The 72,089-nt window shown below is 42.5% G+C and overlaps 3 protein-coding genes across 3 annotated transcripts in view; all 3 read left to right on the top strand.

Moving 5' to 3' along the window:
* hsd17b12a (hydroxysteroid (17-beta) dehydrogenase 12a) overlaps positions 1 to 7,339 on the top strand; it is a 24,757-nt gene extending 17,418 nt beyond the window's left edge. Inside the window, exons 5-11 of the mRNA XM_014124714.3 lie at positions 893 to 957; positions 1,283 to 1,327; positions 2,074 to 2,108; positions 2,927 to 3,008; positions 5,328 to 5,393; positions 5,776 to 5,925; positions 7,043 to 7,339. Coding sequence (XP_013980189.1) covers positions 893 to 957; positions 1,283 to 1,327; positions 2,074 to 2,108; positions 2,927 to 3,008; positions 5,328 to 5,393; positions 5,776 to 5,925; positions 7,043 to 7,198 — 599 coding nt within the window. The 3' untranslated portion in view covers positions 7,199 to 7,339. The remainder of the gene's footprint in view (positions 1 to 892; positions 958 to 1,282; positions 1,328 to 2,073; positions 2,109 to 2,926; positions 3,009 to 5,327; positions 5,394 to 5,775; positions 5,926 to 7,042) is intronic.
* A 14,602-nt stretch (positions 7,340 to 21,941) lies between these two features.
* On the top strand, positions 21,942 to 40,633 carry alkbh3 (alkB homolog 3, alpha-ketoglutarate dependent dioxygenase). The gene is made up of 10 exons (XM_014124715.3): positions 21,942 to 22,045; positions 22,463 to 22,565; positions 22,828 to 22,931; positions 23,207 to 23,241; positions 23,369 to 23,416; positions 23,707 to 23,810; positions 29,648 to 29,736; positions 30,152 to 30,361; positions 36,113 to 36,211; positions 39,981 to 40,633. The coding sequence occupies exons 2-10, from the start codon at positions 22,490 to 22,492 to the stop codon at positions 40,095 to 40,097; spliced, it is 882 nt and encodes a 293-aa protein (XP_013980190.2). The 5' UTR covers positions 21,942 to 22,045; positions 22,463 to 22,489; the 3' UTR covers positions 40,098 to 40,633.
* Positions 40,634 to 69,726: 29,093 nt separating this feature from the next.
* Positions 69,727 to 71,405, top strand: c10h11orf96 (chromosome 10 C11orf96 homolog). Its single transcript, XM_014124716.3, has one exon. The coding sequence runs from the start codon at positions 70,130 to 70,132 to the stop codon at positions 70,511 to 70,513; it is 384 nt and encodes a 127-aa protein (XP_013980191.1). The 5' UTR covers positions 69,727 to 70,129; the 3' UTR covers positions 70,514 to 71,405.
* The last annotated feature ends 684 nt before the right edge of the window (positions 71,406 to 72,089 follow it).

The raw sequence follows: 72,089 nt of genomic DNA, 5'->3' as shown, positions 1-72,089 counted from the left end.
AGTGCGCATGACACCGACTACCATACCTTATTGAAATCCTTCTTTAACCTGTCTCCTCCCCTTCATCTACACTGAAGTGGATTTAACAGGTGACATCAATAAGGGATCATATCTTTCACCTGGTCAGTTTGTCATGGAAAGAGCAGGTGTTCCAAATGTTTTGTACATTGCCCCCACAAACAACTTTTATTTAACTAGACAAGTCAGTTAAGAACATTCTTATTTACAATGACAGCCTTCCAAGGCCATCCTGTCATCGGTCTCGTAATCAACACTGATAAACTACTCTTGCGTGCACACACTATTGCCATTGAGCTTTTATTTGTCCATAGTCGTGCAGAAGTGTGTGTAAAATTCTGTCATTGTTTAAAAGTGTGTATGTGTGTATTTCCAGAACAGACTGACAATGTGTTGTGGAATGCATGTTAGCATTTTGCTTATGACACCGCAACGCATCACAGTCAGTCTTGAGTTCAAACCCTGGAGTTACCTGGGCGACACTAAGCCATAGCAATATGAGTGGTTTTGGGGCAGTGTCGTCATTTTATAATTAGCCGCCTACTAGTGATTTCTATTTTAAGTACCTCAGGTGTTTTTATTAGGATGTGTTGGTACAGAAAGTGATGTCTGTCCACATTCTTGGTGTGTGACTGTCACATTCAGGTAATTCTTTGTGAGAGGGCATATAAATTCACGTGCTGCTTGGCTTGCTCTTCCAGTTTAAGGTGCGGTTATATGCCTTTAAAAAAAAATTAAAAAATGTTTTAAGGAATGTCTGGCTCTCTTGTGAGGTCCTGTTGCCTCCTGGTGGTTCGGAAGTGTAATGCCATCAGTTACATTGTTCTTATTTGCAGTAACAATGGTCTCGTTGGCTTCTATTTTTATTCAACAGTGAATAATGTGGGAATATCCTATCCCTACCCTGAGTACTTCCTGCATATTCCTGACCTGGACAACGTGAGTTTTTCTGGAGTTAATTCTGTTTGGTTGGTAATGCGTTACCCGAGACTTCTTCGAAACCAATTGAGTGGCAATTAGGCTGCGTTTTACACAGGCAGCCAAATTCAGTAAGAAATACAAAATAATTGTTCTTTTGACCAATCAGATCAGCTTTTAACTTTTTTTTTTTTTTAACCAGTAATTGGGTAAAATATCAATATTGAACAGAGCCAAAGTTCCTAGCTGTACTGTACTCTGTAGCAAATAGCAAGCACTCATTTGCATTTGGAGTTAAGAGGGGAGAGTAGGTGTCAAAGCTCCTTGTTCTTTTTCTTCATTCTAGTTCATCACCAACATGATCAATGTCAACATGACCTCTGTTTGCCAGGTAAGAGTTCTCTTGCTTCTGTAGCAGTTCTGTGTGTGTATAAATCTATACCATGGGGCAGCTATGCATGTCTATACCATAGATATTCATCTAGTTTTTCAGTAATTTAAAAAAAAACATGACTTTTTTTTATTGCACAGGTTGTGTGCACTTTGTCGGTCTGCGGCAAAGCTCAGGGGGTTTAGTGTTACAATGTGTCGACCGTACAGTGGCACAGGTGGCATGTCGATGGGCGTCCATCTTTCACGCTTCCTCTTCATCCTCTTTCCTCTCCTCCACTGTTGCTGCCACACTACCTGTGGTTCCCAGAGCAACGGTGAACTACACCAACGCTGTCTGTTTGCCACCCACGCACTACCATTTCTTCCCCCGCTTTCTCTCGTTCCTTCTCTCGTTCGCCCTTGCCTCCCACGCGGCTGAAATGTACCGGTGTGCTATACATCTCCCATAATGCCGCTGGGGTAAATCTGTAGCGGTAATGTAAACTTCCTCGCTGGTCCTGTATGACTTCATTCCCTTGCCATTTCAGTATTTTATAAAAAAAAAATGTATAGGTCGTGTTAGCATCCATCGAAATGGAAATTTGTCTTTAAGTTGAATATTTGCATAAAATGTAACGTATAATGGCGTCCCATATGACTTGTTTCATGTGTGATGTGTATTGGCACAGCCAGTGTGATTCCTGACCATGCTGTTTTGCCAGGTAATCGAACTGTTTGCTCAGGAGTTCACCTTTCTCTTTTCAGATGACTCGTCTAGTTCTGCCCAGAATGGTAGAGAGGTGAGTTCGTTTTCTTTAAGTGCTATTGCCACATTATAAATGAACATTAACTTTTTATTTGATGCTATTGATAGTCTGTTAAAGTGTGTCTGACTGGTCAAACGAGGTTGTCTCGGATGTAATTCTATAAAAACAAAAAAAGGGTTTTACACACTCATCCACATGACAAAGCTGTGCTGCACTGTAAAACTACAAACACTAAATCAAATCCTTTGTAGACCTAATATTATTTTGGTTACCAGTCTGTTCAGCTATCATCTCGCTGCTTGCTGTTCCTTTTTTCATAAAGGAACAGGCCGGCGCCAAGGCTGTCCTAACGATGGAACCTACATCAGAAAAGCCTAAATGTTCTCCATTTTTTTTAGAATGACCATGAAATGAAGACATGGGCTTCAAATGTTCAGGACATGAGTTCAACAGTGTTAAACAGAGGATGCTTTTCTACCCTGCCTCTTTCTATCCCTTTGTTCCCCGTTCTGACCAGCTGCTTTTCAATTCACACAAAGTGCACCCTCTTCCGATTGGCTCTGACGAATCACATGGGATCTCTGCGCCAATGGGAAGGCGGGGCACATTTAGTGCCGTGAGGGGCTAACCAACCCCGTTTTTCACTACATCACTGCAGCAACCGGAGTGCTAAATGCGTAAGCAAGCCGCTGCCATGGCAACCCGCACAGCGACTATGATTAGTGTGTGTATGGCAGTCTACAGTGGCACTAGGCTGCTTGTGCTCTTTTGTGACGGACAGGAGGCTCTTTTGGCACTCCATGGCAGGGGGAAAAAAACTTCTAATTCCCTTTTGGTTTTTGTGTTTTCAGGTCCAAAGGTGTGGTCCTCAACATCTCCTCTGCCAGTGGCATGTACCCCGTCCCTCTTCTGACTGTATACTCCTCTTCCAAGGCAAGTGCCAGTCATAGACCTCCACACACACACGTTTATACCTTAAATACACACACTTTATATACATTGCATCATTTAACTCCAACTGCTAGTCAATTTCTGAGTGTGCTTTTCTGTCCCCTACCGCTGATTTCAGTTTGTCTTCACACTGATTTGGTGGAACAGTTTCAGTAACATGTCTGCTGACTTCAGACTCTGTGGCAGCAGATATGGCACAGCACTGATGAAGGCATAAAGCTGAAACTCACTTTGCTCTTTCGAATGGATTCAATTCCTGTTTTTGCATCTCAGCCTCCTTTAGGTTATTCCTTTTTTTTAATGGTTTTGAGGCCAGTACTTTTTGAACTCTACAGATTCTCTCTCCCACGTGCCGGCTGCCTTTCATTCTAGCCTGACCTCAAACCCTAATACTGGCTATCTAGGCACCAGATGTAACCCCCCCCCCCCAAAAAAAATAGTCTGCTGTCGGTGTCTCACCCTGGTTAAATGGCCACGCTCGTGCTTTAAAGTAACACAGAAACGCTGAACGTAAATGGAAGACCTGCCAACTTCAAGTATTCTGCGTTTTTAATGAAGGATCTGAGAAGTTACATTGTCGCTGTTGAAGATGCGAGAGTGACGTACTTTCACTCTACCCTTATCCGAGTACTTCCACAATCCAATTCTGTGGAAGACGATTGTGTCTTACACACAACAATGACACGCCTGCATCCCCTGATCTCTTCAAACTGTTTTTGAGTCTTTTACAGAAAATATCAGATCCCAGGTTGACAGTAGCTGGGGCCCCATACAGCTTTTCTGCTCAGGAGGCACTTCAGACAACTACTCTGAGACTGTCTACTGCTTCCTTTTTGCTCCTTTGCTCATATCCTTTGAGTTCCTCCTTGATACTGAAGACCTGCCCCTTGGGTGTGATCACTACTAGACCACTAAAAGAGGTTATGACTTTTGGCCCCAGCATTCTGTCTATTGTAAATAGCTCCCTGACTTCTGGCTCCTTTCCAGACTACTTTAAAACTGCTCTGGTCCAACATCTTCTGAATTAAAAAGCCCAGTCTAGACCCCCTCCTCCCTGAATAATTATAGACTCCTCTCTTAGCTTCCTTATTTATCCAAGATGTTAGTTGTTTTCAAGCAATTTGAGTATGAAGTCAGGCTTCCGCTCTCGTCACAGCACAAACTGCTTTATTGAAAGTCTGTGATAATGACCTTCTGTTTCTGTCGGTAAATGCTCTCTTCTAGTTCTTTTGGATCTCTGCGCTGTGTTTGACACTATTGATCATAACGTCCTTGTTGACCGGCTGGAGAGGTGGGTGTGACTCTCTCGTGTTGCTCTAGACTGGCCCAGTCCTGCTTTTTAATGTCTAAGAAATATAGCTTAAGTGAAGTCTGTCACTGATTTGGAGGTAGTTATGCACGTTTTTATTTCCTCACGCCTAGATTACTGTAAGTCTTTGTGTACCCATCTGTCAAACCACTCCATCCAGTTATTTCAAAATACTGCAGTACTGCTATTACCTGGCACCAGGAAATGTGACATCACCACTTTTTTTTAGCTGCGCTACACTGGTTACCACTTATTTTTTTTCTTTTTTTCTTTTTTTTGTATAAAAATGAAGTTTAAGGCTAGATTTGTTTTAGCCCCAACCTACATTGCAGAACTTCTCTCCCGTATGAGCCAAAACACAGCCTGAGGTCCCCTGGTAAAGCACTGTTGACCGTTCCAAAGTCTAGGTTGAAAACAGAAAGGTGACCAGGCATTTTCCATTAGGGTCCCCAGACTTTAGAATGGTCTGCTAGAGGAGATCAGGCTTGCAGATTCAGTGCAAATCCGCCCTGGAAACGCCCTGTTATAAAGATTTAATTGGCACTTCTCCTTTTTTCCCTTTTTAGTACTTATTTTATTTAATGATGTGAAGCACTTTGTTACTTGTATTGAAAAGCACAATACAAATAAAGTTATTGGTGCCCATCACAGGAGGCTGCTGAGGGGAGGATGGCTCATAATGTCCAGAACTGAGCGAATGGCATCAATCACAGGAGCCATGTGTTTTGACGTATTTGGTACTATTCCGCTCCAGCCGTTACCACACGTCTGTCCTCCCCAATTAAGGTGCCACCAACCTCCTGTGGTGCCAATCCACCCTCATACTCATCCATATTTTCCATAGGATTTGTTACATAGAAATTATGGCAAATTAGTATTATTAGCAAAGCCTTTTTATTTTATTTTTTGGTTATCCCAGTCTTACAGGTCACTAGGGGAAACACTTTCTCTCGTAGGTGGTAATGGTCAGTATGTTTTGTTCGCTCCTTTAGGCTTTTGTGGACTTCTTCTCCCGGGGCCTTCAGGAGGAGTATAAGGCAAAGGGAATCATTGTCCAGGTGAGAACTCATCCTGGGCCACATTCAGCAGGACACAGTGTTGGCCAATGTTCAGATACTTGCATTATGTAAAACCTAACCTGCTTCTCTGGCATTTATCTGCAAAGTTCAACAATGTATTGTGTACTGAACATGGTCCTGTTCGCTACTAGTTGCTTTCCAGTTCGTGTGACCTCTGACAGTTCCACAAAGGTAGTTAGTATGGCTTCTTCTTGACTGATCCTTAGCACAGAACAGCACCATGCAGTCATGCCTCTGTTTTTATGGCTCACACTACAAGCCTGTTCTTTGTTTACCTCAGTGTAACTCGTCTCTTTTTAACGTGGCTACGTTTGCTGTGTGTTATACGTTGTTTCATTTTAAGCTAAACTCTGCCCTCCAGAGCGTGCTGCCCTTCTTTGTGGCGACCAAGATGACCCGTATCAGGAAGCCCACCTTGGACAAGCCCACCCCGGAGCGCTATGTGGCTGCTGCGCTGACAACCATCGGTCTGCAGGACCAGACCAACGGCTACTTCCCCCACGCAGTCATGGTACGGCTCTACCGCTCATCTCCCCTTTTGTTTTTATTATTTCTTTTTTTGCTTTTGCTTCAACAAAACGTGTTGTTGGACAAATCCAGGGGAACTAAATGGTAAGCCAAATGGAACAAAACTTGGAGGAACTTATCTGAATTTGTCCAATACGTTACAGAACGTTTTGCTACGGTCTTCGTCTCTAAGGGCGTTTTCACACAATTTTGAGCTATGGTTCAAATCCAAGCTAGACTATTTGTTACATTGTATTTCATTTGTTTTGGCTGGTTTAACTTTGTCAAATGGAGGAGGGGGGAAAAAAAAGTCCTAAACAATATCACATGTCCATGCAAGTCATTTGTTTATTGGACAAATGTTATCAAGTTAAATCCGTTTAGTCGGATTATCATCGCTCCGTGTCTAAACTTCATTTTCGCTTTGGTCTTCCAACAACATGCAGGAGGAAACTGCGCAATAGTTGTTATAACTGCGACGTGAATGGGCTATATTCAATAGCCTACTGTATAGCCCCCGTCTCCCCTAATCTGCGTCGGATGAGCTCATAAATGCTCTGCTACGCACAATGTTTCAGGGATCTCAAGTTACGATGTGCCATGCATTTCATCAAACGCTTGCCATCGAAACAACCAATAGTAATGTGCAACTCTGGTTCTTTTCCGATGTTTGGTCCGGACTGTGTTCTCGCCTGCAGCGAACCGCATCACGGTAGGAATTGAATCAGACCGAGCCGGAGATCACCCTTTGAGCGAACCACAGTGCGTTTAGTGCGCTCCAGAGTGCCGAATTTTAGCGTTTTTATACCAGTCCAAACAAAGCTACCCAATTGGGTAACCGCACCAGAGTTCTGGAAAAACCACATCAAACCAATTTGGTGTGAGAGACCCCTAACTAAATACACCCCACGTAGTACCTCCCTTTTCAGTCGGTTTTCCTCTGTTTGGGGGCAGAACTTTCCGTTTTAGAAATGTGACATGTAGAACTGATATGATTGTTTTTTTTGTGTCATGTAGAAGCGACGTGTTTCACATCACTGAATAGTATATACGCCCTCAATGCGTTTATGTCCACACTGAGTGCCAACTAACCTCTGACCTTTTTGTCTGTGTGTCCTCAGGGCTGGCTGACCACTGTCCTGGTGCCCATCAACCTGGTCATTTACTTTGGGGCAAGGATGAACCGTGCCCAGCGTACTGGCTACCTGAAGAGGAGAAAGCTGAGGGAGCTGGCCAACCAGAGTAACGGGAAGAGTGACAGGCTGAAGAGCGACTAAGAACCTCCCCCTGGTAGAACGGAAGCTGACCATAGAACTACCATACAACCACTCTGACTAGCCCTGACTCTGTCCATTTAGTTAGTCATTTCGAATGATTCACGGCGGTGTTCGGAGGATCTTTTTGTGTGTTGACGCTAACGGCTTTCTTCCTTGGAGCCCATATTGACGTAACATGACACGTCTTTTGAATGAAGTGGTTCAGCGATAATGTCTCTAACCAAAATGGCAGCTCTAACAAAGTGGCTGCGACAAAAACACATACTCTGCTCTCAGCACAGGGAATAGTTATTTTTCTATGTGACACAAAATAATTGCAGAGAAGAATCTTTAAAGGCCCAGTGCAGTCAAATGTGTTTTTTTCCCTTTTTTTCTGTTTTATATTCGTTTCCACACTGAGGTTGGAATAATACTGTGAAATTGTGGTAATGAAAATGCCCTTTTAGTGTAAGAGCTGTTTGAAAAAAAACGCCTAAACTTCAGCCTGTTTCGGTGGGAAGGAGTTTTGGTCTTCTATGGTGATGTCACCATGCAGTAAATTAGTTAATAGACCAATAAGAAAGCTTTCCAAACCTTTCTGCCAATAACTGCAAATTTTCAGTCCCCTCAGTCTGACTACTCCTAGACAGTCCTAGCAAAATCCTTGCTTGAGAAATTGCCCTTTTGCTAAGAAGCTATTTGTGGTTATTTTTGACCATTTTAATTAACAATCACAGTAATTTACTTGTTACCCAAAACATATTTGATATTGAGAAACATCTTCATTGGACCTTTAAACGGGGTGATTTTCGTTGACTCTGCTGTTGTAAGCAGAATGGTGGCGGGCCAAATCTTTTTTTTAAATATATTTTTATACATGTACGTAAAACCAAGCCTCAGGCACATCTTCAGGTACTTCGCACAGTGTGAAGTGCAGTTTACACACTGGCTGTGCCTGGAAAGTTTACAAGCTATCACACCCCTCCCCCCAGCTTGTTCGCCTTAACTGTCTAGCTGAGTTATTGTCAATCAAGAGTGTTGGCTTTTTGTGCATATTTACGTTTTTGTGTATTTAAAAAAAAAAAGTGGTGGGTATTTGTTGCACTGATGCGTTTCTCTTTTTTCAGTTGTCTAAGCTTTAAGGTATTTTTTTTTCTTATTTTTTTTTTCTATAAAATGTAATTCTTATCCACATGCCTTCCAGTTCATGCTGGCATTGATCACGTCCAATGAGAGGGAGTCTTGCACATTGATGGCTTTATATGGAGCTGTGAATGCGCTAAATGATAGTAGTTCCATTGAAAGCTAATACTATACACTTGCCTTACAAGTTCAGACTGTATTACCAAAGATTGTGCACGATAGCCTTTTGGAGTGGTGAGGGACTTCAACATGCACAACGGTTTGTCTGGGTGTTGGTCTCTGTATGACTTGTTCTGACCAATGTCCAGACTCTAACCATGGTGCCTTATGAAGATTTCTCAGGTGTGAAACTACCAGTTTATCAGGAATTTTGGAATTGCAATGTACTCTGTCACTCTTGCTGCTTTGCACCTGTACGATTTAATCAACTTTCTACTTGATAAATTCTGTACAATAAAGAATGTGGTCTGTATTTTATTTCCTCTCTGACTTGCTTTCTGGATATTAATGAACAAGAACTATGCCGTTTAAAAAAAAAAAAAAAAAAAAAAAGGGTTTGCAATGTCAGCTGTTCCTTAATGGTAAGATTTATCCCAAATGGCACCCCATTCCCTACAGGGTGCCATTTTGGACCCCCACCCAAGTTTTATTAGTCATCTGCATGGGATGCGCATGTTATACATCGTCCAATGACATGCTTACCTGCAGGTTCCCTCTCAATGCAACAAATAATAAATGATATGACTGAAGTAAATGGCGGTGGAATAGACCGAGGTAAGACAGTTTCAGGTTGGATATTCGCCTGTATTAAGTCCACCAACAGCAGTTAGGGACCGTCAACAGTGACAAATCAAATATTTCAAAATTCAATAGATATTTAACCATGACTCCTAAACTTCTCAAAACTAGTGCTAGCTAACCCGATAGTATAGACACACATTGCACACTTAATTTTTTTGTCAATTTACATCTCGCACTATTATAAATTTACTTTTTTTTTTTAAATGTCAATGACTCCTTGGTCATGTGACCTAATGACTTCAAACAAGGTTCAGAATGTCCACTGACTACCCTTCTATATTGCACACCCTTTCGTCGTTAATATCAACCATAAAGGAAAAGGGCAAAGTATGAGAGTCATGTTATTAATTGCCCAAAGCAGGGATGGAGAGTGAGTTAGTGAGGAAGGCTGCAGTGGGTTTGCTGGTCAATACATATACTGAACATGTAACCACAGTAATGGTGGCCAGTAAATCAATGAATAAAAATGGAATATTGACAAAATAAACAAATTGTAGACCTTTATCTTTTCCAACATGTCAACAGACACTTAACACTGAAATGTTTCATAATTATTTGAAGTTAACTTTCTCTTTATCCCTGGTTGATGTACATTTCAGAGCCTCTTCAGTGTGGATGGGGTATAGCAGACATTTTCAACAACAGACTGCACTTCCAGTTTGTGTTCTTTACTCTGAACTCTTGTCTTCATTCCTAGGCACAGCACATGGAACCACCGTTGGCATGCAAAACATTCAATCTAAAACAAAACAAAGCGTAACACGTTATAAATAATATCACATATCAACGCAGTACGACGAATGACGAATTAGCCATCCATTGTGTTATATTAATTGTCTTACATGCCGTCACTCTTGTCAAAAGATTATAAACATGTTAAATAAAGTTACTAACCCAGTCAGTCTTTGGGCCACATCAAGGTTCTCTATCAGTGGCACACATGAAGCAGTTGTTGGCTTTGTTGAACTCTGAAATCATAGGCATGAACTGAACATATGGCTGTCCCACACAACTACATAAAAATAAAGAATTTACATTTACTTTGAATTAAATGTCATTACATACCAGACATTTTTAGTATATCCTCAGCCATTTCTTTTCGCAGTTGCTCCATGTGTTTTTGTGAAGGTTCTATATCAATTTGGGAGGGGATGTTGGGGAAGTTCTGTGCAACTTCCTTGGCCATCTACACCAAAAAATAAAATAGAGCTTTTGACCTAATTGTCACATGACAGCTAACCATTCATTACTGAAAATATAACTATCAATCCTGCATTACAAAGAACCCACAGCTGAAGGTGTCCTGCTGCATGGTGTGAGTTATTTCCCCTCCTTTATGTCCACCCAGTTGTCTTTTCCATGGCAGGATCTTCTCATTTTGAAGTATTCTCTTTTTTGTGTAAACATAATGATTAGTTATAGGCAAATGAATACACAAGCCAAATGTGTATGCTGTTTTCCTTATCACTATAATCTAGTAGTAATTTATTAGTAGAGGTAATTTCCTTTATGCCCCATTCTACACACAGCCTAAATTATAGGCACTGAACCATTTACAGGTCAATAACAAAAGTAGCATACAGGATCCAACCCTATCACAGAGAGAATAAATCTTGAGCGTTTGTAGACTTTAAGAAAACAATATTAAGTGACAGTATCATCAGTAAGTCATATCACAAATATCACAGATGACAGTGCCCACCAAATCTCTGACAATAGAGAATGAATTGTAAGCACCAAAGTGTGTTTGTCAAAATAATATCTGAAAATGTCAGTTATTGAACATAATACTTCTATTTGCAATAGCAATTTATGATATATGCAGTTGAGGAATATTCCATGTACCAACACTACATGTAGGACGGACATAAGACATTCCCACATACAGTATTTTTTATTTTTTTTAATTTATTTCACCTTTATTCAGCCAGGTAGGCCAGTTGAGAACAAGTTCTCATTTACAACTGCGACCTGGCTGAGATAAAGCAAAGCAGTGTGACACAAACAACAACACAGAGTTACACATAGAATAAACAAATGTACAGAGATGTTTGATGTGAGTCTGGAAGGAGAACTTAGGTATTTGTAGTTGTCCACATATTCTAAGTCAGAACCGTCCAGAGTAGTGATGCTGGACGGGCGGGCAGGTGCAGGCAGCGATCGGTTGAAGAGCATGCATTTAGTTTTACTTGTATTTAAGAGCAGTTGGAGGCCATGGAAGGAGAGTTGTATGGCATTGAAGCTCGTCTGGAGGGTTGTTAACTTCTTCGCTATAGGGGGCAGTATTTTCACGGCCGGATGAAAAACGTACCCAAATTAAACTGGTTACTACTCTGGCCTAGAAACTAGAACATGCATATTATTAGTAGATTTGGATAGAAAACACTCTGAAGTTTCTAAAACTGTTTGAATGATGTCTGTGAGTATAACAGAACTCATATGGTAGGCAAAAACCTGAGAAAAATCCAACCAGGAAGTGGAAAATCTGAGAATTGTAGTTCTTCTTTTGAATCTTTATCAAAACTACAGTGTCTGTGGGGTCACGTTGCACTTCCTAAGGCTTCCATTGGCTGTCAACAGCCTTCAGAAAGTTCTTTCAGCCTTCTCCTTTTACTGGGCAGATAATAGTAGCTCAGTCAATCAGTGGACTGCCTATGGACAAATGGCTTGGGTATGTGCGATTCCGCGAGCGCGCCGTTCCTTCTTTTTCTCCTGGAATGAATACGCTATTGTCCGGTTGGAATATTATCGCAATTTTACGTTAAAAATACCCTAAAGATTGATTGCAAACAACGTTTGACATGTTTCTACGAACGGTAATGACTTTTCGTCTCTGGTACTGCGCTCGCGCGTTATGCCTTTGGATAGTGATCTGAATGCACAAACAAAATAGAGGTATTTGGACATAAATGTGGATTATTTCGAACAACAATAACATTTCTTGTGGAAGTAGCAGTCCTGGGAGTGCATTCTGATGAAGATCAGCAAAGGTAAGAGAATATTTATAATACTAATTCTGAGTTTAGTTGACCCCAAACTTGGCGGGTGTCTGTATAGCTTGCTGTGATGGCGAGCTATGTACTCAGAATATTGAAAAATGTGCTTTCTCCATAAGGCTATTTTAAAATCTGACACAGCGGTTGCATTAAGGAGTAGTATATCTATAATTCTTTAAATAATTGTTATATATTTTGTCAACGTTTATGATGAGTATTTTTGTAAATTGATGTGCTCATTCACCGAAAGTTTTGGTGGGAATACATTTTCCGAACATCACGCGCCAATGTAAAATGCTGTTTTTGGATATAAATATGAACTTTATCGAACAAAACATACAGGTATTGTGTAACATGATGTCCTAGGAGTGTCATCTGATGAAGATCATCAAAGGTTAGTGCTTCATTTAGCTGTGTTTTGGGTTTTTGTGACACATATACTTGCTTGGAAAATGGCTGTGTGGTTATTTTTGTCTATGTACTCTCCTAACATAATCTAAAGTTTTGCTTTCGCTGTAAAGCCTTTTTGAAATCGGACAATGTGGTTACATTAAGGAGAACTGTATCTTTAAAATAGTGTAAAATAGTCATATGTTTGAGAAATTGACATGATTAGATTTTTGATGTTTTGTAACAGCTCTGCTGTTCCATTGGATTTTGGCTAGACGTTCCGCAGTCGGAACGGCTATAGCCAACAGGTTTTAACACAGTGTCTAAAGAAGGGCCAGAAGTATACAGAATGGTGTCGTCTGCGTAGAGATGGATCAGAGACTCACCAGCAGCAAGAGCGACATCATTGATGTATACAGAGAAAAGAGTTGGCCCAAGAATTGAACCCTGTGGCACCCCCATAGAGACTGCCAGAGGCCCGGACAACAGGCCATCCGATTTGACACATTGAACTCTATCAGAGAAGTGGTTGGTGAACCAGGCGAGGCAATCATTTGAGAAACCAAGGCTATTGAGTCTGCAGATGAGGATGTGGTGATTGACAGTGTCGAAAGCCTTGGCCAGGTCAATGAATACGGCAGCACAGTATTGTTTCTTATCGATGGCGGTTACGATATCGTTTAGGACCTTGAGCGTGGCTGAGGTGCACCCATGACCAGCTCTGAAACCAGATTGCATAGCGGAGAAGGTGCGGTGGGATTCGAAATGGTCGGTAATCTGTTTGTTGACTTGGCTTTCAAAGACCTTAGAAAGGCAGGGTATGATAGATATAGGTCTGTAGCAGTTTGGGTCAAGAGTGTCCCCTCCTTTGAAGAGGGGGATGACAGCAGCTGCTTTCCAATCTTTTGTCATCTCAGATGTCACGAAAGAGAGGTTGAACAGGCTAGTAATAGGGGTTGCAACAATTTCGGCAGATAATTTTAGAAAGAAAGGGTCCAGATTGTCTAGCCCGGCTGATTTGTAGGGGTCCAGATTTTGCAGCTCTTTCAGAACATCAGCTGACTGGATTTGGGAGAAGGAGAAATGGGGAAGGCTTGGGCGAGTAGCTGTGGGGGGGGTGCAGTGCTGTTGACCGTGGTAGGGGTAGCCAGGTGGAAAGCATGGCCAGCCGTAGAAAAATGCTTATTGAAATTCTCAATTATAGTGGATTTATCGGAGGTGACAGAGTTTCCTATCCTCAGTGCAGTGGGCAGCTGGGAGGAGGTGTTTTTATTCTCCATGGACTTTACAGTGTCCCAGAACTTTGAGCTTGTGTTGCAGGAAGCAAATTTCTGCTTGAAAAAGCTAGCCTTGGCTTTTCTAACTGCCTGTGTCTATTGGTTTCTAACTTCCCTGAAAAGTTGCATATCACGGGGGCTGTTCGATGCTAATGCAGAACGCCACAGGATGTTTTTGTGTTGGTTAAGGGCAGTCAGGTCTGGAGAGAACCAATGGCTATATCTGTTCCTGGTTCTAAATTTCTTGAACGGGGCATGCTTATTTAAGATGGTGAGGAAGGCATTTAAAAAAAATAACCAGGCATCCTCTACTGACGGGATGAGGTGAATATCCTTCTAGGATACCCGGGCCAGGTTGATTAGAAAGGCTTGCTCACTGAAATGTTTCAGGGAGCGTTTGACAGTGATGAGTGGAGGTCGTTTGACCACTGACCCATTACGGATGCAGGCAATGAGGCAGTGATCGCTGAGATCTTGGTTGAAAACAGCAGAGGTGTATTTAGAGGGCAAGTTGGTTAGGATGATGTCTATGAGGGTGTCCGTGTTTACAGCTTTGGGGTGGTACCTGATAATTTGTGTGAGATTGAGGGCATCAAGCTTAGATTGTAGGATGGCTGGGGTGTTAAGCATGTCCCAGTTTAGGTCACCTAGCAGCACGAGCTCTGAAGATAGATGGGGGCAATCAGTTCACATATGGTGTCCAGAGCACAGCTGGGGGCAGAGGGTGGTCTATAGCAGGCGGCAACGGTGAGAGACTTGTTTTTAGAGAGATGGATTTTTAAAAGTAGAAGTTCAAATTGTTTGGGTACAGACCTGGATAGTAGGACAGAACTCTGCAGGGTATCTCTGCAGTAGATTGCAACACCGCCCCCTTTGGCAGTTCTATCTTGTCTGAAAATGTTGTAGTTAGGGATGAAGATTTCAGAGTTTTTGGTGGACTTCCTAAGCCAGGATTCAGACACGGCTAGGACATCCGGGTTGGCAGAGTGTGCTAAAGCAGTGAATAAAACAAACTTAGGGAGTAGGCTTCTAATGTTAACATGCATGAAACCAAGGCTATTACGGTTACAGAAGTCATCAAAAGAGAGCGCCTGGGGAATAGGAGTGGAGCTAGGCACTGCAGGGCCTGGATTCACCTCTACATCACCAGAGGAACAGAGGAGAAGTAGGATAAGGGTACGGCTAATAGCTATGAGAATTGGTCGTTTATGTTGTCCGGAATAGAGAGTAAAAGGAGCAGGTTTCTGGGGCGATAAAATAGCTTCAAGGTATAATGTACAGACAAAGGTATGGTAGGATGTGAATACAGTGGAGGTAAACCTAGGCATTGAGTGATGATGAGAGAGATATTGTCTCTAGAAACATCATTGAAACCAGAAGATATCATAGCATGTGTGGGTGGTGGAACTGAAAGGTTGGATAAGGTATAATGAGCAGGGCTAGAGGCTCTACAGTGAAATAAGCCAATAAACACTAACCAGAAGAGCAATGGACAAGGCATATTGACATTAAGCAGAGGCATGCTTAGCCGAGTGATCATAAATGTCCAAGTGAGATTCAGACAGCTAGCCGGGCCATAGGTAGCAAGCTGGCAGAAGATGGAGGGAGGTCTGTTTTTAGCCACCTCGTGCGTTTCTGTCGGTAGATTAGTGGGGTTCCGTGTGGTAGGGGGGACCAGTCCAATTGGCAAAATAGTTATAGTTATAGTGGCCCAAGAAAATTGTCCGATAGACCTATTAAGATAGCAGCCAATAAGACAGCTAACGATTAGCGGGCCGCAGATGGGCGTTCAGGTTACGTCGCGACGGAGGGGCCAGTTGGATAACTCCCTCGGGCAGATAACGTCGGTAGTCCAGTTGTGAAGGCCCGATGGGGCTCCGCATTGGCAGTAAAACGGGTCCAGATAGGTGATTGTAGCCCAGGAGTGGCTGATGGAACTCTTCAGCTGGCTAGCTCCGGAATAATTGATGTTAGCTCCGGGACCGACGTTAGCCAATAGTCACAGCTAGCTAGCTGCAAGATCCAGGTGTAAATACATTTACATTTACATTTTAGTCATTTAGCAGACGCTCTTTTCCAGAGCGACTTACAGTAGTGAATGCATACATTTCATACATTTTTATTTTTTCCCCCCGTACTGGTCCCCCGTGAGCCTGCGGTAGAAATCCGGGGATATGGAGAGAAAAATAGGTCCGGTATGCTCTGGTCTGAGTCGCGCTGTACAAAACTGGCGATAGCTTTTCGAGCAAAGGGATAGCTGATGACCGCCAACTGTGGCTAGCTGAACTCCAACGTTAGCCAGTGAACTGGCCAGCCTCTGGCTAACCTCTGGCTAGCTTCTGTTGTGGATTTCAGATTTGAGGTAAATAATACTTTTTTTTAAATTGGTGAGGCGGGTTGCAGGTGAGTGTTTTGAGTTTGAGTTTTTAGAAAAAAAGATATAAAAAGATATGCGAAGAAAATATGTAAATATATATATACACAGGACACGACAAGAGGAGGACAACGGACGTCTGACTGCTGTCATGACGTTGGCCTCTTTGAGTACAGGGAGGACAGTTGACCCCCTCCCCCTTGTACCATCCCCCAACCTACCTCCCCCCACCCAGGCCCTGTGTGAAAGGGTTGTAAAACTCTAAGAGGAGAATCTCTTGCCACATGTCCCATAGAGAGACACAGGAAATTCTTCCAACTCACAGAATTGGGGAACCGAATGACATTTAGGTTCTGGAGAAGGTATGAAAGATTGGTGAAGAATCCAGCTACGAACTGGTCCGCTTGGTACAATTTTGTGATACTCAGAAGAGACAATATAGCCATATTACCATAAAACTGTTTATATAATAGCCTCAGCGATGAGACTTGCATCCACATGGTTGTATAAAATGTATTAATAAGGATAAAGCTATTTGTAATACATTGAGATGCTATGTACTGATGTTAATGTGATAGAATTGTATTTCTGTACCAAGCTTAACTCAGTCATCGGCACGCCCCCAGGGACACAGACAGGACCAGGCGTCATGTGACATGTTCACTATAAAACTATACCCTGATCTACTTTCTTCAGTCCCGGCCTCCACTCCATTGCGAGTTGGCCAATAGGTTTGACCATCCAATTCCTCTACTGAAAGTGAACTATACCACGTGGTTAACTTTTAGACTATCGATACCGACAGAATAAGAACAAGTCTTTGATATTAATTATTAGTCTGCAGCTAAGTAAATTATATCATTGAACGCGAAGACCAACGAAACATCCATTCTATGACGACATTAATGAATGTCGCTTTGAAAGATCCATTCTAACCGAGAGAGAGAGAGAGAGAGAGAGAGAGAGAGAGAGAGAGAGAGAGAGAGAGAGAGAGAACTCTCCAACAGAACGACTCTTCAACAAGGATCCCGACGACACACTGAGCGTGAATATATATTGATTGCAATTGTTCCCAAATGAGTGAGCGTTCATGTGCAAAGGATTAGCATATCAATTGTTAATATTAATGAACTCTGTGTGCATCCTCAGCTGAACATTTTATGACCCATTGTTCTACAAGACACCAGCCATGCCTGTTTTAGCCCACTAGGACACATTACCCTACCAATTCTTTGTGATGATAATTACTGTTTGTATACTTTCTGTGAATTACTTAGTTTAGTAAATAAATGATTTTAAGACAATTGATGTATGGATGATTTTAGTAAAGACTGGGTTCGTGCAGATACAACAATTTACGACGTTTGGAATGAGACTGGACGCGAGGTAAAATACACCATTTAAACCAGAAGATAATCGGCCTATACTATAATAGAATATAATATATAATGTTATAATATAGGAAAGTTATATTAGGAAAATTATAACTTTGTAATCTGAATATTTTCCTTGGTGCCCCGATCTCCTAGTTAATTACAATTAAACGATGAATCAGTTTAATCGCGTGATAATAATTACAGAGGGTTAATTGATAAACATGTCTTCAGTTTAATGGTACCCCAAAGACACGACACTGCTATGCCATCTTGGAAATGATTATGATTAATTATGATGCTGGGTGTCAAACAATAGTGGGCCAGGTGCTAAAAACATTTTAGATTGGGACTAGGACTTTGAAAAAGAGTCTGTAGAAGTGGGTTTTAAGAGAAGGCCTGTTTTAAAAGTTCTGAGTGATGGAGTGGGCTCTCAGATGGTCAGAGAGCATTCCATGGGCGAGGGGCAAGGGAGCATAAGGCTTGGTCCCCCATAGTTCGGAGGAGTGTCTTGGGGACATGAAGCAGTACGGAGTGGCTGGAGCGGAAAGTGCGAAGTGGCTCGCTGCTTGAGATGATGTCGTTTGATTTAAATCAAATCAAATTTGATGTAGGTGGAGCAGTTTCCATTCAGGGCTTTAAATACTATCAGGATTTTGAAGTTGATCCTGTAGTTGACCGGTAGCCTGTGGAGTTGGGCCAGGATTGGGGTGATGTGGTCTGTCCAGGACCCTAGCAGCACTGGACTGGATTAGTTGGAACCTCTGTAGTGATTTGGCTGGGAGGCTCCCAAACATCGCAATGACGTAGTTGATCCGAGAGAAGATGAAGTCGTGGATGAGTTTCTCTGCATCTGGCTGGGAGAGTGATGGTATGACCCGGGCAATGTTGTTAAGATGGAAAAAAGTATGTGTTACGTACAGTTGAAGTCGGAAGTTTACATGCACTTAGGTTGGAGTCATCAAAACTCATTTTTCAACCACTCCAAAAATGTCTTGTTAACAAATCATAGTTTTGGCAAGTCGGTTAAGACATCTACTTTGTGCATGACACAAGTCATTTTTCCAACAATTGTTTACCGACAGATTATTTCACTTATAATTCGCTGTATCACAATTCCAATGGGTCAGAAGTTTACATACACTAAGTTGACTGTGCCTTTAAACAGCTTGGAAAATTCCAAAAAATGATGTCATGGCTTTAGAAGCTTCTGATAGGCTAATTGACATCATTTGAGTCAATTGGAGGTGTACCTGTGGATGTATTTCAAGGCCTACCTTCAAACTCAGTGCCTCTTTGCTTGACATCATGGGAAAATCAAATGAAATCAGCCAAGACCTCAGAAAAAAATTGTAGACCTCCACAAGTCTGGTTCATCCTTGGGAGCAATTTCCAAATGCCTGAAGGTACCACATTCATCTGTACAACAATAGTACACAAGTATAAACACCATGGGACCACGCAGCCATCATACCGCTCAGGAAGAAGAAGCGTCCTGTCTCCTAGAGATGAACGTACTTTGGTGTTGAAATTGCAAATCAATCCCAGAACAACAGCAAAGGACCTTGTGAGGATGCTGGAGGAAACAGGTAGAAAAGTATCTATATCCACAGTAAAACGTGTCCTATATCGACATAACCTGAAAGGCCGCTCAGCAAGGAAGAAGCCACTGCTCCAAAACTGCCATAAAAAAGCCAGACTAGAGTTTGCAACTGCACATGGGGACAACGATTGTACTTTTTGGAGAAATGTCCTCTGGTCTGATGAAACAAAAATAGAACTGTTTGGCCATAATGACCATTGTTATTTTTGGAATAAAAAAGGGGGAGTCTTGCAAGCCGAAGAACACCATCCCAACTGTGAAGCACAGGGGTGGCAGCGTCATGTTGTGGGGTGCTTTACTGCAGGAGGGACTGGTGCACTTCCCAAAATAGATGGCATCATGAGGCAGGAAAATTATGTGGATATATTGAAGCAACATCTCAAGACATCAGTCAGGAAGTTAAAGCTTGGTCGCAAATGGGTCTTCCAAATGGACAATGACCCCAAGCATACTTCCAAAGTTGTGGCAAAATGGCTTAAGGACATCAAAGTCAAGGTATTGGAGTGGCCATCACAAAGCCCTGACCTCAATCCTATAGAAAATTTGTGGGCAGAACTGAAAAAGCGTGTGCGAGCAAGGAGGCCTACAAACCTGACTCAGTTACACCAGCTCTGTCAGGAGGAATGGGCAAAAATTCACCCAACTTATTGTGGGAAGCTTGTGGAAGGCTACCTGAAATGTTTGACCCAAGTTAAACAATTTAAAGGCAATGCTACAAAATACAAATTGATTGTATGTAAACTTCCGACCCACGGGCAATGTGATTAAAGAAATAAAAGCTGAAATAAATAATTCTCTCTACTATTATTCTGACATTTCACATTTTTAAAATAAAGTGGGGATCCTAACTGACCTAAGACAGGGAATTTTTACTTGGATTAAACGTCAGGAATTGTGAAAAACAGAGTTTAAATGTATTTGGCTAAGGTGTATGTAAACTTCTGACTTCAAATGTATTTGTTTTATGTGGGCATCAAAGAACAGAGAAGGATCAAACTTGACTCCTAGGTTGGAGATGACAGATGACAGGTGGATGGCCTGGTTGTTGATTGTAGGGCAGATGTTTCCAGCACTGATGACCTGCTTGGGTGTCGCAACAAACATAGCATTAGTCTTGCTACTGTTCAACTGGAGGAAGTTCTCTTTCGTCCATGCCCTGATGTCCTCTAGGCAGATGTTTTGCTAGGGCAGAGATGGTGTCCGGTTTGCTGTTAATTTAAACCTGGGTATCGTCAACGTAGCAGTGAAAGGTGATGTTATAATCTCTGAGGATTTGCCCCAGAGGGAGCATAGCATGTCAATTAAAAACAAGATAGGTCCCAGGGCTGACCCCTTGTGGGACGCTGCATGTGACTGATGGTGTCAATCTGAGACACAATTGCACTGCAAAGATGAGGCTGCAGGAGAGCATGAGTTTGCAGGGTTGAAATGGCGGTTGATGGTATGGAACAGGGTTCTGGAGTTACCTTTGTTACTGTCAATCATGGCAGAGATGAAGGCTGATCGTGCTGCTTTTAAGGCAGCAGGATAGCTTGTCTAGTGGTCTTTATGACTCTGATGGGAAAGAGGTTCCCAAAACTATTTCATTTAAAGGGCTCCTCCAGTAAAATAAGAAACTAGCCAATAGGATTTGTGGAAAAGTGAACTTTCCTGACCCAAAAGTATTTCATAAATAAAAAGGGGTGGGGGGGATCAACAATGAAATATTCAGTTGACGTTCTGAGCATTTCAATAACCTTGCCGTGTCAGATTTGATGTGTTTTTCCCCCACTTTTTATTGCTTAAGTTTAAAACAAATTAGTCAACACTATAATATACAAATGAAATAATGCGTTACACTAAACAATTGGTAGGCAGATGCATTAAATAATATTAATTAAATAAATACATTGTACGAAAATTAGACAAAGACATTCCTTTCCATTCTGTAAGCTTCCACTACATACAACATCCAAACAGAAAAAGGAGGTGGGTCAATATTTTTTGGGGGAAAATTCAAATATACTTTTTATTTTCGCTGCCGAAGCTATTGAATTTGATTAGGTATTTGTACCCGCATAGCTTTCTGGTTACTCAGAGTAAACCTCTGATGCAGTTATCACATCAACTCGGTACCGTTACCCCGTGTATATAGCCAGGTTATAGTTACTTATTGTGTATTTATTCCTTGTGTTATTATTTTTATATTTTTATACTATTTAAATTTTTGGTTAATCTGAATTATTGGGAAGGGTCCGTAAGTAAGCATGTCACTGTTAGTCTACACCTGTTGTTTACGAAGCATGTCACAAATACAATTTGATTTGATTTGAAGTCAATAAGCTCAGTGAAAGCTGAGATCTGAGTGGAGACAGATTGGAGAGACACCTGGGCAGTGCTTGACTTGGGCAGGAGCTCACCGGAGCTGAGTACTGGCACCTAAAACGTTCTACTGCTTGAGCTCCTGATCCTCTTATAAAATATTATCTCAAAAGTAAAATGGAGCTCCTTTACCTAAATATAAACAGTACTGACACCCAAATTGAACACCGGCACATATTTTTAGTTCAAGTCAGGCATTCAAGTGGGACATTTCATTATCTGATGGACATATGAACCAACCTACTGAGCAACAGCCTTGCAATGTCACATTCAGATGGAGAAAAGGTTGATGACACAAGACATGAGGTTAAATTTGCACTAATATATACATGTGATATTTATGAGATAATATTTGCAGCTTGAAATAGATAATAATAATTATTTTGGGACTACACTGTAAAATTGTTGGACCGTTTAGGATTGCTTAACTGAGTAGGAACCGTTAAATTTTGTTGAAGTTTCAAGGGGGATTTTTTTTCAAGTAACACAAGATAGAGCTGTCAAATTTGATATGTGGATAGCTAGCTTTTGATTTGTTCTAATCCTGTTGGTAAGTAACAACAAGCAAGAAGGTGATCTTTAATACCAAAATATGTTGGAGACCTTCATAGTCCATGTACTGATCTAGTGATACATTTCCGTCAAGCTGTAAGTTAGCACTATAAGTAACGTTAGCAAGCTATGGACCCCAAATGGGTGGCCACCATGCTAGCCACCATGCTATTCACTTAGCTTGCTATCTTGTAACGTTAGCTTGGTAGCTGATAAAATCATGCCATTTATGCTATGCATTTTAATTATAAATTGTGTTATTGGAACAGAATTCTACATGGCTTTTTAAATGCATTTAACCACAACCAGCTTGCTAGCTTCAGAGAACATGCAGTTTGATGTTGTTGCACAAAGTTGGCCTCTGGGTGGCAGTATATGCGAACTAAAAGTGACTGCTTGTTTCAACCGGTTTCAGACCAATCGTGGCCCTCATCTAGATCTGATGTCGGATAAACGTCAGCGTGCAAGGGTCCAGGGCTCTTGGGCCAAACCACTGCCCAAACAACCACGTCCAACAGGTTCTCTCCCTGCCATGCAGACTAAATTAGACCAGGGCCCATATTCACAAAGAGATTCAGAATAGGCTGGTCTAGGATCAGTTTTACCTTTCAGATGTTAATGATTAAGAAAGATTATATGGGTGGTGGGGTGGCTCTCCTACTCTGAGACACTTTGTGAAAACAAGTCCAACTCTCCTACTGTAATTTTGAGAAGTTCCATCCATGGTAATATGCATGTTTTTAAATGGTCATATGGAGGCATATACATTTTCTTTGGCAGGAACAATTCCCAATTCCAGCACTGTCGTGATACCAAGTGCCAATCCACCACCTGCAGGTTGGGGAGTGGGACAGCGGATGTTTGAGTATCAACAGCCCGCTAAGGTAAAAAAAAAGAAAAAAGTATTGGACTTTATTGTGTTATTAATAGATCTTTTCCGAGAAAAGACGTTTTTGATTGAGGTGTCGCCATTGACGACAGATTAAATCGGCCTTGGGCTGACAAGGATCAACTAATACGTTTTCTTTCTTTCTTTCTTTCTTTCTTTCTTTCTTTCTTTCTTTCTTTCTTTCTTTCTTTCTTTCTTTCTTTCTTTCTTTCTTTCTTTCTTTCTTTCTTTCTTTCTTTCTTTCTTTCTTTCTTTCTTTCCCTTGCTCAGCCAGTCAGAGATGTCCCTACAGAGAAGGTGATAGAGTGAGTAACTTGATCAAAACAGTCATCTTCTCTACTCCGTCATTAAAACAACCCAAATGAAAAATGGTTACGCCTAGTGGAAGTATAACAACAATTCTTTACACATGCACCCTTTCCTGTTCCTCAGAATGGGGGGTGATTATGAGATCAGCTATGGTCCATCAGGAGTGTCAAGGTGAGTTCTAATCTAATGCATAAGGAGGTCCAATAGACATTGGATCAACCATATAAATGACAACAGGGTCCTGTTCATTAGGGGAACACCGTAGCAAAACGTTTCACAATGGAAAATTAAAATGTGCTTTCTTTTTTGGGGGGGTGGGAGCGACAAGTTCAGATAATACTTCTCCATTTCCTTCCATTTGTGTCTACTGAACACAACCCAGAATCTCAGTCAGCTACTGCCTTCCACCCACTTAACCCGTCTGCTTCCCCTTTCAACAATTCTCTACCCCCCCACCCCAGACTGAGGCTGATCCATGGGTTCTTACCACCAGAGGAGGCTGACTGGGCCTTCAGTAAACTGCTAGCAGAGCTGCCTTGGTCTCAAAAGACTAACTACAGACAGGGTAGGTCGACAATCATGTCTCCAAGGATAGACCACAGAGCAATACTGTACACAGCCTATAGACGTGAGCAAACTGATTTTTTTTTTTTATGGGTGCCATGTTGGCATTGGAAGTGTTTACCAATTAGAATGTTATTGTCATGGAACGTTTGGTACTAATGTAAGATCGACCATCCCTGTACAGCTGACCCGGGATTCAATCTCGACAACACTTCCTATTCTCAAGCTAACATGCTAATCATTGCCCTACCAAAACCATAGCGATCTACATGGCCTCCTTTACCCACCGTTCCTTCCCATTTTGACCACATGACGGGAGGACTGGATCAGGACAAGTCTTCTCCAACCATAGGTCACGGAAGGAAAAGAGACAAGGAAAGACCATTTAAGTGGAATTGGAACCCAGCCCTGAATGAAGTTGCATCAGATTTCCCATCGGTCTCTCTGTTGGATTGAATCCAGCCACGTTCCATCGTTGAGCAAGACACAGTAGCAGACGACAACAACACGAAGGAGGCGCATGACTCAAAACCATTAAGCCCAACAAGCATATGTAGGAAGAACATGGCCCAGCTGCTGCCCCTCACATTGTGTCAACACGAGTCAATTGTGACATCTAGGTTCAAAAGGAAATAGAGGGGGTGGTACTGCTACATACACACACACACTATATGCACACACATACTACACACATACACCCACTCCTCTTTATAGCCTTGCTGCACATTGACTCACTTTTTCCTACTCCAGCAAGACTCTAAATAGGCTCTACATGACTAAGGTTATGTTCCAAATAGCGCCCTATTCCCTAAAGAGTGCACTTCTTTTGACCAGAGCCTTAAAGTGGCGTGTATTCATGGATGCCAATAATCCAAAGGCTGGCAGATAGCGATATTGATCTGGTATTGATGGTTTTGTCTTACCATCCAAACACATTGTATGCAGCTGGCAATACATTCGTATCCTAAAACATTCTCCATTCAGGCTGCCAAGGTGTCGATTTCCTCCTTAACTAGAGTTAATGGCGAGAAGAATTTGGAAAATATGCATACTTTCTTTGTGAAACACAATTTCCCGCCACCTTGCTAAGTGGCTAATGCTACATCCAAATTTGTTTACATCCCTGTTAGTGAGCATTTCTCCTTTGCCAAGATAATCCAACCACCTGACAGGTGTGGCATATCAAGAAGCTGATTGAACGGCATGATCATTACACCAGCGCACCTTGTGCTGGGAACAATAAAAGGCCACTCTAAAATGTGCGGTTTTGTCACACAACACAATGCCACAGATGTCTCAAGTTTTAAGGGAGCATGCAATTGGCATGCCCCCTGCCCAGTCATGTGAAATCCATAGATTAGGGCCTAATGAATTTATTTAAATGTGTTGATTTTTCTTGTAAGAATTGTAACTCAGTAAAATCGTTGAAATTGTTGCAAGTTGGATTCATATTTTTGTTCAGCATAGAGCAAACAACGCAATTAACACAACACACCCAGTTGTAATATGGCTGTTTTCCTGGCTTGGCTTCCCGAATGATTTTACCCACACACTGCTACTGGAACCATATGGGCCCTGGTCAAAAGTAGTGCACTGTGAACGGAATAGGGTGCCATTTGGGTTTCAGCCCATGACTAACTAGAGTTTTGTTTATCCTTGTCCTGATATCATCTTTTTTTTATGGGTACAGTGAAAGTTTTTGTTTTTAGCTATAATAAATGAAGTCATGTCTAAATATTTGTTTTGGGCTTAATGTATGAACTGTGAAGTCTCAACTCTGTTGACCAGTGGGATGACGTTTTGGCTTTGTGACTGTTTTCTTTTATGAAATGCCCAAATGGAGCTCTTTGAGAAATGTATTAGTGCTTGCTTCCATAGAAAAGAGCGATGCAGCAAGGTTTTATAAAGATGACCTGGGAACTGCAGGTTTACCACATTTGGGGTGACTATTTCATGGTACAAAATAGTTTATATCTTTTGCACCATGAAAATGTCGCCCTTAGAGTAAAACAAAGCAGTGGAAGGCACTTAGAACAATGACCACATTGCCAAATATGGATGCAAATAATGTTTTTTGGGAATTGCTCAAGAAATCAAGTACAAATTATGATTAAATGCTATATATATATATATGTGTGTATATGTGTGTGTGTGTATGTATGTATGTATATGTGTATATATATATATATATATATATATATATATATATATATATATATATATACATACATACATACATACATACATACATACATACATACATACATACATACATACATACATAGCCAATCAGTCAAAAGTTTGGACACCTACTCATTTAAGATTTTTTCTTTATTTTTACTATTTTCTACATTGTAGAATAATAGTGAAGATATCAAAACGATGAAACAACATATGGAATCATGTAGTAACCAACAAAGTGTTAAACAAATCAAAATATATTTTATATTTGAGATTTTTCAAAGTAGCCACCCTTTGCCTTGATGACAGCTTTGCACACTCTTGGCATTCTCTCAACCAGCTTCACAAGGAATGCTTTTCCAAAAGTCTTGAAGGAGTTCCCACATACACTGAGGGGAAAAAAGTATTTGATCCCCTGCTGATTTTGTATGTTTGCCCATTGACAAAGAAATGATCAGTCTATAATATTAATGTTAGGTTTATTTGAACAGTGAGAGACAGAATGACAACAACAAAAATCAAGAAAAAAACATGTCAAAAATGTTACAAATTGATTTGCATTTTAATGGGGAAAATAAGTATTTGACCCGCTCTGCAAAACATGACTTAGTACTTGGTGGCAAAACCCTTGTTGGCAATCACAGAGGTCAGACATTTCTTGTAGTTGGCCACCAGGTTTGCACACATCTCAGGAGGGATTTTGTCCCACTCCTCTTTGCAGATATTCTCCAAGTCATTAAGATTTCGAGGCTGACGTTTGGCAACTCAAACCTTCAGCTCCCTCCACAGATTTTCTATGGGATTAAGGTCTGGAGACTGGCTAGGCCACTCCAGGACCTTAATGTGCTTCTTCTTGAGCCACTCCTTTGTTGCCTTGGCTGTGTGTTTTGGGTCATTGTCATGCTGGAATACCCATCAACAACCCATTTTCAATGCCCTGGCTGAGGGAAGGAGGTTCTCACCCAAGATTTGACGGTACATGGCCCCGTCCATCGTCCCTTTGATGCGGTGATGTTGTCCTGTACCCTTGGCAGAAAAACACCCCTAAAGCATAATGTTTCCACCTCCATGTTTGACGGTGGAGATGGTGTTCTTGGGGTCATAGGCAGCATTCCTCCTCCAAACACGGCGAGTTGAGTTGATGCCAAAGAGCTCCATTTTGGTCTTATCTGACCACAACACTTTCACCCAGCTGGCCTCTGAATCATTCAGATGTTCATTGGCAAACTTCAGATGGGCATGTATATATGCTTTCTTGAGCAGGGGGACCTTGCGGGCACTGCAGGATTTCAGTCCTTCACGGCGTAGTGTGTTACCAATTGTTTTACATTTACATCTTGGTGATTATGGTCCCAGCTGCCCAGCTGCCTTGAGATCATTGACAAGATCCTCCTGTGTAGTTCTGGGCTGATTTCTCACCATTCTCATGATCATTGTAACTCCACGAGGTGAGATCTTGCATGGAGCCCCAGGCCGAGGGAGATTGACAGTTCTTTTGTGTTTTTTCCATTTGCGAATAATCGCACCAACTGTTGTCACCTTCTCACCAAGCTGCTTGGCGATGGTCTTGTAGCCCATTCCAGCCTTGTGTAGGTCTACAATCTTGTCCCTGACATCCTTGGAGAGCTCTTTGGTCTTGGCCATGGTGGAGAGTTTGGAATCTAATTGATTGATTTCTTCTGTGGACAGGTGTCTTTTATTCAGGTAACAAACTGAGATTAGGAGCACTCCCTTTAAGAGTGTGCTCCTAATCTCAGCTCGTTACCTGTATAAAAGACACCTGGGAGCCAGAAATCCTTCTGATTGAGAGGGGGTCAAATACTTATTTCCCTTATTAAAATGCAAATCAATTTCTAACATTTTTGACATGCGTTTTTCTGGATTTTTTGTTGTTATTCTGTCTCTCATTGTTCAAATAAACCTACCATTAAAATTATAGACTGATCATTTCTTTGTCAGTGGGCAAACGTACAAGATCAGCAGGGGATCAAATACTTTTTTCCCTCACTGTACTTGTTGGCTGCTTTTCCTTCACTCTGTGGTCCAACTCATCCCAAACCATCTTAGTTGTTGAGGTCGGGTGATTGTGGAGGCCACGTCATCTGATGCAGCACTCCATCACTCTCCTTGGTCAAATAGCCCTTACACAGCCTGGAGGTGTGTTTTGGGTCATTGTCCTGTTGAAAAACAAATGATATTCCCACTAAGCGTAAACCAGATGGGATGGTGTATCACTGCAGAATGCTGTGGTAGCCATGATGGTTAAGTGTGGCTTGAATTCTAAATAAATCACTGACAGTGTCACCAGCAAACCACCCCAAAACAATCACACCACCTCCTCCATGCTTCACTTTGGGAACCACACATGCAGAGATCATCCGTTCACCTACTCTGTGTCTCACAAAGACATGGCGATTGGAACCAAAAATCTCAAATTTGGACTCATCAGACCAAAGGAGAGATTTTCACCCGTCTAATGTCCATTGCTCGTGTTTTTTGGCCCAAGCAAGTCTCTTCTTCTTCTTATTGGTGTCCTTTAGTAGGGGTTTCTTTGCAGCAATTCGACCATGAAAGCCTGATTCACACAGTCTCCTCTGAACAGTTGATGTTGAAATGTGTCTCTTGAACTCTGTGAAGAATTTATTTGGGCTGCAATCTAAGATGCAGTTAACTCTGCTGCAGATGATAAGTTCATTAGAGGTACCTCTGGGTCTTCCTTTCCTGTGGCGGTCCTGATGAGAGAGTTTCATCATAGCGCTTGATGTTTTTTGCGACTGCACTTGAAGAAACGTTCAAATTTTCCACATTGACTGACCTTAATGTCTTAAACTAATGATGGACTGTCGTTTCTCTTTGCTTATTTGAGCTGTTCTTGACATAATATGGACTTGGTCATTTACCAAATAGGTCTTCTGTCTTCTTGTCACAGCACAACTGATTGGCTTAAATGCATTAAGAAGGAAAGAAATTCCACAAATTAAGTTAAGGCACACCTATTAATTGAAATGCATTCCAGGTGACTACTTCATGAAGCTGGTTGAGAGAATGCCAAGAGAGTGCAAAGCTGTCATCAAGGCAAAGGGTGGCTACTAAGAAGAATCTCAAATACTTAAAACATATTTTGCTTTGTTAAACACTTTTTTGGTTACTACATGATTCCATATGTGATATTTTATTGTTTTGATGTCTTCACTAGTATTCTACAATGTAGAAAATAGTAAAAATAAGGGAAATCCCTGGAATGAGTAGGTGTCAACTTTTGTCTGGTGCTGTATATATTTGAGTATACATCACCATTTACAATGACATTACTGGGACCTGAAAATACACTGTTTTGTTGTTTACTGTCCATATGTATTAAACTTTATATCACTACACTATTTATTCATGTCTCTGACAGAGCTCCAACTAGTCCTGATTTCAAATTTTTGTCAAATTGCCTTGACACAAATACAGTACCAATTTAGAGATGTTTCACTTGGCCTATTGAATCAACTCATTTGTGTGTGTGTGCAATGTGCATGCACTACAGTAAGTGATTGTGTGTGTGCACACCTGCACCTCAGTATGTACAGAAAATGTGCTTCTATCACTAGGGTCTATTCAAGAACACAGGTTATTCATGCAGTGTAACTGTATTGTCCCTGTGTTGTATAGGTGAGGCCTATGAGGAGCCCAGGTTAACCTGCTGGTACGGAGAACTGCCTTACACGTACGCCCACTCTACTCTGGATGCCAACACACAGGTATGATATATCTGCACCTCCTGCTGCATGACTGGAAAAGTGGAGCTGAATTGAATGAGCGTTGTGCCTGCTTGTAAAAGCGATTTGGCCATTTCCTCATGCATTTCCCCTTTACCGCAACCACTTTTGCGCTTTACCATTTCTCTCGGACTCTTGCGGTCGCTCTACCTCACTCTTCTTGTTCCTCCTTTTACTCTCCTCTGCCAATGTGTACACTAGTACTGCTCACACAACAGCAGCTCATCTATATACTTATTCCCTATCCCCTACTACCTCCCTAAGAAATGCTAAGCATATAAATAATCAGTGAACATGGTGAAACACTGTTAAAAAAAAAGAGCACTATTAACATTTAACATGAGCCGCGGTGCATAACCTCTTTCTCCCTCTTCGCCCTTCTCGCCCTCTCTCTCAGTGGCACCCGCTGCTGGTCACCCTGCGCTGCGCCGTAGAGAAGGCGAGTGGCCACCGTTTCAACTCGCTGATGTGTAACCTGTATAGGAACTGCAAAGACAGCATCGGCTGGCACAGTGACGACGAGGTCGCGCTGGGCACCCGGCCCACCATCGCCTCCCTCAGCCTGGGAGACATGAGGGTGTTCAGCCTCCGCAAGCAGCCTGCACCGGTAAGACTGGGATCATGGGGGAGAGGGAGATGGAGGGATGAGAGACAGGCGGGGGGGATATAAGGTCCACCATCGCCTCACTCAGCCTGGGGGACATGAGGGTGGAGGGAGATGGAGGGATGGGAGAGACAGGGGATATAAGGTCCATCATCGCCTCACTCAGCCTGGGGGACATGAGGGTGGAGGGAGATGGAGGGATGGGAGAGACAGGGGATATAAGGTCCACCATCGCCTCACTCAGCCTGGGGGACATGAGGGTGGAGGGAGATGGAGGGATGGGAGAGACAGGGGATATAAGGTCCACCATCGCCTCACTCAGCCTGGGGGACATGAGGGTGGAGGGAGATGGAGGGATGGGAGAGACAGGGGATATAAGGTCCACCATCGCCTCACTCAGCCTGGGGGACATGAGGGTGGAGGGATGGGAGAGACAGGGGATATAAGGTCCACCATCGCCTCACTCAGCCTGGGGGACATGAGGGTGGAGGGAGATGGAGGGATGGGAGAGACAGGGGATATAAGGTCCACCATCGCCTCACTCAGCCTGGGGGACATGAGGGTGGAGGGAGATGGAGGGATGGGAGAGACGGGATATAAGGCCTGTTCAGCCTCCACAAGCAGTCAACGCCTGTTAGACTGGAGGAGAGACTGATTTTACCAGTAGGTCTATGTTCCTATGGATCTTCCCAAGTACCCCCTATGGAAATGGAAAGTACAGGGGTTCACGTATGAGCAGTGATTTTTCTGACATTTTCATCCTTGGGCAGGCTGCCCAAGTCTTTTTCGGATTGCCCTAGTCCAAACAGTGTCAAAAAATAAAACATTTGTATTTATTTATTTTTTTTGGGGGGGGGGGGGGGGAAACACCTTCAGTGTAAACTTAAATGACTAAAACTAGATATAAAGTATGTATAAAAGATAATGGACCTATATATATACTTTTTAAGTAATATAATCTTTGAGAACTAACAATTACCAAAATAAAAACTAGATGGTCACGGAGAATTTTTTTCCCCCCAAAACTATTTAGCAGTATTCATTTTATGTTTGAGCAAAATAACATGCTATTAGCCATGGCAAATGCATAGCTTTAAATGTAAGATGTGTAGAATTGCAGGAAATTAGCTTTAAACTGCGAAAATCTTTTCTGCTTCATGGAGAAATATGTAGAATTGCAGGAAATTGCCATAAAGTTGCACAAATGTCTCTACACCACCAAGATGGGTGCCTCTAAAATGGTCTCAAAAATGTTTTGCTGTCCAAACCACGCTCATTGCTACGCCCACCACCCAAGCCCCTTTTTGAACCAGAAAGAACCTCAGAGTAGTTTGCCATAGATTACTTTGGCCTAAATCTGGACAGATTTATGTCTTGTTCATACAATGTTATTACCCAAATGAAAAAAATACTACAGTTTACTATATAATACTACAGTTTTAGTATAATATTATCAGTGGTGTAAAGCACTTAAGCAGTACTTTAAAGTATTTTTACTTAAGTAGTTTTTTTTAGGGTTTCTGTACTTTAATATTTATATTTGACTACTTTTACTTCACTAAATTCTGAAATAAATAATGTACTTTTTACTCCGTATATTTTCTTTGACACCCAAAAGTACTCATTACATTTTGAATGCTTAGCAGGACAGGAAAATGGTCTAATTCACACACTTATCATGAGAATATCCCTGGTCATCCCAACTGATGATCTGGTGGACTCACTAAACACACATGCTTCATTTGTAAATTATGTCTGAGTGTTACATGCTGACCATACGCGAGCGTTGCAAAATACATTTACACATGCATGTTATTCAATCATTGCACTCCCACTGCTCGCGCGCCTCAGCGAGCGTCTGCGTGGCCAGGCGCTAAAAAAGAAATTGGTTCCATTTGTGACGCTCAACGCGCTGCAAGTCCAGCCTCTCCCATCTCCTCATTTGGTTTTTATACCCACGTGGGTGATTGAAAGATGAACTTAGTAATGCTGTAAATCTGGTTGCCAACCGCCATATAAAGAGAAAAGAAGAAAAAGAAGCCTGAAGGAAGGAGAGATGACGAGAAATGAATTCGGTTTCCCGTTTTATCTGTGGATTAATTGTCGGAGTAGAGGACCTTGTTCATTTCAGGTCAAATAACAACCCAATGTTTATATACCAGGACAAATTAGCTAGCAACAGCAAACTAGCTAGCTAAATTGCCATAAATGTTTAATGCTTTTTGACCTGTCCCCAAATTAGTATAATTGGTTCAAAGTTGTTGATATTTCAACCTGTGTGTTCTGATCGCTTCTGGTGTGGGTGAACAAAATCAACGTGCCCACGAGGGCGCACGTCTGGTTTGGTCAGCATGTTAGTGTGCCACTAGCTGTCCGTAAATTCACATTTAAAAAAAGTAAATGGTGCTGTCTTGTTTGCTTAATATAGGTAATTTGAAATATTTATACTTTTACTTTTGATACTTAAGTATATTTTAGCAATTATATTTACTTTTTGTACTTAAGTATATTTAAAACCAAATACTTCTAGACTTACTCAAGTTGTATTTTACTGGGTGACTTTTACTTGAGTACATTTTCTGTTAAGTTCAAATCAAAATCAAATTTATTTATATAGCCCTTCGTACATCAGCTGATATCTCAAAGTGCTGTACAGAAACCCAGCCTAAAACCCCAAACAGCAAGCAATGCATGTGAAAGAAGCACAGTGGCTAGGAAAAACTCCCTAGGAAAAACTCCCTAGAAAGGCCAAAAACCTAGGAAGAAACCTAGAGAGGAACCAGGCTATGAGGGGTGGCCAGTCCTCTTCTGGCTGTGCAGGGTGGATATTATAACAGAACATGGTCAAGATGTTAAAATGTTCATAAATGACCAGCATGGTCAAATAATAATCATCATAGTAGTTGTCGAGGGTGCAACAAGCACATCCGGTGAACAGGTCAGGGTTCCATAGCCGCAGGCAGAACAGTTGAAACTGGAGCAGCAGCACGGCCAGGTGGACTGGGGACAGCAAGGAGTCATCATACCAGGTAGTCCTGAGGCATGGTCCTAGGGCTCAGGTCCTCCGAGAGAAAGACAGAAAGAGAGAATTAGAGAGAGCATATTTAAATTCACACAGGACACCGGATAAGACAAGAGAAATACTCCAGATGTAACAGACTGACCCTAGCCCCCCGACACATAAACTACTGCAGCATAAATACTGGAGGCTGAGACAGGAGGGATCAGAAGACACTGTGGCCCCATCCGATGATACCCCCGGACAGGGCCAAACAGGCAGGATATAACCCCACCCACTTTGCCAAAGCACAGCCCCCACACCACTAAAGGGATGTCTCCACCCACCAACTTACCGTCCTAAGACAAGGCCGAGTATAGCCCACAACGATCTCCGCCATGGCACAACCCAAGGGGGGGCGCCAACCCAGACAGGAAGACCACGTCAGTGACTCAACCCACTCAAGTGACGCACCCCTCCCATGGACGGCATGGAAGAACACCAGTAAGCCAGTGACTCAGCCCCTGTAAAAGGGTTAGAGGCAGAGAATCCCAGTGGAAAGAGGGGAACCGGCAAGGCAGAGACAGCAAGGGCGGTTCGTTGCTCCAGCCTTTCCGTTCACCTTCACACTCCTGGGCCAGACTATACTTAATCATAGGACCTACTGAAGAGATAAGTCTTCAGTAAAGACTTAAAGGTTGAGACTGAGTCTGCGTCTCTCACATTGGTAGGCAGACCATTCCATAAAAATGGAGCTCTATAGGAGAAAGCCCTACCTCCAGCCGTTTGCTTAGAAATTCTAGGGACAATTAGGAGGCCTGCGTCTTGTGACCGTAGCGTACGTGTAGGTATGTACGGCAGGACCAAATCGGAAAGATAGGTAGGAGCAAGCCCATGTAATGCTTTGTAGGTTAGCAGTAAAACCTTGAAATCAGCCCTTGCCTTAACAGGAAGCCAGTGTAGGGAGGCTAGCACTGGAGTAATATGATCACATTTTTTGGTTCTAGTCAGGATTCTAGCAGCCGTATTTAGCACTAACTGAAGTTTGTTTAGTGCTTTATCCGTTTAGCCGGAAAGTAGAGCATTGCAGTAGTCCAGCCTAGAAGTAACAAAAGCATGGATTAATTTTCTGCGTCATTTTTGGACAGAAAGTTTCAGATTTTTGCAATGTTACGTAAATGGAAAAAAGCTGTCCTTGAAACAGTCTTGATATGTTCTTCAAAAGAGAGATCAGGGTCCAGAGTAACGCCGAGGTCCTTCACAGTTTTATTTGAGACGACTGTACAACCATCCAGATTAATTGTCAGATTCAACAGAAGATCTCTTTGTTTCTTGGGACCTAGAACAAGCATCTCTGTTTTGTCCGAGTTTAAAAGTAGAAAGTTTGCAGCCATCCACTTCTTTATGTCTGAAACACAGGCTTCTAGCGAGGGCAATTTTGGGGCTTCACCATGTTTCATTGAAATGTACAGCTGTGTGTCGTCCGCATAGCAGTGAAATTTAACATTATGTTTTCGAATGACATCCCCAAGAGGTAAAATATATAGTGAAAACAATAGTGGTCCTAAAACGGAACCTTGAGGAACACCGAAATTTACAATTGATTTGTCAGAGGACAAACCATTCACAGAGACAAACTGATATCTTTCCGACAGATAAGATCTAAACCAGGCCAGAACTTGTCCATGTAGACCAATTTGGGTTTCCAATCTCTCCAAAAGAATGTGGTGATCGATGGTATCAAAAGCGGCACTAAGATCTAGGAGCACGAGGACAGATGCAGAGCCTCGGTCTGACGTCATTAAAAGGTAATTTACCACCTTCACAAGTGCACTCTCAGTGCTATGATGGGGTCTAAAACCAGACTGAAGCGTTTCGTATACATTGTTTGTCTTCAGGAAGGCAGTGAGTTGCAGTGCAACAGCTTTTTCTAAAATTTTTGAGAGGAATGGAAGATTCGATATAGGCCGATTCGTTTTTTATAAGTTGTCTTTACTTTTACTCAAGTATGATGTACTTGAGTAATGTCCGCAGAAACACGACACTTTTGTAACTATAGTAAATACTACAGTATTTAATTTGCATATAAGGTACCCTGCCCATTCCCCTCCCGCATATCCCAATTTGTGCCACCCCTAACTGAGAAACCTACATGCCAAGTATAGACCATACATTGTGTTCCCTACAGGTTATAGTAAAGAACAGACGCTCAGACCCCAGAACTAGCCATTCGGACCCCAGTCCTACCTAAAAGTTATGAAACATTTGCTCTTTTAGTATTTCTCCAGGAGATTTCCTCAAGGAGAAAGCCTGCACTTCAATGTCAAAGATAATCAAACAAAAACACTATAGTAAATACTATAGTATACTACAATCCGTAAAAACACTACATTAATTACTTTAGTATATAATACAGTTCTTTTACTACAGTATTTACAATATAGTTAACTGTAAATACTACAGAATACTAACAGTATTAACTGTCGTATTTTTGCGGACTTAAGTCTTTAGTCCGTAAAGACACTACAGTTAATACTGTTAGTATTTACTGTAGTAGACCATAGTATTTTATTAATGTGGGTAGATCAGTGTTTATACTCAGCTACTTTCAAACTAGGTGGTAACACTCATCCATCATAAAGTAGATGAACTGTGCTAGTTGTGTAAGTATACAGAGGTGATATGTGGTGATAGTTTGTACCCTAGACTCAGTATGTGTGTTTACATTTGTGTACTCGTGTGTGTGTGTGTGTCAGGAGGAGGACGGGGACTACACATATGTGGAGAGGCTTCGGATCCCTCTAACTCACGGCACTCTCCTGATGATGGAAGGAGCCACTCAGGATGACTGGCAGGTAAACCCGGCTAATCAAATACAGGGACACACCCTAACAACACCATCTACAGGTAACTGCCAAAATAAAGGAAACTAACATAGTGTCTTAATAGGGTGTTGGGCCACCACGAACTGACAGTGTCTGGTACTCTATTGGAGGGATGTGACACCCTTCTACCACGAGAAATTCCGTCATTTGGTGTTTTGTTGATGGTGGGAAAATGCTGTCTCAGGCGCCACTCCAGAATCTCCCATAAGTGTTAAATTGGGTTGAGATCTGGTGGCTGAGCCGGCATGGCATATGGTTAACATTGTTTTCATGCTCATCAAACCGTTGTGACCACTCATGCCCGGTGGATGGGACCATTGACATCTTATGTGGGGATAACCACGGTAGCCAAAAATAATGGCCTGCCCATAATTTTTATACATGACCCTAAGCATGATGTGATGTAAATTGCTTAAATAACTCAGGAACAATACCTGTGTGGAAGCACCTGCTTTCAATATACTTTGTATCCCTCATTTACTCAAGTGTTTCCATTATTTTGACAGTTACTTGTATGTCCCACACAGGATGACTGGCAGGTAGGCCAGGCCAATCAAACACAGGGACACGCCCCAACAACACCAGTTCGTGTTCATTAGGGCACGCAATGGAAAACATATAAAAACAGAAAACAAAAGTGAATTTTTATTTTTATTGGATAAGTCCAGGATATTTCTTATTCACAATTTACATTTCACGAATGCATATTTGCAATTCATTTAGCTAGCAATAAAGCTCATGTTCATTCATAGATCATGGTCCCTCAAGAACGAATGACCAAACATGTACAGTACCAGTCAAAAGTTTCGACACACCTACTCATTCCAGGGTTTTTCTTTATTTTTATTATTTTCTACATTGTAGAATAATAGTGACGATATCAAAACTATGAAATAACACATGGAATCATGTAGTAACCAAAAAAGTGTTAAACAAATCCAAATATATTTTATATTTGAGATTCTTCAAAGTTGCCACCCTTTGCCTTGATGACAGCTTTGCACACTCTTGGCATTCTCTCAACCAGTTTAACCTGCAATGCTTTTCCAAAAGTCTTGAAGGAGTTCCCACATATGCTGAGCACTTGTTGGCTGCTTTTCCTTCACTCTGCTGTCCAGCTCATCCCAAACCATCTCAATTGGATTGAGGTCGGGTGATTGTGGAGGCCAGGTCATCTGATGCAGCACTCCATCACCCTCCTTGGTCAAATAGCCCTTAGACAACCTGGAGGTGAGATGGGTCATTCTCCTTATTGAAAAACGCAAACCAGATGGGGTGGCGTATCACTGCAGAATGCTGTGGTAGCCATGCTGGTTAAGTGTGCCTTGAATTCTAAATAAATCACTGACAGTTTCACCAGCATAGCACCATCACACCTCCTCCTCCATGCTTCATGGTGGGAACCACACATGCAGAGATCATCAGTTCATCTACTCTGCATCTCACAAAGACACAGCAGTTGGAACCAAAAATCTCAAATTTCGACTCATCAGACTAAAGGACAGATTTCCACCAGTCTAATGTCCATTGCTCGTGTTTCTTGGCCCAAGCAAGTCTCTTCTTATTGGTGTCCTTTAGTAGTGGTTTCTTTGCTGCAATTCAACCATGAAGGCCTGATTCACGCAGTCTCCTCTGAACAGTTGATGTTGAGATGTGTTGTTACTTGAACTCTGAAGCATTTATTTGGGCTGCAATTTCTGAGGCTGGTAACTAATGAACTTATCCTCTGCAGCAGAGGTAACTCTGGGTCTTCCTTTCCTGTGGTGGTCCTCATGAGAGCCAGTCTCATCATAGGGCTTGATGGTTTTTGAAGAAACTTTCAAAGTTCTGGACATTTTCCGTATTGACTGACCTTCATGTCTTAAAGTAATGATGGACTGTTGTTTCTCTTTGCTTATTTGAGCTGTTCTTGCCATAATATGGACTTGGTCTTTTACCAAATAGGGCTGTCTTCTGTATACCACCCCTACCTTGTCACAACACAACTGATTGGCTTAAGGAAAAAAACTTAACTAGGCACACTTGTTAATTGAAATGGATTCCTGGTGACTACCTCATGAAGCTGGCTGAGAGAATGCCAAGAGTGTGCAAAGCTGTCATCAAGGCAAAGGGTGGCTAGTTTGAAGAATCTCAAATATAACATATTGGGATTTGATTAACACTTTTTGGGGGGTTTCTACTTGATTCCATATGTGTTATTTCATAGTTCATACAATGTAGAAAATAGTAAAAATAAAGAAAAACCCTTGGATGAGCAGGTGTCGAAACCTTTGACTGGTACTGTAGCTTGCCTGTCCCTGGCGCAAAAAGGTTGAGAAACACTGATCTATGCCAATGGAAGTGTTTTGGTATTCAAAATCATACGCTTTATCGACCTTGCCAGGAACAACAACCCAGTTAGCTGACTGCTAGTGCTAGCCGCGTGAGCGTGTTGCGTCATAACAGGCTTTAGTCCTAGTGGGTTATGAGTTATCAGACAACAGCAAAGACTTTCTAAAGTAAAGAACATTATGTCTGTCTCTGTCGTTCTGAGCTTTTCTATCAGACAAGGAGTTCTTAAGAGAGAGAGAGGGTGTGTTTGTGTCTAGACTACCTCCATACACTTCCAGTGACCTAAAACAGTTTTAGAACCCTAGCCCCCATAACAAACTGCACTTATTTATGACTGTTACGGTTATGCTGATTCCCTATTATACACAAAGAATGCTGTGCGATGGAAAGTAAAGTAAGAGAGTTCCCAGACAGATTGACAGCCAGACCGAGGGATTGATAGGGGGTATAAGGAAGGAAAAATGACGTCAGATTTAATGATAGCAATTTATTTGCTCTCAGGGTCCAATGTGTGTGTGTGTGTGTGTGTGTGTGCACATGGCTGTGGTCATCTGTGGATGATTGTGTGTGTCTTCGGGTCGGATCGTCTGTCTCCATCACTAGGAGCCATTTATCCTGTCTAACAGTGGAGTCTTCCAATCCTGCTGGACCCCGTGTTCTCCTGCCCCACAGTCAGTTCCCGTAGTTTCTTGGCCCCGACACTGGACCCTAGAGAAGCGCCACTCCTTAATTTAAGGAGAGAGCGAGAAACGTATTGAGACAAAAAAAGGTCAGCTGCGTTTTATGGCAACATCTGACAGGAGTCCCATCCCAGAGAATTCAGGAAAGTACACGTTGGATTGCCGCAGTTAGTCTGGCCCCCACTTACTCAAGCTGCTTTTCACACAAAACCACCCAGCGCTTAGTTAATTCACCATCTGTTTGAAACGGACACAAAATATTTAGACTGGGACGTAGCTCTTGTTGTGTAACCGCTGCGATAACTCTCCCCGTCTAAATCTGGACTGAGCGGTTGTCTTCGCCAAGACTCGTTCCCTGGTGACAGTTTTTAGATACACTGTTCGTTGTTTATCTGATTTTGGTTGAAGTTGGAGGTGAGAAGTGGGACTATGTCTGCCAAGTCACTAGCAAGACATGCACGGAGTGGTTGTGTGTGTATAAGCGAGTGAGAGGGAAGTGAGGGAGCGAGAATGAAATAGTCTCCGGTCTCTGATACAAGGCCAGATGTTACTGTCTGTGTTGTGTGCATGTGTTTTGTCTCTGGACTTAACTGCGCTATGGGAAGGCTCCTTAAAGTGACGGTGGTTAAAACAGGAAAAACCAACATAGTGGAGGTACTTGACTAACACAGTTCAGTGAAGTCTCTCTAATACACAGAACTGTTATTTGCTTTTGTTGTCCTCAACAGCATTCAGTGTCCAAAGAGTACCATGACCGAGGGCCTCGTATCAACCTGACCTTCCGCACCATGTACCCAGAGCATGAAGGACCGAGACCAAGGACCGGACTACCACCCCAACACTAAACACACTGTCCTTCACACTTAATACTCTTTATAGCAGTCCCACCCAGAGTGTTAATGGAAGATTGTGTGGAGGAGGAGGAAATGACCTCAGCCCTTGATGGACATGATTAAATACACTTTATGGGATAGTGAGAAAGATGAGTGTTGACATCAGGAGAAAATACAAGCTTAAAACCACCTGACAAGATTTGTAAGGACTTGTCAACGTTTACAGTTATGCTCACTAAATATGTGGAGAGCAATGTTATTGTTTCATACAGTAGATTTTGCCTTAAATATATCCCATAACGGATTAGTTTGACAACTATAGTTTCTGTGGACTGGAATCACGGGGGTCAAGTTCTCTGAAGGCCTTATGAAGTTAATATATTTTTGAATAATTTGTCCCCATTTTTATAAGACTAATCAGGAAAAGGAAAAAAATGGAGATTTGGCTTTCTACCTGGTTGCCGTTAATATAATATTTCTTTGGCTTCACGTTTTGATTTTGTTGTAATTGTAAATAGAATACCTAATTAAAGTCATAATTTAATACCCCTTGGTTTGCAGCCTTTTGAGAGAACATCCCAGCTATATAAAATGTGAAAGAACTTAAGTGGCCAAGTTGACCAAATATAGCCCCGTTTATTTTGTAACACTAAAGGATAAAGTTGTTTTGAATGTTTGGTAAATAAAAACAGAGCGAATCATACATTTTTTTTATTGGTCACATACACAAATTTAGCAGATGTTATTGCGGCTGTAGTGAAATGTTTAGTTTGCAGACGTTTGAAAAGATCTCTAACTTTCATTATCACCGTGTATAAGGAGGAACACGTTGGTAGCGGTTCTGCCTTCTGTTTGCAACCTTTTTTCATGCCATTACATTTTCAGCTATTTTTAAGGCATTATCAAGGTACATACCCAACAGTGTGCCCTGGAGTGAGCTCGTACCGAGATATCTTATTCAACGGCCGAGTGGTTACCTTGGTGTGATGTGATAGTCCGTCACTGGCCGCGGGCAGCATTTGGTACTTTAACGCACACACACATTCATCACTCCTCCCTGCTCCGTTATCAGATAAGTTAACTTGTGTGTCGACCCACATTGTTAACTTCTCTATCTTAGTACATACATTTCACACTTAGGTCAGTAACCGGTTATGGTATAAAGAAATAAACAGACAAGTGTTCATATTTAATATAAGCAATATTTATTATACTTTACGATGTTATGGATGAGCGCGTTTGTTTGTTCTGTTCCTCGCTCTCTCCATCTCTGTAGCTTCCGGGTATGCTGGATAAGGACCCGAGCTAAGGGAATTGGCTGACTTTGTAGTGCCTGTCCCAAATGGCTCATTAATGTAAATAGGCATATTGAAAGACACTATGTCAATAGTGATGTAATTTTGTTAATGTTATATTGGTATATTGCTTAATAAAAAACGTGTTGCAATGTATATACTTTAGTATGTTTAGTTGAATGGAAAATGTAGGTTTGAATAGGTAATTGATGAATTAATTATTGTTAATTGTTCTGATGGGAGGAGCTACCCCTACAAAAGGAGCCTCTCTTTCAGTTCATGAGGAGGCATTTTGGGTTGAGCTGTGGATGGGGCAGCATTGTTTTATTTATAAAAAATGTGTAAATATTTTTTTTAATTACATTTTTTTTTAATTATTGTATTTTTTATTTTTTTAAAGCTGTCCAATAATGTATACGTTTGATGGCAGCACTGTTTTTTTTGTTCCGGAATCACTATGTAAATAAACACCCTTGCACAGAAGAACTTTTGCGGCTCCGCCATCTTTTTATTTTGATAGAGGTTAGGTTTTCCAGTTTAGCCTTCTGGCCTACTCTACGTGACACTTGGTATAGCCGTCACACCCATCACCTCACCCTCCGTATGTAGAAGTCCCGTTTGAGTGCCTGTGAAGTTTTATGTAGAGATAAATTACCCTCAGTCTTCCTCACACACGTCACAGCTTGGACCTGATGCTGAGGGTCATGTCCCCCACACTAAGGTGATACAGGTAGCTGCCAAAATAAAGGAAACACTCCACACACACATAAAGCGTCTTAATAGGGCGTTGGGCCACCACGAGCCGCGAGAACAGCTTCAATGTGCCTTGGCATAGGTTCTCCAACTCTATTGGAGGGATGCGACACCTTTCTTCCACTAGAAATTCCATCAATTGGTGTTGATGGTGGTGGAAAACCCGAACTCAGGTGCTGCTCCAGAATCCCCCATAAGTGTTCAATTGTGTTGAGATCTGGTGACTGAGACACACACCCTTTAAACCCCCTATGCTCCTTTGAGACCCCTCTTTCAAAGTCACTGAGATCTCTTCTACCAATGTTAGCCAAAAATAATGGGCAATTGGGCATTTTTATACATGACCCTAAGCATGATGGGGTGTTAATTGTTTAATTGACTCATGAACCACACCTTTGTTTTGGCAGTTACCTGCAGTACCATGGGGAAAGTTTCCCCTTCACAACCATGGACAATGGAGGGCTCCCTCTCCCCTCGTAACTACAGTAGCCAGTGTCATTACTCCAACCTAAGCAGAATGTCTCCTCTTAGTTTGGTTATCCATATGGTTCATTTGTGTTGACATGCAAATGCACATAAGGTAATACATATTTCGCAACGCACCTGAATGTTGGAGAGAGAAATGTATGTTATAAAATGGACGTAAGTTTTAATTTATTTAATGTAAGTTGTTAAGTCTCATTAATACATTTATTTTTGCAACACACTTAAAAGGGCATTTCGCCCCCCCCCAAAAAAAAATCTTCATCAGTCCACTTTTTATACAGTCCCACGTTCAAGTTTTCAAGATATCAGTGTGCTCTTGCCCAAAACGCAAGCAAGAGCAAAAAGTCTCATGTGTTTTGCAGTAAACAGGCCTGCTGTTAGGATATCTTTGAGTTTTTTTCAGTGTGTGAAATTTTACAGTTGACTGATGAGAACTTTGGTTTTGAATGGACCTCTCCATGCAGATGCACGGTTTACATTTACATTTACATTTACGTCATTTAGCAGACGCTCTTATCCAGAGCGACTTACAAATTGGTGCATTCACCTTATGATATCCAGTGGAACAACCACTTTACAATAGTGCATCTAAATCTTTTAAGGGGGGGGGGGGGTTAGAAGGATTACTTTATCCTATCCTAGGTATTCCTTAAAGAGGTGGGGTTTCAGGTGTCTCCGGAAGGTGGTGATTGACTCCGCTGTCCTGGCGTCGTGAGGGAGCTTGTTCCACCATTGGGGTGCCAGAGCAGCGAACAGTTTTGACTGGGCTGAGCGGGAACTGTGCTTCCTCAGAGGTAGGGGGGCCAGCAGGCCAGAGGTGGATGAACGCAGTGCCCTTGTTTGGGTGTAGGGCCTGATCAGAGCCTGAAGGTATGGAGGTGCCGTTCCCTTCACAGCTCCATAGGCAATCACCATGGTCTTGTAGCGGATGCGAGCATCAACTGGAAGCCAGTGGAGAGAGCGGAGGAGCGGGGTGACGTGAGAGAACTTGGGAAGGTTGAACACCAGACGGGCTGCGGCGTTCTGGATGAGTTGTAGGGGTTTAATGGCACAGGCAGGGAGCCCAGCCAACAGCGAGTTGCAGTAATCCAGACGGGAGATGACAAGTGCCTGGATTAGGACCTGCGCCGCTTCCTGTGTGAGGCAGGGTCGTACTCTGCGAATGTTGTAGAGCATGAACCTACAGGATCGGGTCACCGCCTTGATGTTAGCAGAGAACAACAGGGTGTTGTCCAGGGTCACGCCAAGGCTCTTAGCACTCTGGGAGGAGGACACAATGGAGTTGTCAACCGTGATGGCGAGATCATGGAACGGGCAGTCCTTCCCGGGAGGAAGAGCAGCTCCGTCTTGCCTAGGTTCAGCTTGAGGTGGTGATCCATTATCCACACTGATATGTCTGCCAGACATGCAGAGATGCGATTTGCCACCTTGTTATCAGAAGGGGGAAAGGAGAAGATTAATTATGTGTCGTCTGCGTAGCAATGATAGGAGAGACCATGTGAGGATATGACAGAGCCAAGTGACTTGGTGTATAGTGAGAATAGGAGAGGGCCTAGAACTGAGCCCTGGGGAACACCAGTGGTGAGAGCACGTGGTGCGGAGACGGATTCTCGCCACGCCACCTGGTAGGAGCGACCTGTCAGGTAGGACACAATCCAAGAGTGAGCCGCGCCGGAGATGCCCAACTCGGAGAGGGTGGAGAGGAGGATCTGATGGTTCACAGTGTCAAAGGCAGCAGATAGGTCTAGAAGGATGAGAGCAGAGGAGAGAGAGTTAGCTTTAGCAGTGCGGAGAGCCTCAGTGACACAGAGAAGAGCAGTCTCAGTTGAATGACCAGTCTTGAAACCTGACTGATTTGGATCAAGAAGGTCATTCTGAGAGAGATAGCAAGAGAGCTGGCCAAGGACGGCACGCTCAAGAGTTTTGGAGAGAAAAGAAAGAAGGGATACTGGTCTGTAGTTGTTGACAGAGGGATCGAGTGTAGGTTTTTTGAGAAGGGGTGCAACTCTCGCTCTCTTGAAGACGGAAAGGACGTAGCCAGCGGTCAAGGATGAGTTGATGAGCGAGGTGAGGTAAGGGAGAAGGTCTCCGGAAATGGTCTGGAGAAGAGAGGAGGGGAAGGGGTCAAGCGGGTAGGTTGTTGGGCAGCCGGCCGTCACAAGTCGCAAGATTTCATCTGGAGAGAGGGGAGAAAGAGGTCAAAGCATAGGGTAGGGCAACGTGAGCAGGACCAGCGGTGTCGTTTGACTTAACAAACGAGGATCGAATGTCGTCAACCTTCTTTTCAAAATGGTTGACAAAGTCATCCGCAAAGAGGGAGGGGGGGGGGGGGGGGGATTCAGCAGGAGGGAGGAAAAGGTGGCAAAGAGCTTCCTAGGGTTAGAGGCAGATGCTTGGAATTTAGAGTGGTAGAAAGTGGCTTTAGCAGCAGAAACAGAGGAAGAAAATGTAGAGAGGAGGGAGTGAAAAGATGCCAGGTCCGCAGGGAGGCTAGTTTTCCTCCATTTCCGCTCGGCTGCCCGGAGCCCTGTTCTGGTTCACTACTATATGTTTATATACAGACACTACCTAAATCTCTGGCTACTAGGTTACATCAACATGTCAAAGCACGTAATCCAGTCATACCACAGCATCTCAGGTCATTAGAAGATGTATTTATTAATAGGTGTTAGTAAGATATCTATTACCTGCATCATTGCAAACAGAAGCTCTCCTTGTGCCAGAGGTTTTAGACCAGGGCCATGTTAATGAGGGCCCAATGTTTTAACACGTTCTGCAATAGAAAATGAAAATTAGGTCTCACCAACCCCGTTTCAGTCAGTTTTCTTCTGTTTGATGTCTAATGAATACACCCCAGGTTCATGTTCATTAGGGCACCTGTTTTGCAATGGAAAATGAAAACCAGCGTTTCTTATTAGACATATTCAGGGAGTACCTCTTCATTTCACCTCGTTTTATTTTGTTTTGTGCATACTGAACAAGACTCTGGTTGGAGGGGTGCATCTCAATAATCTAAACTGGCGTCCTATCCTTGTCTCCTCTCCTCCTCCGCCACTGATAGAAAAGATCTGGACAAGTGAAATCATGTCCTGCAGGCACTAGCATCCATCACATTGCTTCGAAAAATATGTTGCTTATGCTTTGAAAGAGAGGAGAAAAAGAAAGGATGCCAGACATCACTATTGAGACACACCCCTAGCCTGTGAAACACCATGATATGAGGGTGATAAACTTCAAGGTGTTGACACCGGTGAAGCACATTGGCAGTGACTTATCCGAGGCTTCACTTTCTTCGTCTCTACACTGGCGGCAACAGTAGCCTAAGACTTTTCAGTTTAAACTAGTTTCAGTACTAGTATAAACTGCCCAGCCTCCGGCCTGGGCCCTCGCCCGTGAGTTATTCTCCCATAGTGATTTGTTGAAGCGTTTAATGAAAGTAATAATGTGTTCCCAAACACTTAATGGGCAGTGGCACCCCAATCACTACCCAGTGCCCTCCCTCCCTTTACTCCTCTGGGACTGACCTAGAGGGGAGAGGAGAGGAGGAGAAGGAGGAGAGGTAGTACTCCGTTTGCTCTCCTGTCAGACAGACACCCAGTACATTTGGAGAGTCACGCTGTGGGTTCAGTGGGCGCCACCTTGGCACCTTCACTTTGCAATGAACATCCCTTGAAGAATAATTGTTCTGTGTGAGCACGTACGTGCGTGGGTGGCAAGCACAGGGATGTTGTGTAACAGGTTAAAGCCCCTTGGTTGAGCAGGGATGTGTGTGTGTGTGTGTGTGTGTGTGTGTGTGTGTGCGTGTGTGTGTGTGTGTGTGTGTGTGTGTGTGTGTGTGTGTGTGTGTGTGTGTGTGTGTGTGTGGAGCTAACTCTGGCCAGCCCACACTGTGGTGGGACTATTTGTTCCTAGAGAGAGGTTGAAGGTGGAACTCTTGTGTACAAATGGACAGAGAAATGCCTCCGCACTGTGTTTGTGGGTAAAGCGCTCGTATACTGCTCTTGTTTGAAAATACAATTTCTAACAAAGATATCTACATCTATTTCCAGATGTTGTGTATCCCTAGAAATAATCCCAATTCGTCAGAATTTAAGTTTTGAAAACATAGCCTATCCCCAAAAAATTGAGCCGCCTTGGTGGTAAGATTTTCCACGTCTACAAATGTATATTCTGAATGAAATATTACCGTCACGTTTGAAAAATGCACTATCTTGAGTTCTTATGCATGACAAATTGTTCAAATACTATGCATATTACTGATAAAAATGTAATCATAATTTGTATGGGGTATGTTGAGCCAAATGGAACCTTGTCACAATTTATCCCAAAGCAACCATTTTGACTATATCAGCCCACACAGCTACAAGGATACACGTTCATGCTCGGTTTTTAAGACCTTATATTGAAGCTGTTAGAGACCCCAACTAATGTATGAAAGTCTAAAAACAGTCTACTTTGGTTTAGATACAAGCATCATGAAATCTATAACAACAATAAATATATTTGAAAATATATTCAATTGCGGTTTATTGCTTCATAGCCGACATGACCTCTTCCTAAATATTTGGCCAGATGATTCATTTTGTGTATGGTTTCCTAGAAACAAGAGGTGGCTAAACTAACCCTTTGGCACGACTTACCCCACTCTCCCCTATATATGTTAAGGGCTTTAAAGTTCCTAGACAGGAAATGTAATATCTCTAAACGTTCCATTCCTGTTTCCATTTCCATTATACTCTACTGACACGCTAAAATAGATAGGTACATAGGCTTACAGCAAATTGGAATAGGCTTTACAGCAAATTGTATTGCACCCCCTTACAGTAAATGTAAAAAATATATATAGGCTCAAACATTGAAGCATATTTATTTTAGCATCACTTTTATGTTTTATTAATTATTTGGAACATTTTCCATTTATATACATAGTTGACATGTTTTATGTTCTAACGGGACAAATCCAATTTCTCATCTCTGAGCACTTTTAAACCCTACCTTCCAGTATCTCCCTGGCTTTTTGAGCCTTATCTTTTTCTTGTCGACGTTTCCTCTCGGTCTGGAAAGGTTTTTGGCATGTGAGCAGAAACTTCATGCTGATAATTACTACGTTAGCCGCTGTGTGCTAGCCCCTGATCCCGACACCTGTTATTACAAACTGGAAACGGGTCCTTGTGGTATCGCATGTTAGCCACGGGAGCCACTGGATTCCCAAATAGTCTGGACTCACCCACATGAAAAAATACTATGTTATAAATACCGTAGTAGTCACTGTAGTGTTTTTGTGGACATTACTGTAGTACTCTGGTATTTACTGCAGTATTTACAGTTAACTACAGTATAAATACTGTAATAAAATAAAACTGATACGCTATAGTAATTCATGTAGTGTTTTTGCGGATTGTAGTATACTGTAGTATTTACTGTTGTGTTTTTGGGGATATTACTGTAGTATTTACTATAGTGTTTTTATTTTTATTTTTTATCTTTGACATAGAAGTGGACGCTTTCTCCCTCATGAAACCTACTGGAGAAATACTAAAATAGTACATTCTACATAACCTGTAGGTAGGTAGGACTGGGGTCTTAATGAATAGTTCAGAGCTTCTGCTCTTTTCTATAACTTGTAGGGAACACAATATGGTCTATTCTTAGCATGGAGGTTTCTCTCTTATGGGTGGCAGCAATTGCGATATGGGGGAAGGGAATGGGCAGGGTATATACACATTAAAAACTGTAATATTTAGTATAGATAAAAAGTGTTGTGTTTTTGCGGACATTACTGTAGTATTTACTGTAGTCTTCGACAGTATACTACAACATTCTATAGTAAGTACTACACATGATCATGTCACGTCCTGACCAGTAAAGGGGTCAGTCCGAGGTCTACAGCGACGCGCTTCAGCCCGAGGTATTCAGCGGGGGTGGACAGGTTAGGTGGGGGACTAAGGCCAGAGCCTGAGCCACCTCCACAGTAGGAGGTTTGGGGAGGGGGGGGGGGGGGGTGTAGCACAGGAACCGTCGGTGATGGCAGCCACCCTCCCTTCCCTCCCTTTAGTTTGGGGGGGTTTATTTTTGTGTTTATTATTTTTTTTGGGGGGGGGGGGGTACTGTCACGTCCTGACCAGTAAAGGGGTTATTTGTTATTATAGTTTGGTCAGGATGTGGCAGGGGGGTGTTTGTTTTATGTGGTTCGGGGTTTGTTGGGATGTGTGTCTATGTAGAGGGGTGTTTGTTTAGAGTATTCCGGGGTTTTTGGTTATGTTCTATGTATTTTAGTTCTATGCTCTGTCTATGTTGTGTATTTCTTTGTGTTGGCCTGGTATGGCTCTCAATCAAGAACAGCTGTACATCGTTGTTGCTGATTGGGAGTCATACTTAGGTAGCCCTGTTTACACATGTCCCTTGTGGGAAGTTGTTTTTGCATAGCTGTGAGTAGCCTGCATTACTGTTCGTTCGATCGTTTTCTTGTTTTTATTTTGTTACGTGTTCAAATAAAGTTAAGATGAGCACTCAACCCGTTGCGCCTTGGGCCATTACGTACGACGACCGTTACAGATCAAGGGATACTACAGTGTGTAGTATAGTATTCTACTGTATACTACAGTTTCCTATTGTCACGACTCCTACCGTAGGTAGCTCCCCCTCCTGTTCGGGTGGCGCTCGGCGGTCATCGTCGCCGGCCTACTAGCTGCCACTGATTCCCTTTTCCCCCTTTCCGTGTTTTGCCGTTGTGTGTTATTAAAAAACACTACCTTGCATTCTCTGCTTCCTGCTCCTGACTCTGCACCCACTACGCCGAAGCGTTACAGAATCCCGCACCGCTTCCTATGGAGTCAGCAGGAGCAGCTGCCAACCCTCTACCCTCGATGGAGGAACGTGTTCTCCATCACACATCAGTTCTCCATCGGATCGGCGATGGAGCAGATGATGGAGAGGATGGACCGTTGGGAGAGGAGTGGCCTCCTCTCTCCACCTCCGGCTCCTCCGACTAATCCGCCTCCTCCCCCCTTGCGCTCCCGAGTGCCAGGGATTTCTGCTCCAGCTGTACCTGGCCACCGTGAGACCTACTCCCTCGGGAGAGGAAAGTGTGAGCGCCCTCGTTTCCTGCCTGACGGGCCGAGCTCTGGAGTGGGCCAACGCAGTCTGGAATGGTCCGGACTCGGCGAGGGATCACTACCCAGAGTTCACCCGTCGCTTTAGGGCTGTATTCGACCACCCTCCGGAGGGAAGAGCGGTTTGCCAATTACTACCGGAGGTTTATCCGGGGTTTTGGCCAGGTAGCGGCTCCCATTACCTCACTGCTGAAGGTCACTTTAACTGGTCACTTTCACTGGTCACTTTAAGGAAATGAAACACTAGCCACTTTAATAATGTCTCCGTATCTTGCATTACTCATCTCATATGTATAAACTGTACTCTATACTATTCTACGGTATCTTAGTCACTTTAATTGTGTGTAAATATTGCATCACCCATCTCATATGTGTATATACAGTACTCTATACTATGCCAGCATCTTAGTCCAATGCCGCTCTGACATATACAGTATGTATACACTACCGTTCAAAATTTGGGGTCACTTAGAAATTGCCTTGTTTTTGAAAGAAAAGCACATTTTTTGGTCCATTAAAATAACATCAAATTGATCAGAAATACAGTGTAGACATTGTTAATGTTGTAAATGACTATTGTAGCTGGAAACGGCAGATTTTTATGGAGTATCTACATACATAGGCATACAGAGGCCCATTATCAGCAACCATCACTCCTGTGTTCCAATGGCACGTTGTGTTAGCTAATCCAAGTTTTTCATTTTAAAGGCTAATTGTTAGCACAGCTGAAAACTGTTGTTCTGATTAAAGAAGCAATAAAACTGGCCATCTTTAGACTAGTTGAGTATCTGGAGCATCAGCAGTTGTGGGTTCGATTACAGGCTCAAAATGGCCAGAAACAAAGACCTTTCTTATGAAACTCATCAGTCTATTCTTGTTCTGAGAAATTAAGGCTATTCCATGCGAGAAATTGCCAAGAAACTGAAGATCTGGTAAAATGCTGTGTACTACTCCCTTCACAGAACAGTGCAAACTGGCTCTAATCAGAATAGAAAGAGGAGTGGGAGGCCCCGATGCACAACTGAGCAAGAGGACAAGTACATTAGAGTGTCTAGTTTGAGAAACAGATGCCTCACAAGTCCTCAACTGGCAGCTTCATTAAATAGGCAGAGTTGCAAAGAAAAAGCCATATCTCAGACTGGCCATTAAAAAGAAAAGATTAAGATGGGCAAAAGAACACAGACACTGGACAGAGGAACTCTGCCTAGAAGGCCAGCATCCCAGAGTTGCCTCTTCACTGTTGACGTTGAGACTGGTGTTTTGCGGGTACTATTTAATGAAGCTGCCAGTCTTTCAAAAACAAGGACATTTCTAAGTGACCCCAAACTTTTGAACAGTAGTGTATATATTCTTAATCCATTCCTTACTTAGATTTACGTGTATTTTGGGCTATATGTTTTTGAAACTGTTAGATATTACTGCACTGTCAGAGCTAGAAGCACAAGCACTTCGCTACACCCATAATAACATCTGCTAAACACGTGTATGTGACCAATACAATTGATTTTGATTTTGATGAGGTGTCTGGAGTAAATCAGGTGTCTGGAGTAAATCCCTCTCGTCCGACTCATTAAAGAGAAATTCTTCATCCAGTTCAAGGTGAGTAATCGATGCTCTGATTTCCAGAAGATCTTTTCAGTCGTAAGAGATGGTAGCATCAACATTATGTACAAAATAAGTCGCAAAAATACAAGCAAAATAGCACGGTTGGTTAAGAGCTCTGAAGCCCAAAATCCTGTTTTTGCTTTGTCATTATGGGGTATTGTGTGTAGATTGATGAGGGGAAAAAACGATTGAATCAATTTTAGAATAAGGCTGTAACGTAACAAAATGTGGAAAAAATCAAGGGGTCTGAATACTTTCCGAAGGCACTGTATACACTGTATTGTACTGTATACAGTCAATGCTACTCCGACATTGATCGTCCGAATTGATATATATTCTTAATTCCATTCTATCACTTTTAGATGTGTGTATTGTTGTGAATTGTTAGATACTGCTGTTGTTAGATACTACTGCACTGTTGGAGCTAGGAACATAATCATTTTGCTACACCGCTAATAACATCTGCTATACATGTCTATGTGACAAATACATTTGATTTGATTTTGAGTATGAGTGAGTGTGTGAGTGAGTGAGTGAGTGAGTGAGTGAGAGAATAGTACAGGTATGGTCCGAGATGAGAAACAGGCCACATTCCTGACCCAGCAGCTCTTGATATACACAAAAAAAAAATGGGTTCCTATAGGGTTCTTTGGGAAGGGTGATAGTTCTATGTGGAACCATACTGACCCAAATAACCCTTTTGAGCCTTTCAATGGTTCTTTAGAGTTCAGAAATAGTTATTTCCTCTTTTATTGATAATTAAAAATATAGGCGTGGCGGCTCACTAGAATATTTTGGGGTGTTGTTTGCTCACAGGTCTTTTTGTGCAAACGGGAGTGAGAGAGTCATTCCAGTTGATCTAATTAATCTGTTGTGTTATGCCAGTACATGTTAAAAATGATGGCCTTGTGTCAATTGAGAACAATTGTGTAAATCAGTGGTTCTCAATTGTCTCCTCAGAGACCCCCAGCTGTTCCAGAGCTGATGCACCTGATTCAACTTGTCAATAATAAACACACGTATGGAATTTTAACAATGTAATATGGCTCAGCAGAGAAAATAACCCTGTACTGTTCTACAGTTCTTAGTTGAACCTTTGAGATCGAGATTGGTTCTATAAATAACCTTTCTCCATAAAGGTTCTATAAAGAACCATTAAAAAGAGTTCTATACAGCATCAAAAAGTGGTTGTAACCATATCGGAAGCCTTTTTGTAGGAAAGGGTTCTTTATAGTGCCATAAAGGTTCCATTTAGAACCGTATGTGCATGGTTCTTTATAGAACTTTCAAAAAGGGGTTCTATATAACACCAAAAAGGCTTCCGCTATGGTTACATGCCAAATAACTCCTATTTGGAACTATAGAATGATTTGTTTTTAGTGTATATCCACGGTATTGACAGCATCCATCACCATCGTAACCCTCCAAATGTCAGGGCACCAAGAATGGAGGAAGGGAAGAATGGAGGAAGAGAGGAAGAATTTGTGTGTGTGTGTAACACCACAGTAAAGAAAGAGAAGGGAGTGTGTTTGTAGACAAGATGTGTGCGTGTGTGTACAGTACATACAGTGTGTGTGTGGGTCGTGTGTCCTCGATCTTATGAGTGTGTGTATATAAACGACGTGTGTGAGCTCCATGTAGAATGCATGTAAAGGCGTGGGATGATAGGGAAGGGAGGGGGGTAAGAAAATATAGCCAATCTATGGAGTAAGAGTTCCTTCAGAGATCAGACTCACCCTGGAAAACACCAGCGATCCACAAGATGACCTTTAGATGACCTTCTCTCCGTGCCGGGGAGACATTCCCACGCTGGGGCAAATACCTTCAGATATCGTTCTAATAACATACTTAGATGCACTCAAGTAACCTTACTGCCAATTTATTCTTGATCCGGCATCTGTGGTGATACATTTGCGTCTGATCCTCTTAAAAGACTGTGACTCTTGATAAAATAATAAAATGGGAATACATCAATCTAATAGGATTTCTCTGTAGAGTTGCATAATGCATTTTTTTATTTATTTAAAAATAATAGTAATTGTATTTAACCTTTTATTTAACTAGGCAAGTCAGTTAAGAACAAATTCTTATTTACAATGACAGCCTACCAAAAGGCCTACTGCGGGGACTAGGGCTGGGATTATAAATAAAAATAAAAATATAGGACAAAACACACATCACGACAAGAGAGACAACACAACACTACATAAAGAAAGACCTTAGAAAACAACAAAGCATGGCAGCAACACATGACAACAACACAGTAGCAACACAACATGGCACAAACAGTATTGGGCACAGACAACAGCACAAATCAAAGTTTATTTGTCACGTGCGCCAAATACAGTGAAATGCTTACTTACTAACCAACAGTGCAATTTTTAAGTAAAACAATTTTTTAAATAAAAGTATTAGGTGAACAATAGAACAATGAAAAATAACAGTAGCGAGGCTATATACAGACACCGGTTAGTCGGGCTGATTGAGGTAGTATGTTAATGTTGGTATGTGTCACAGGGGTCGTTGAAAGGGGACAAAGGCGCAGCGTGTAAAGTGCTCATATTTCCTTTTATTAATGATAACACTTCAACAAAATAACAAAACGACAGCCAACAGTTCCGTCAGGTACATAGACCAAACGGAAAACAACTACCCACAAACCCCAAAGGAAAACAGGCTGCCTAAGTATGGCTTCCAATCAGAGACAACGAAAGACACCTGCCTCTGATTGGAAACCATACCCGGCCAAAACCTGGAAAACAAAACATAGAAATAGAATACTAGAAAAACCCCACCTATAAACAGAAAACCCAAAACCACCCAACACAACCACCTGTCACGCCCTGACCGCTCTACTATGGCAAATTACCTCTTACAAGGGTCAGGACGTGACAGTATGGTTAAAGTGACTATGCATATATGATAAACAGAGAGTACCAGTAGCGTAAAAGAGGGGTTGATTGGTGGTGGGTGGCGGGACACAATGCAGATAGTCCTGGTAGCCAATGTGCGGGGGCACCGGTTAGTCGGGCTAATTGAGGTAGTATGTACATGTAGGTATGGTTAAAGTTAAAGTGACTATGCATATATGGTAAACAGAGAGTACCAGTAGCGTAAAAGAGGGGTTGGTGGGTGGTGGGTGGCGGGACACAATGCAGATAGTCCGGGTAGCCAATGTGTGGGGGCACCGGTTAGTCGGGATAATTGAGGTAGTATGTACATGAATGTATAGTTAAAGTGATTTTGCATATATGATAAACAGAGAGTAGCAGCAGCGTAAAAGAGGGCTTGGGGGGGGGGCACACAATGCAAATAGTCCGGGTAGCCATTTGATTACCTGTTCAGGAGTCTTATGGCTTGGGGGTAAAAACTGTTGAGAAGCCTTTTGGTCCTAGACTTGGCGCTCCGGTATCGCTTGCAGTGCGGAAGAAGAGAGAACAGTCTATGACTGGGGTGGCTGGGGTCTTTGACAATTTTTAGGGCCTTCCTCTGACACCGCCTGGTATAGAGGTCCTGGATGGCAGGAAGCTTGGCCCCAGTGATGTACTGAGCCGTACGCACCACCCTCTGTAGTGCCTTGCGGTCGGAGGCCGAGCAGTTTCCGTACCAGGCAGTGATGCAACCAGTCAGGATGCTCTCGATGTTGCAACTGTAGAAACGTTTGAGGATCTGAGGATCCATGCCAAACCTTTTTAGTTTCCTGAGGGGGAATAGGCTTTGTTGTGTCCTCTTCACGACTGTCTTGGTGTGTTTGGACCATTCTAGTTTGTTGGTGATGTGGACACCAAGGAACTTGAAGCTCTCAACCTGCTCCACTACAGCCCTGTCGATGAGAATGGGGGCGTGCTCGGTCCTCCTTTTACTATAGTCCACAATCATCTCCTTTGTCTTGGTTACGTTGAGGGATAGGTTGTTATTCTGGCACCACATGGCCAGGTCTCTGACCTGCTCCCTATAGGCTGTCTCGTCATTGTCGGTGATCAGGCCTACCACTTTTGTTTCGTCTGCAAACTTAATGATGGTGTTAAAGTCGTGCAGAGGGAGGTGTTTAGTCCCAGGGTCCTTAGCTTAGTGATGAGCTTTGAGGGTAGTATGGTGTTGAATGCTGAGCTGTAGTCAATGAATAGCATTCTCACATAGGTGTTCCTTTTGTCCAGGTGGGAAAGGGCAGTGTGGAGTGCAATAGAGATTGCATCATCTGTAGATCTGTTTGGGCGGTATGCAAATTGGAGTGGGTCTAGGGTTTCTGGGATAATGGTGTTGATGTGAGCCATTACCAGCCTTTCAAAGCACTTCATGGCTACGGACGTGAGTGCTACGGGTTGGTAGTCATTTAGGCAGGTTGCCTTAGTGCTCTTGGGCACAGGGACTATGGTGTTCTGCTTGAAACATGTTGGTATTACAGACTCAATCAGGGACATGAAAATGTCAGAGGGCAAGAAGGTAAAGACAACAATACATCACGCGAAGCAGCAACAAGAGTCAGTAAGTTTGTCCATGATTGAGTCTTTGAATGAAGACTGTCCAGTTTGAGTTTTTTTTTTCAGCTCGTTCCAGTTGCTAGCTGCAGCGAACTGAAAAGAGGAGCGACCCAGGGATGTGTGTGCTATGGGGAGCTTTAACAGAATGTGACTGGCATTAGGGGTGTTGTATGTGGAGGATGAGGGTTGCATTAGATATCTCAGATAGGGGGGAGTGAGGCCTAAGAGGGTTTTATAAATTAGCATCAACCAGTGGGTCTTGCAACAGGTATACAGAGATGACCAGTTTACAGAGGAGTATAGAGTGCAGTGAAGTGTCCAATAAGGAGCATTGGTGGCAAATCTCATGGCCGAATGGTAAAGAACATCTAGCCGCTCGGGTGCACCTGCCGATCTATAAATTACATCTCCGTCATTTAGCATGGGTAGGATGGTCATCTGAATCAGGGTTCGTTTGGCAGCTGGGGTGAAAGATGAGTGATTACCATAGAGGAAAACCAAGTATAAATTTAACTGCTGAGAGAAACTTTCTTCAAGGTTTTGCAGGATTACGGATTTCCGGCTTATTCCTTCCTGATTCCGGAAATCATCCAAATTGGCTTTTCTGGAAAGTTCCCGGAATTTTTGCAACCCTATTTCTCTGACAATAATTTCAATTAAATATTTATCAGGTGACAGCACATGATAATTACATTACAATTCCTTAAAGTTAGTAATACACAGATGGAGACCGTGAGAATGCCAAATCACACACAGGAAAGAGAATTGCTCACATATTGAAAAGAGGACATTGCTAAATGGTGTGTGAACTGAATTGACCCTGTCCAATCAACCCTTGTTCCCTAACCATCAACACTTGTCCTTTCATAGATTACAAAGGAAATAGGTAGAAAACCCTCTGCCTAGCCACGTGGTAGACTAGGTGGAGTTTCCACCATACTGCTGCTTTCACTTTCCACCCATTTTTGTTTTAGGTCTATGTGGCATTAAAGGGATATGTTGGGATTTTGACAATGATGCCCTTTATCTACTTCCTGAGAGTCAGATGAACTTGTGGATACCATTTGTATGTCTCTGTGTCCAGTATGAAGGAAGTTAGAGGTAGTTTCTCGAGACAATGCTAACTAGCATTGGCGCAATGACTGGAAGTCTGTGGGTATCTACTAGCATGGGTCCTGGGCTAACAATTGGGATTGGTCCAGAGCAGGGCCCTTTGGTGGCCCCCCTCACTTGACGGCGGAGAGAACATTTATACACTTGAAGTTAATTTCCTGCAATTATATACAATTTGCCACTGTTTCGTAGAGAACATGTTGCAGTTTTAAAGGTCAATTTCAGCAATTCTACAAATTTGGCCATGAGGCGGAGAGAAAATGTAGCACATTTTCAACACATTTAATTCAATTCTACTAATTTTGCCGTGGTGCCCTGGGTGCCTGAATGGTATTCGGCCATAGTTTAGATAGCTGGCTAGACTACCAACCCAAAAATGTGTTAGCTGACATGGCTAATTGAGTGACTGTCAGTGACAATCATAACAAGAGAAAAACTGATGATGCACAATCAAATTTTGAAATGACACCTGGTGTATTCTACTATTCTTACTCTAAATAGAGTAAGAATAGAGGGAGGGGGGGTCGGGGCCCCCTAGCAGCCGGCCCTGGTCCAGAGAGTGGCTTGCCTAGTTAAATAAAGGTTACATTTAAAAAATAAAAGACTGGGTCATACATTCTACTCGGAAGTGTTGGAAAGTAGAGGAGAGGAGGAGGACGAAGAGAGGGTGGAGCCCCTTAGAGGTTGGTTGGAGCCAAGGAGCCGTGAGGAGCCATGGAGCTGTGTGTGTATGTGTGTTTATGTAGTTTGAACACATGCATATATGTGTGTGTGCTTTTGGTCTAATTTCAAAGTCCAGCACAACCTTGACAGGCTCAGGGTAGTAGTGTTGGATCTTTGTGCAGATAATTGGTGTTTTTTTAAGTGTATAATTGAGCATGTGCTTTCCCTTTTTTGAAATGACCTTGACACCGTTAGGATAACGTCTCAGCAACCATTTGCTCATTACATTTTTATCATACGGCAAGGACCTCTTTTGATATACTGTAGTTTACATAGCCTTGTTACTATGACACACAGACCGATTGACAAGCCTCCTCTATCCTCCGGCCTTGGCGTGACATAACGAGTGAAAAACAATCCTCTCCCTCTCTGCAGTCCCTCCGGTCTGAGGATCGCCTCTATTGAGCCATGTGACACTACTCCCCCATAGACCGCTGTACTCCAACCATCTGGCATTACTTAATCTACCCAATGGAAAGTGAAAGGCAAGCCTACCCATTAATTAAAACACCGACATTTGTTTTCCATCTGTGCGACGACCTTGTCGTTTTTAATGAGGTTTCATAACTACGCTCTTAGATAAGAAGGTGCTATCTAGAAACCTAAAAGGGTTCTTCAGCTCTCCCCATAGGAGAACCCTTGGAAGAATCCTATTTGGTTCCAGGTAGAAACACTTTTGAGTTCCATTTAGAATCCTTTACACAGAGGGTTCTACATGGAACCAAAAAGAGTTCTACCTGGAATCAAAAAAGGGTTCTCCTATGGGGACGTCCTAAGAACATTTTTGGAACCCTTTTGTCTATGAGTGTACGCAACCAGAACTGGACTCAAGATAGAATTGAGCAGTCCGAGACTCCTCTCGTTCCTTCTACTTGTTTTTACAGCCCCGTTACAAAACCTCATCTACATGCCCCATGTGCCAGATCATAATAGGAAAAACAATGTGCCACAGAGGGCACATTCAAGTCTTTCCCAACAACGAGCCTGTCTCTGGGCCAACACTGTGCAAACTGCTCATTCGTCTAGGAGCATGGGTGGATACAAAAGCAGTAAATCATAGGCAGTTGCACACACTTGCACACTTGCACACACACACACACACACACACACACACACACACACACACACACACACACACACACCTTGCGCACCCACACACACACAGATGCACGCACAAACGCAAGTGCACACACGTACACATGATCTTACCACCAAACAAGAATGTCATGTGAGCGTGATATCACTTGAATGGCAACTGGTTGCCTGAGGGAATGACCTTACTTCTGAGTTACCAAAAATAGAGCTGAGAGGTGTAGGGTGTATTTACGACTTTACATCTACATACACCCCTGATGTGTGTTTAAGTGAAGGGTATTGGTGTACGGCAACCCAGTCTCCTTCCAATTCTCCTGAGGTCTCATCCTAAGAATACAGTGCATGATGAAATGGAAACCATTTTAGAACCTGCCGTCATTGCCATAACCCGAGCATGACACCAAGGGCCATAAATGTACTACCGGATAGCAAGTATCTAATCCACAGCCACATTAGATCATTTTTGTTATTACCGCTATGCATTACAGTCAAGATGGCGATACTGAAGGGGATGACAACAGCTATGCAAATACAGTTGAAGTCGGAAGTTTACATACACTTAGGTTGGAGTCATTAAAACTCGTTTTTCAACCACTCCACAAATTTCTTGTTAACAAACTATAGTTTTGGCAAATCGGTTAGGACATCTACTTTGTGCATGACACAAGTCATTTTTCCAACAATTGTTTACAGACAGATTATTTCACTTATAATACACTGTATCACAATTCCAGTGGGTCAGAAGTTTATATACAGTAAGTTGACTGTGCCATTAAACAGCTTGGAAAATTCCAGATTTCTTTTTCATGGCTTTAGAAGCTTCTGATAGGCTAATTGACATAATTTGAGTCAATTGGAGGTGTACCTGTTGAGGTATTTCAAGGCCGACCTTCAAACTCAGTGCTTCTTTGCTTGACATCATGGAAAAATCAAAAGAAATCAGCAAAGACCTCAGAAAATAAATTGTAGACCTCCACAAGTCTGGTTCATCCTTGGGATCAATTTCCAAATGCCTGAAGGTACCACGTTCATCTGTACAAACAATAGTACGCAAGTATAAACACCATGGGACCATGCAGCCGTCATACCGCTCAGGAAGGAGATGCGTTCTGTCTCCTAGAGATGAACATACTTTGGTGCGAAAAGTGCAAATCAATCCCAGAACAACAGCAAAGGACCTTGTGAAGATGCTGGAGGAAACAGGTACAAAAGTATCTATATCCACAGTAAAACGAGTCCTATATCAACATAACCTGAAAGGCCGCTCAGCAAGGAAGAAGCCCCTGCTCCAAAACCGCCATAAAAAAGCCAGACTACGGTTTGCAACTGCACATGGGGACAAAGATTGTACTTTTTGGAGAAATGTCCTCTGGTCTGATGAAGCAAAAATAGAACTGTTTGGCCGTAATGACCATCATTATGTTTGGAGGAAAAAGGGAGAGGCTTGCAAGCCGAAGAACACCATCCCAGCCGTGAAGCACGGGGGTGGCAGCATCATGTTGTGGGGGTGCTTTGCTGCAGGAGGGACTGGTGCACTTCACAAAATAGATGGCTTCATGAGGATGGAAAATTATGTAGATATATTGAATCAACATCTCAAGACATCAGTCAGGAAGTTAACGCTTGGTCGTAAATGGGTCTTCCAAATGGACAATGACCCCAAGCATACTTCCAAAGTTGTGGAAAAAAGGCTTAAGGACAACAAAGTCAAAGTATTTGAGTAGACATCACAAAGCCCTGACCTCATTCCTATAGAAAATTTGTGGGTGTAACAGTGTAGGTTCTGTCTCTCTCTTCGCCCCAACCTGGGCTCGAACCAGGGACCCTTGCACACATCAACAACTGACACCCACGAAGCATCATTACCCATCGCGCCACAAAAGCCACGGCCCTTGCAACGCAAGGGGAAACCCTACTTCAAGTCTTAGAGCGAGTGACGTCACTGATTGAAACGCTATTAGCGCGCACCACCGCTAACTAACTAGCCATTTCACATCGGTTACACTCACCCCCCTTTTCCGCAGCAACCAATGATCCGGGTCAACAGCATCAATGTAACAGTGTAGGTTCCGTCCCTCTCTTTGCCCCAACCTGGGCTCGAACCAGGGACCCTTGCATACATCAACAACTGACACCCACGAAGCATCATTACCCATCGCGCCACAAAAGCCACGGCCCTTGCAACGCAAGGGGAACAACCACTTCAGGTCTCAGAGCGAGTGACGTCACTGATTGAAACGCTATTAGCGCGCACCACCGCTAACTAACTAGCCATTTCACATCGGTTACATGGGCAGAACTGAAAAAGTGTGTGCGAGCAACGAGGCCTACAAACCTGACTCAGTTACACCAGCTCTGTCAGGAGGAATGGGCCAAAATTCCCCAAACTTACTGTGGGAAGCTTGTGGAAGGCTACCCAAAACGTTTAACCCAAGTTAAACAATTTAAAGGCAATGCTACCAAATCCTAATTGAGTGTATGTAAACTTCATTACCCACTGGGAATGTGATGAAAGAAATAAAAGCTGAAGTAATTAATTCTCTCTACTATTATTCTGACATTTCACATTCTTAAAATAAAGTGGTGATCCTAACTGACCTAAGACAGGGAATTCTTACTTGGATTAAATGTCAGGAATTGTGAAAACTGAGTTTAAATGTATTTGGCTAAGGTGTATGTAAAGTTCCGACTTCAACTGTATGTACTGCCCTTGGGGTTGCCTGGTGGACTCCTTGTGTTTGGCTATACGTTGCCATGCCAACAATGATATTTCCAGCTAGGGCCTAAGGACGTCCCTGACCCTGCCAGTTCCTATTAATCCATGGGTCGGAGGGCCAGATTTCATATTTGTCTACTTTAGAGTGGTGGTCTAAATGTGTTTTTTTATTGAGGTCCATGTCTGTGGGTCATATTTTGGTATGATAATCTCGTCGGAGGTAGCTAAATGTGGATATCACTGCATTATATGTTATGACCCTATACAGTTAGTTGGGCCAACAAGATTGAGGGTATTAAATATAATGTTTTATTATTTGGGAACAGTCTTCTCAAATGAAGGCAATTGATGTGTAATTAACTTCATAATACAACACAAATTAAGGTATGAAACAATTGAAATGCCAATGACATCTCTATGGGCCCACCTTGGGGGGTCAAAGGTCATACATGTATGCATTTTGGGGTATATCGAATATTGGGATGTGCTTTATTATCACATGGTACCCTAGATGATAACTGTACTACATTTCACAGAACAAGTAGACCCATTGAGAATGTTTTTTAGCTATATATTTTCAAGATGGCCACCATTCACTTTATTGTGGAGGAACTGCAATGATTTTGCATGTCCATAGCTGAATAAGTAATTGGTGTAATAAGACCAGTAATGGCTTAAAATGTGTGTTACAATTAGGACACAACAAAATGATGGCCCAAGTATGTCAATGATATGTATTTAGCAAAATATTACCAGAATGCTGGTAGAATTGTTCGATCTTGGAGCCATTTCAAATATATTGCATTAAAACACTTTGAAAATGTTCTAGAAGCATTCACTGATGCGTGTTGATAAAAATTATACACAATATGATTCTATAAATTGTGTTAACGTCAAGAAATGTGACATGAAACCTGCCCCGTACATCGCACCCTATGAAATCCCATAGGAATGCATTATGTCCAGCAAAGAGATACAGCTTACCCACCCATAATGAGTGCACCAAACTTTACATAAAGCTAGGAAAAGTCTAAACAATGATGCATAGTTATTGATGATTTAACCATAGGGCAACCAGCTCCATTAGTTTTAATTGGATTGGTCGGACATTTCTAGTCTCATACGAACCATCCTGATCTCGCGAGCACACATTCTGTTTAGCGAAACAGAATGTGAGTTCGCGAGATCAGGATGGTTCGTATGAGGCTAGGATATTTTTTTCAATAATAGGTGGAATATGCCTAATGATAACAAAAAATACATTTATAGTTGTGCAGATAACATAACCGATTTAGCCAGGTTTGCAAAATATATCATCTTTGTAAAATATTCATTGTTCCCAAAAATGTTGATGATTTGGGTCATTTGTATCCTTCATTTCTATATTTTATTTTCAATAAAAAAATGTATTCTGCTTTCAGTCTCCATATTTTCAAGCATAGTGGTGACTGCATCATGTTATGGGTATGCTTGTAATAGTTAAGGATAAAAAGAAATGGAATGGAGCTAAGCACATCCAAAATCCTAGATGAATTCACCTTTCAGCAAGACAATAACCTAAAACACAAGGCCAAATCCACACTGGAGTTGCTTACCAAGAGAATGTTCTAGAGTGGCTGAGTTACAGTTGTGACTTACATCTATAATATCCCTGAAGGGATATTTTACTGGTTTGTAATGATTAGAATGATAAACAATATTATACCATATTGTTCAATATAAAATATATATCTTGAAATCTGTCATACATTGCATTCCAACATAACATTCTAACAAACCACCTGATGATGAGGGTATCAACTTATATAGCTGGTGATTGGTGAAGTATTAAAGCCTTAGGTTTACAGCCTTTATAAATCGTGTCTATATGGAGAAAATAAAAACATATATTGTAGTATAGGGCCTACTGAAATATGTATTGGTTCGTGGCTGCTGAGGGTTGTCAAAGGCATCAGCAATGGTCCAATTGCTAAAAGGGCAATCACCAATTGCATAATTTCAACTAAATTTGTCAACCAGCCGCAGAACTAATGCCTAAAAATGTAATTAAATAACGTGTATGGTTGAAGGTTAGAGAGCATAATTTTAAGATCATGATGGTCAGGGGCAGAAGAACTTCTAATCACCAATGTTCCATTTTATAGATCATTTGTGTTTACACTACCTACATTTTTGTGTTTTGGTGGAAAGGTGGAAAGTTTAAAGTTCCTCGGCGTACATATCACGGGCAAACTGAAAAGGTCCACCCACACAGACAGTGTGGCGAAGAAGGCGCAACAGCGCCTCAACAGCGCCTCTTCAACCTCAGGAGGCTAAATAAATTTGGCTTGTCACCTTTAAACCCTCACAAACTTTTACAGATGCACAATTGAGAGCATCCTGTCGGGCTGTATCACCGACACTGCACTGCCCATGACCGCAGGGCTGTCCAGAGGGTGGTCTGCATAACACATCACCAGGGGCAAACTACCTGCCCTTCGGGACACCCAGCACCTGATGTCACAGGAAGGCCAAAAAGATCGTCAAGGACAACAACCACCCGAGCCACTGCCGGTTCACCCCGCTACCATCCAGAAGGCTGGCCTGGGTATCCTGGAAGGATATTGACCTCCTCCCGTCAGTAGAGGAGAGGAGGATAGGAGGATAGTAGATGAAGCCTGGTCGTTCTTTAAAAGTAATTTCCTCACCATCTTAAATAAGCATGCCCCTTTCAAAAAATGTAGAACTAAGAACAGATGTAGACCTTGGTTCACTCCAGACCTGACTGCCCTCGACCAACACAAAACATCCTGTGGCAGACTGCACTAGCATCGAATAGTCCCCGTGATATGCAACTTTTCAGGGAAGTCAGGAACCAATACACGCAGTCAGTCAGGAAAGCAAAGGCTAGCTTTTTCAAACCGAAATTTGCATCCTGTAGCTCTAACTCCAAAAAGTTTTGGGACACTGTAAAGTCCATGGCGAATAAGAGCACCTCCTCCCAGCTGCCCACTGCACTGAGGCTAGGAAACACTGTCACCACCGATAAATCCACAATAATCGAGAATTTCAATAAGCATTTCTCTACGGCTGGCCATGCTTTCCTCCTGGCTACCCCTACCCCGACCAACAGCTCCGCACCCCCCGCAGTTACTTGCCCAAGCCTCCCCAGCTTCTCCTTCACCCAAATCCAGATAGCAGATGTTCTGAAAGAGCTGCAATACCTGGACTGGTACAAATCAGCTGGGCTAGACAATCTGGACCCTCTCTTTCTAAAATGATCCGCCATTGTTGCAACCCCTATTACTAGTCTGTTCAACCTCTCTTTCATATCGTCCGAGATTCTTAAAGATGAGAAAGCTGCCGCGGTCATCCCCGTCTTCAAAGGGGGTGCCACTCTAGACCCAAACTGTTACAGACTTATATCCATCCTGCCCTGCCTTTCCAAAGTCTTCGAAAGCCAAGTTCATAAACAGATAACTGACCATTTCCAATCCCACCGTACCTTCTCCGCTGTGCAATCCGGTTTCCGAGCTGGTCACGGGTGCACCTCAGCCACGCTCAAGGTACTAAACGATATCATAACCCCCATCGATAAGAGACAATACTGTGCAGCTGTATTCATCGACCTGGCCAAGGCTTTCAACTCTGTCAATCACCGTATTCTTATTGGCAGACTCAACAGCTTTGGTTTCTCGAATGACTGCCTCACCTGGTTCACCAACTACTTCTCAGATAGAGTTCCGTGTGTCAAATCGGGGGGCCTGTTGTCCGGACCTCTGGGAGTCTCTATGGGGGTACCACAGGGTTCAATTCTCGGGCCGACTCTTTTCTCTCTATATATCAACTATATCGCTCTTGCTTCGGGTGATTCCCTGATCCACCTCTACGCAGACAACACCATTCTGTATACATCTGGTCCTTCTTTGGACACTGTGTTAACAAACGAGATTCAATGCCATGCAACACTCCTTTCGTGGCCTCCAACTGCTCTTAAATGCTAGTAAAACTAAATGCATGCTTTTCAACCGATCGCTGCCCGCACCCGCCCGCCCGACTAGCATCACTACTCTGGACGGTTCTGACTTAGAATACGTGGACAACTACAAATACCTAGGTGTCTGGCTAGACTGTAAACTCTCCTTCCAGACTCATATTAAACATCTCCAATCCAAAATTAAATCTAGAATCGGCTTCCTATTTCACAACAAAGCCTCCGTCACTCACGCTGCCAAACATACCCTCGTAAAACTGACTATCCTACCGATCCTCGACTTCGGCGATGTCATTTACAAAATAGCCTCCAACACTCTACTCAGCAAACTGGATGCAGTCTATCACAGTTGCCATCCGTTTTGTCACCAAAGCCCCATATACCACCCACCACTGCGACCTATATGCTCTCGTCGGCTGGCCCTCGCTACATATTCGTCGCCAGACCCACTGACTCCAGGTCATCTATAAGTCTTTGCTAGGTAAAGCTCCGCCTTATCTCAGCTCACTGGTTATGATAACATCACCCATCGTAGCATGCGCTCCAGCAGGTATATCTCATTGGTCATCCCCAAAGCCAACACCTCCTTTGGCCGCCTTTCCTTCCAGTTCTCTGCTGCCAATGACTGGAATGAATTGCAAAAATCCCTCAAGTTGGAAACTTCTATCTCCCTCACTAACTTTAAACATCAGCTGTCTGAGCAGCTAACCGATCGCTGCAGCTGTACACAGCCCATCTGTAAATAGCCCATCCAATCTACCTACATAATCCCCATATTGTTTTTATTTACTTTTTTGCTCTTTTGCACACCAGTATTTCTACTTGCACATCATCAGCTGCACATCTATCCCTCCAGTGTTAATTTGCTAAATTGTAATTACTTCGCTACTATGGCCTATTTATTGCCTTACCCCCTCACGCCATTTGCACATGCTGTATACAGACTTTTTTCTATTGTGTTATTGACTGTACGTTTGTTTATTCCACGTGTAACTCTGTGTTGTTGTTTGTGTCGCACTGCTTTGCTTTATCTTGGCCAGGTCGCAGTTGTAAATGAGAACTTGTTCTCAACTGGCCTACCTGGATAAATAAAGGTACAAAAAAAAACGCTCTACGCTCTAACCACTAGGCTTCCTGCCACCCCGATGAAACCAATATGCTACCAGATGTAAATCTCTTGGACTTGCATTGTTTTCTAGTTTGACCAATTTTCCTAAAACAAATATGTACTTCTGATATTCGTAACATTGTTGTTTCAATAATGAGTCAGTCTAGGTAAATCAATTGATCTGATGGCAAAATTGACTAAATACCATTTTTTTTAAAGACGAGATCCACCCAATAGAATGTAACATCATTGTTTGATACAGTCATGTTCAATGACCATGTGAACATTCCAACTTGTCTCAACATTCCTTTATCAGCCTGCAAACATTCTATTGCATAGACTTCCATACAACAAGACATATACAGGTGTGAAAAACATCAAACAGCTACTTTTTTTTTGGAGAGGTTATCGTAAACTGAGTGTACAAAAACATTAGGAACACCTTCCTAATATTGAGTTGCACCCTCTTTTGCCCTCAGAACAGCCTCATTTTGTCGGGGCATGGACTCCACAAGGTATCGAAAGCGTTCCACAGAGATGCTGGATGTCTGATGAAGACCTATGAGTCAAAACGTTATAATAAAATCACCTGGGAGCATGAGCAGCAGTGTCCACCTATAACTCCAGTACCTGCAAAAAGTACCTGGATGCGTTTATGTTCTTCAGCTTTTGGACCATGTTGACTCCGAAGCTTCCCACAGTTGTGTCAAGTTGGCTGGATGTCCTTTGGGGGGGTAGACCATTCTTGATACACAGGGGAAACGGTTGAGCGTGGAAAAACCCAGCAGCGTTGCAGTTCTTGACACGATCAAACCAGAGCGCCTGGCACGTTCAAAGGCACTTAAATCTTTCGTCTCGCTCATTCACCCTCTGAATGGCGCACATACACAATCCATGTCTCAATTGTCTCAAGGCTTAAAAATCCTTCTTTAACCTGTCTCCTCCCCTTCATTGACACCGATTGAAGTGGATTTAACAAGTGACATCAATAAGGGATCATAGCTTTCACCTGGATTCACTTTCACTTGGTTCAGTCTATGTCATTGAAAGAGCATGTTTTGTACACTCAGTGTATATTTCCACACTATGAGGTTGGAATAATACTGTGATATTGTGAAAATTATGATAATACTCTTTTAGTGTAAGAGCTCTTTGAAAAGACCATCTGAAATTTCTCTTTGCTAAAAAAGCATTTTTTACTATTTTCATTGAAAATAGTCACAGTAAGGTACTTAATTGTTACCCAGAAATTATTTGATATTGAGATAAAAATGGCTGCATTGGACCTTTAAGCAGTTAACATCCCATCATGTTTTGGGTCATGTATAAAAATGCCCAGTTGCCCATTATTTTGTCAACTGTACCATTGTTTAAAGAAGAGATCTCAGTGACTTTCACAGAGGGGTCTCAAAGGAGCATTGTGTGTGTGTGTGTGTGTGTGTATGTGTGTGTGTGTGTGTGTGTGTGTGTGTGTGTGTGTGTGTGTGTGTGTGTGTGTGTGTCTCAATCACCAGATAGCGGCGTTTTCCACCACCCTCAACAAAACACCAAATTATGGGATTTGAGGTCAAAGAATGTTGTCTACAAGAGTTCCAGACACTTGTAGAATCTATGCCAAGGCGCATTGAAGCTGTTCTGCCGGCTTGTGGTGGCCCAACGCCCTATTAAGATACTTTATGTTGGTGTTTCTTTATTTTGGCCGTTACCTGTAGATGGGTACAGATCCCATACATCCATATACTGTATGTGCATTCAGTAGATGTGTATCTTTATGTTAGGTGTGTGTGTCTTTACAATCTTTGTTTGTACAGTTGTTCTATACATTGTCTAAATTATGAAGTCAATGGTAAAAGCATAGAGAATTATAGAAAATGATTTTAATAGGATCTCTATGGTTAAATGGTCCGACACACGCTCTGAAATCCTTGGTATCCTCCTGTATGTACTTAATCTGTTCTCTGCATGTGTGTATGTATTTATGTGGGGATCGCATAACTTATTAAAGAGCAACTGCCCCTAAAAACTAACTTCTCATTTAGAAAACAGCCTATGTGGCACTGATATGAGTCAGGAACATTGATTCTACAGTCAAAATTGACCAAAAAAGTGTAAATAGGATCATTTGTTTATAACATCAGTCTCGTCCAAAACGGAGTTTTGTGAGACTTGTGGTCGTGACTGCATCACAACGTAAATGAAGGTTGTGTTTGTTTCAATCCTGCCCACATGCCCACAGGTAATCATCAATTTGGAGTGCAGCTGAACGCGACCCAATCGTAAAGCGTGGTAAATCCAGACCCGGAGATAGACTGTCCAAAATCAAACCAATTTTGCCACGGTCGCACACCAGCCGGCTGAACCAAATTGGCTAAATAATTTGGGTAACTCTTCCCACTTGCGAACACACACAAGAGACACACACACATCAAAACACTTCCCAAAACCAACTCAGTCATGGCCGCTAGCATTTCTTAATGAACCAAATCTAAAATGAGGCCAAATCAGGAAGTACAGTTGCCCTTTAATGCCACTGTTTATCTTTGCTTGTTAGCATACATATAAGCACAGGTAACTAGCTACATGTTTCCCCCAACAATTTGGGAGAGTAACAGCTCATGCCTCTCTAGGACCCTCAACCTCTAAATCTTTTGGTTTATTTCAGTCTTCCCTTTACTCTCATTCGTTCCCACTCTCCAGCCACCCATCCCGCTCTCTCTCTTTCTCTCTCTCGCTCTCTACCACACGGCACACCCCTCTTTCTCTTGCTCCTCTCTCACTTCATCTCTGTCTATTTAGGGAGACTGACTCTGGGCAACTGCTATGGACGCTGGAACCATGACTGAGAGGGAGCGATTTGATTTTGGCACAGAGAGATATCGAGGGTTTCCACTAGATAATACAGCCACAAAGTCAAATGTGCTCTATCGTAAAAAAGGATTGAAAACAAACATTTTCTTTTTGGTCTTCATTTAAGGTTAATGTTAGGCATAAGGTTAGCAGAGTGGTTAAGGTAAGAGTTAAGGTTAGGTTTAAAATCTTATTTTAAGAAGAGAAATTGTAGAAATAGGCGGGGTTTATGGCATTGTGGCTGTGTTAACTAGTGACGACAGAGCCAGAGAGGGAAGGGGGTGGAGTAGTAAAGTTGAGTGGGTAGTGAGACTGCGCTATAAAAGCCAGTGCCGGAGCTGTCTGTGTCAGTAGCACTTGCTGACTGAGGCAGATACAGCGACATAGAGAAACAACAACAACAACAAGAAGGAGGAACAGCACGAGTGGACATATGTAGCAACCTCCCCCTCGCACAGGCTCTGCAGTACTGACAAGGACTCAAAGATTAGAGAATTGGAAAATAGAGGCCGACATCTGATACAGCAGCTCTTTGGTACAGACACAGAGTTTCATTATCCAGGACTTTGGGAGATTTTTGTATGGTTAAGAGAACTTTGCTTCACCGTCTTTCCTGAGAAAGAGCATCTGACAAAAGAGGAGGCACCAAAGAGAGAGGGAGAGAGAGAGAGAGAGGGGGAGACGAAGGAGCAAAACAACTGCTTTTCCCACCTGCTTTCACACCCAGTGTTCTACACATGGCTGCTGTCCGTCAGATGCCCATGGAGACCCAGGGCTTCCACCACATGCTACCTGCCCATCTTCTCTCCTCGACCATGGAGGAGTTCCCCCAGCAGCTCCCCGTCCCCAAGGGGCCCGCCCGTGGCAAGAGCCGCCCCCGCCGGGCCCGCGAGGCCCGCTTCAAGACCCAGCCCGTCACCTTCGCCGAGATCACCGAGGTGGAGGAGGAGGGCGCCTCGCCCCTGGAAGAGGAGAGGGCGCGCCGGTCTTTCCTGCAGTCCCTGGAGAACCTTCGCCGGAGCACGCAGGCGCTCTACTGTCCGACGACTGGTCGACGCACGCCCACGGCCACGCCCACACAGCAAAGCCTGGACTCTAGTGACTCTGACTCTGCCCATTGACGGGCAGGACCTGAGGAGAAGTGGAGAAGTGTACGCACCCTGCCTGGCACTGGCACACGCCCCCTTTCCCTTCCAATTCTGCTTCACACGGGGGCCCAATGAACTCAACTGAACTGGACTGATATCCAAGCTGCTCCTGTGCATAGAGGCCATTCTCCTTGAAAATATATGTTTCCACATACACATATATTAGCATATCAATATATGTGGCTACGGTATGCATTTGACGCATTTTTGTAAAGATCTCTACCCTGTAATATATATCACCGGCTGGTTATATTGCTAACGCCTCTTAGAGAAGCTAAGTGTAGCATATACGCTATGACACAGTGTTGAATACACCACTTCAGAGATATTCTTCTTCAGATATATTCCTTTTCTACTGGCGAGGACTTCAGGACAGCAGGGGCTTTGAACTTGAAATGTGTTAAATGTGGAATGTCTTTGTCCTTTCTTTTATAAAAGGATGGAAACAATGTTGTTTTTCTATGTTGTGCCTGTTTTGTGTTCTGCTTCAAACAGATTCTACAAGTGCAGTCATAATGGAAAGAGACAGCTCATTCAGATTTGACTGACTAAACTCTGTGTATTGAAAGATATTCAATGGTAACTGATTTTAGGAGTTACTTTGCAACGTTTTGGCACCGCTCTTATTTCTATGTTAAGCTCCACAGCTAGCGAATGCCACTCACAAAAAATACCTTTCCAGATGTGAAAGTATTTATTCTCTTATTTTGTTTGTAACATAGCAAATCTACAAACATTATTTTGTCGTTGACTCGTTTGACTCCTAAAGTCACACTTGATTTCTAAGATTAATATCATTTTTTTTACATTGTTTACATCTATATTTGTTAGTTTGCTTCATATGTAATAAATATTTGCAACGATATCCACCTGTTTTCTCTTTTGCTCACATGCAAACACTTGAAGATACACTGTAGAAGTTAGTTGTTAATTAGTTACATAACATTTTGGTTTGAATGTTAGCTGAATGGTTCATATTATGATATAATAGGAATCAATCTATTACCTCATGAGAGGAGAGAATAGGATATGCATACATTTCTGTCCATTTAGGAGACCCCTTTTGGCTCAGGAACAGCACCAGAATCAAATGTTCTGCATACTGCCTCTTTCAACAAGTGCACAGCTTTTTTTTCACGCAAATGCACATCCTTAAATCACATCTCTCTGCACATATTTCTTCCACGTTCTAAACTCCTCTGGTCAGGTTCATATATAAACACTCAACTGACAAATTTGACCTTCTTCTTCAAGCTCACTAGCTTCATGATGCACTTAAGTCATGTTCAGCTTGCGTCAGCAAGCAAAACCATAACAAAACACTGCTGGAAGGATAGTGTCCACTTGAGTTTTCATGAAACCTTCAGCTGTCCCTTGGAGACCTATTGATGACGGGAGCTACAGGTAGTGCTAGAGTGATAGCAGGATACATAAGTATACCCAGATGAAATAAAAATAAAAACTGAAGATGTTAATATCTTGCAGTTACTGTAGCTGCCTCCTAAACATCAACGGGCAGTACTAGTTACGCAACAAGTGAAAATATAAA

Source organism: Salmo salar, chromosome 10 (genome assembly GCF_965601325.2).
Source record: "Salmo salar chromosome 10, fSalSal1, whole genome shotgun sequence".
Classification (NCBI taxonomy): domain Eukaryota; kingdom Metazoa; phylum Chordata; class Actinopteri; order Salmoniformes; family Salmonidae; genus Salmo; species Salmo salar.
This window is presented reverse-complemented; position numbering and strand designations above follow the sequence as displayed.

Coding starts and splice junctions, on each gene's coding strand:
- alkbh3 (XM_014124715.3), top strand. CDS start 22,490: ATGTCGGATAAACGTCAGCGTGCAAGGGTCCAGGGCTCTTGGGCCAAA. Junction 23,811..29,647: donor AAAGACTAACTACAGACAGG/GTAGGTCGACAA, acceptor TGTGTTGTATAG/GTGAGGCCTATGAGGAGCCC. Junction 36,212..39,980: donor CCACTCAGGATGACTGGCAG/GTAAACCCGGCT, acceptor TGTCCTCAACAG/CATTCAGTGTCCAAAGAGTA.
- c10h11orf96 (XM_014124716.3), top strand. CDS start 70,130: ATGGCTGCTGTCCGTCAGATGCCCATGGAGACCCAGGGCTTCCACCAC.